The sequence below is a fragment of the Etheostoma cragini genome, chromosome 15 (genome assembly GCF_013103735.1).
Source record: "Etheostoma cragini isolate CJK2018 chromosome 15, CSU_Ecrag_1.0, whole genome shotgun sequence".
Taxonomy (NCBI): Eukaryota; Metazoa; Chordata; class Actinopteri; order Perciformes; family Percidae; genus Etheostoma; species Etheostoma cragini.
Window position 1 is genome coordinate 13,591,793 of NC_048421.1, and position 70,217 is coordinate 13,662,009.

The 70,217-nt window shown below is 40.2% G+C and overlaps 6 protein-coding genes and 4 non-coding genes across 18 annotated transcripts in view; 4 read left to right on the forward strand and 6 right to left on the reverse strand.

Annotated features, from left to right (window-relative positions):
• Nucleotides 1-3,564: 3,564 nt before the first annotated feature.
• Nucleotides 3,565-10,302, reverse strand: lfng (LFNG O-fucosylpeptide 3-beta-N-acetylglucosaminyltransferase). Its single transcript, XM_034894710.1, has 8 exons — nucleotides 9,793-10,302; nucleotides 5,928-5,976; nucleotides 5,611-5,713; nucleotides 5,377-5,530; nucleotides 5,189-5,274; nucleotides 4,906-5,071; nucleotides 4,431-4,516; nucleotides 3,565-4,334 (listed from the first exon to the last, which is right to left on the reverse strand). Exons 1-8 carry the CDS (start codon nucleotides 10,192-10,194, stop codon nucleotides 4,268-4,270), a joined length of 1,113 nt encoding a protein of 370 aa, XP_034750601.1. The 5' UTR covers nucleotides 10,195-10,302; the 3' UTR covers nucleotides 3,565-4,267.
• A 4,923-nt stretch (nucleotides 10,303-15,225) lies between these two features.
• trnac-gca lies at nucleotides 15,226-15,297 on the forward strand. Its single transcript has one exon. It is a non-coding gene; the product is annotated as a tRNA-Cys (tRNA).
• A 22,691-nt stretch (nucleotides 15,298-37,988) lies between these two features.
• Nucleotides 37,989-40,507, reverse strand: rps11 (ribosomal protein S11). 2 transcript variants are annotated; one of them, XM_034895008.1, is made up of 5 exons: nucleotides 40,399-40,507; nucleotides 39,751-39,891; nucleotides 39,449-39,524; nucleotides 38,637-38,766; nucleotides 37,989-38,186 (listed from the first exon to the last, which is right to left on the reverse strand). In XM_034895008.1, the coding sequence occupies exons 1-5, from the start codon at nucleotides 40,411-40,413 to the stop codon at nucleotides 38,063-38,065; spliced, it is 486 nt and encodes a 161-aa protein (XP_034750899.1). In that variant the 5' UTR covers nucleotides 40,414-40,507; the 3' UTR covers nucleotides 37,989-38,062. The 2 variants fall into 2 exon arrangements, with proteins under 2 accessions (XP_034750899.1, XP_034750898.1); XM_034895007.1 differs by having other exon boundaries at nucleotides 40,377-40,421.
• On the reverse strand, nucleotides 38,290-38,373 carry LOC117958792. The gene has a single exon (XR_004659796.1). It is a non-coding gene; the product is annotated as a small nucleolar RNA SNORD35 (small nucleolar RNA).
• LOC117958790 lies at nucleotides 38,852-38,935 on the reverse strand. Its single transcript, XR_004659795.1, has one exon. It is a non-coding gene; the product is annotated as a small nucleolar RNA SNORD35 (small nucleolar RNA).
• LOC117958789 lies at nucleotides 39,599-39,682 on the reverse strand. Its single transcript, XR_004659794.1, has one exon. It is a non-coding gene; the product is annotated as a small nucleolar RNA SNORD35 (small nucleolar RNA).
• Nucleotides 40,508-41,738: 1,231 nt separating the features above from the next.
• On the forward strand, nucleotides 41,739-45,179 carry LOC117958554 (apoptosis regulator BAX-like). The gene is made up of 6 exons (XM_034895011.1): nucleotides 41,739-41,942; nucleotides 42,707-42,755; nucleotides 43,177-43,335; nucleotides 43,414-43,549; nucleotides 43,657-43,761; nucleotides 43,855-45,179. The coding sequence occupies exons 1-6, from the start codon at nucleotides 41,912-41,914 to the stop codon at nucleotides 43,951-43,953; spliced, it is 579 nt and encodes a 192-aa protein (XP_034750902.1). The 5' UTR covers nucleotides 41,739-41,911; the 3' UTR covers nucleotides 43,954-45,179.
• Nucleotides 45,180-46,528: 1,349 nt separating this feature from the next.
• On the reverse strand, nucleotides 46,529-59,158 carry map3k14a (mitogen-activated protein kinase kinase kinase 14a). 6 transcript variants are annotated; one of them, XM_034894890.1, is made up of 16 exons: nucleotides 58,900-59,158; nucleotides 53,084-53,356; nucleotides 52,916-52,994; nucleotides 52,571-52,793; nucleotides 51,825-52,190; nucleotides 51,607-51,741; nucleotides 51,385-51,514; nucleotides 50,818-50,946; nucleotides 49,229-49,333; nucleotides 48,973-49,130; nucleotides 48,730-48,880; nucleotides 47,770-48,096; nucleotides 47,569-47,678; nucleotides 47,134-47,272; nucleotides 46,937-47,037; nucleotides 46,529-46,816 (listed from the first exon to the last, which is right to left on the reverse strand). In XM_034894890.1, exons 2-16 carry the CDS (start codon nucleotides 53,340-53,342, stop codon nucleotides 46,655-46,657), a joined length of 2,574 nt encoding a protein of 857 aa, XP_034750781.1. In that variant the 5' UTR covers nucleotides 53,343-53,356; nucleotides 58,900-59,158; the 3' UTR covers nucleotides 46,529-46,654. The 6 variants fall into 6 exon arrangements, with proteins under 6 accessions (XP_034750781.1, XP_034750784.1, XP_034750783.1 ...); XM_034894893.1 differs by having other exon boundaries at nucleotides 53,084-53,350; nucleotides 58,900-58,945; XM_034894892.1 differs by lacking the exon at nucleotides 58,900-59,158 and adding an exon at nucleotides 55,416-55,675 and having other exon boundaries at nucleotides 53,084-53,350.
• Nucleotides 59,159-63,745: 4,587 nt separating this feature from the next.
• Nucleotides 63,746-65,328, forward strand: pts (6-pyruvoyltetrahydropterin synthase). Its single transcript, XM_034894919.1, has one exon. The coding sequence runs from the start codon at nucleotides 63,981-63,983 to the stop codon at nucleotides 64,425-64,427; it is 447 nt and encodes a 148-aa protein (XP_034750810.1). The 5' UTR covers nucleotides 63,746-63,980; the 3' UTR covers nucleotides 64,428-65,328.
• Nucleotides 65,329-67,022: 1,694 nt separating this feature from the next.
• The window catches only part of gpatch8 (G patch domain containing 8), a 29,589-nt gene continuing 26,394 nt past the window's right edge, over nucleotides 67,023-70,217 (forward strand). For all 3 annotated transcript variants that reach the window (XM_034894912.1, XM_034894910.1, XM_034894909.1), the window contains exon 1: nucleotides 67,023-67,155. Coding sequence is in view for 1 of the 3 variants with exons in the window: in XM_034894909.1 (XP_034750800.1) it covers nucleotides 67,111-67,155 (45 nt within the window). In the remaining 2 variants the exon portion in view is untranslated. The remainder of the gene's footprint in view (nucleotides 67,156-70,217) is intronic.

Below are 70,217 nucleotides of genomic sequence, written 5' to 3' on the forward strand. Positions count from 1 at the left end.
ATCAAAGTGCTGCAGATCAGATTACTGTTTGCACGGTTATAGTTTGCCAGTTTAATAATGCAAGAGTTTTAAACTTAAGCCACATGCACTCTTTTCCCATGGATGCCGTGCCAGAGGAGGGATCTCTCTCCCTCTTCTTAGAAAGCTCAGCTGATCAAGCATTTGCCACAGAATCAAAGTTACTGCCACCAATCAGACTGCTTTGATTGTTTAATGTTTTATACACTGTATGATTTGAAACTTCTGCACAGATTTATTGGAAACGCTTTATGAGTCAACAGAGAGAATTCAGAGGTTGCAGATGACTGATGTCTGTTTGAACATGAGATTTAGACACATAAAAGACTGCACTTTTTCCCACTATGCATCTCTGGAAGGCAAAGCTGTGATTAAGGTTTGTGGTGGGGATGTTTGTTCTGAGTAATTTGTCTCCCATGCAAGGCTTTGGTAATTGAGCCTTTGCTCTGTCTGTCAGAGTTCAACATGTGCAAATGATGGATGATTAAAAAATAACTAAATAAAACAATTTAAAAAGACAACTTTGTTTAGTCCAACAATGGCTCCGTAGCAGGAGTTTTTGTAAAAAATAGGCTAACGATTGTGTCACAACCACGCGACTTGCAGTCCCACACACTCTCAGAAAATGAAGTACATAATTGTACCTTTAGGGGTACAATGGCTTGTCACTGGGGCTGTACCCTCAAGGGTACAAGAACTGTACCCTTGAGGGTTGCTTGGGAACATATATGTACCTTTTGACCCTCAAAAAGGTACATATATGTTCCTTGAGGTCCAACAATGAGCCCTATGGGGTACGTTAGTATAGATTGTACCTTGGGGGACAGAAATGGACCCCTACTGTACCCTTATTTCTGACAGTGCAGTCAACAAATCACCGTATTGTCAGTAAAAGCTTGCAGACAGTTTTGACTTACATTAGCTGTTTAGGTTTAATTACTAGCATTTTAATTAGCAATAAGTAGCCTGAGCCGAGCTGAGACGTTATCTCCTAACGTATAGTCTACCTACGCTCTCCGTCTCTGCAAGATTGGAAATGACTGAGATTTCTCTTGGCACAGCTAGAAGACTTACAACTTTCAGACAGGTTGCTCACGTCACATCTACATTGTGGAGGCTGTGCAGTAACGCTCGGCCACCACCGAAAAAGTGCTTCTATTATCCTTTACTGGTCTCCGTCCAGAGCAAAAGGATCTGTTGGTCCATTACTTTAACTGTCTATGGATGTGAGTTGAGTGCAGATTTGAGTTGTGCATGCGTACCTTTTGCGAGAAGTAGCCTACAATATGTCAATACAGTAAAAATGGACCCACTTAACACTGCTGGCTACAATTTAGCAACCAAACACAACAAAGGCTGTCACTTGAATGCCATTTTGAGCTAACGTTAGCAATCAAACAACCGTGGACAGCTAAATTGTATTTGACATTATTTCCATCTTCTGTTATTGTTTGTAATGAGAAAAGTTGATTATTTCATAAATTTCACAGATTTCACTATGACACATTATGTCGTAAACTGTTCTGCACCCAACTCACATCGGGCAGTGACACGGGGTACTGGAGAAAATGAAAATTGAGCTGAAGTACATAGGGGGTAGCCAGGATAACTTATCACTACTGGTGAAACAATTTACTTACTTAACTACTGTTTTTCCTTTATGACAGTCTGATGCTAAGAACAAGGAATTCCTTTCCAAAAACACAGAAAGAGTGCCACAGCTATAACGTTCTGTGATGTGTAGCTTTTCCCAGAAGACATAGTAACTGATTTCCAGCCGGTGTGTGTGGTGTTGATTCCTATCTCACTGCCTAGAGCCGATCCATGCCCACCCGGGTCTCGGTCATGCTACAACAAGAAATGTAGATAAACATGAACACTAAATCAACCATACGGAACTAAAAACCCAGATAACATCAATGCACACCCAAAACATTAACAGAACATTATTAAATCACACTTTAACTAGGAGAGAAACTGTTTAGAACATATATTTTTCCCATGAGCCTTCGCATCGCTTCAGTGCAGAACAGTTTAAATGACCCGCCCCTCCCACACAGAAACTTAACATCCTTAGTTATCTCTACGAATATGACATGTGCACGGCATATTTAAACTGATTATTACAAACAACTAATGTGATTTAGTAATGAATGTTTTTTAACAAAACATGCAAGAATAAGTAATGGCCACTATGAAGTTTAATTACAGCTAAATCTGGATTTACAGTGTCTTTCACACTGAAACGTAGTGGAGTAGACGTAGGTCTGTAAGGTAGAATGAAATGGGAATACGTAAGTACAGTGCTTGATTAAATGCCTACTTTGTTACTTTTTGCTGATTAGCTTTTATAACGGGCCAGGTGGGTAGCAAACTGCCTTGAGTCCTGATGTCTGATTTCTCCACATTTTCATTGTGATTACTTTGTAATTGAATCTGCCATGTCTGTCGGGTAAATATAGTGCAATGTCTTCCTCTGATGTAGATGTAGACTACACTGTAAGTCAGTAGTAGGCTATGTAGTGTAATTGCACATTAAGTGGTGGTTTGGGGTCCTTCTGCAAAGTAATTTTGGGGTACAATTTGGTTTTAAAGAATTCTATATGCAGCAATACCACGGGCTAAGCAATTGACCCAACGGTAGCAACAACAATCATTCATTTGAACATTTAATGTGTCACCTTAAACTTAGAAGGCAGTCAAATAAAAACATGACCAAATATGTAAAGTTTCTCAGTGGTTATGCACTTTTATTCAAAGTTTTAGGTCCCACCGTGGGTCCAATGGTAGTTAATACCAGGATCAGCTCATAATCCCTGAGAAGCCAGTGTTGCGAATGAACCGCTCAAACCCTCCAGATACTGGAGAATAAACACCACAGTCCTTCAGCACAGTTCAAAGCAGTACAAATATCATGTCCGGGTCATTAAAAGCTTACATAACCCACAAAGGGGAAATTAAATCCTAAACATTATACAATTACTAATATAGACAAAAGGCACAGTACACAATACTGTAATCAAAATGTACAGTTTAACCCAATATGGGTGAGAGATGACACAGAGGGAACAAACACCTCCATGTGGAAACACTAATGTTGCTCTTGTTAAGTTCTCACCTCACAGGCCTCAACAGTAATCAGCCAATATTAAGTGTAAATACAGAATGTTCATGTTAATATTAACAGAGAAGCTCATCAGTCTTTTGTGCAAACTATTACAGACTGTGGTTCAGACCACACATTGTTATTATTTAGATGCCGATGTTTCAATGTGATTTTTCTTTGCCAAATTTGGTTTCATCCAAGCTAAAAGTCACTGTTGAACCTTTTGAGGTGAGCATCTTTTCAGGAGCAAACATCAGATCATTTGACACTCAGCTGTGCAATTTAAAACCAACAAAAAAACAAAAACTCAAAAGCTGACTGTAACCCTGAATCAAAATCTCTTCCAGTCATTATGTTCCCTGATTGTAACAAATGCAAGGAGTGTTATTAAATACATAAACATGAATAGATCGAGATTTTGAGGGGTTATTTTTCTTTTGTGTTAGTCTGGACGCAAATCTGAGGCATGTCAATAAAAGGACGTCAATTAGTTCACCAAAAAATATTAGAAAGGGAAAAGTGCTTTGTCCTGATATACCTCAGATTAGCTCACCCAAAGATGCATTTGGAAATCTGCCTACTGCCAGCTCAGTTTATGGGAGAAATTACACAGTTAACTTAAAAACAACAATATCTTCATATTAGAGCATTTGTCCGGAGTCAGAGTTAAAATATCTAAACAAAAATGCCTGAAAAAGCCAATTATATGCAATAAAAGCCAAAAAGCCTACCAACAAAGACCTATATGGCTTTGCATTTTTAAAAGCTAAGAACAGTAAATGTAAAGCTGGTAAAAAAGGCATGAATATATGACAATACATTCTATGAGAATTGCAGATACATTTACAAGCAACATATACATCACAAAACTCAACTGATTGCCTGCAAAGCTTAACGCTGAAAGCTACTTCCTGCCGAGAGCTGGGGTCCTCCACCACAACATGATGGGGCAAGGTCCTGGCTGCAGACAGGAAGGAATAGTCCCGAGGCGGGCCGCACAGCAGCCCAGTAAAACTATTAAAGACCGCACACAACTGCAGCAACAATACAGCAGCCGTGCGGTCTAATACCAAACACTGGTCCCCGCAAGCCTTTCAGATACCGAGGCACGACGGGGACGAGGATGAGAAAGGAGCGGTTGCCCTAAAAGGCAACCTGAGGGGGACACCATGGGGTGTCTGGGTACAGGAGACAGTGCACAGACTTAAACCTGGAAGACAGAGATAAGAAGGTTGGGAGTTAGATTTGCAAATAAAGTGTTAAAATAGAGATAAAATGTGTCAATAAATACAGAACAATCTCTCACCTTGATGGATCCTCCTCCACGGGAAAAGCCCTTTTCAAATTGATGATGTTACTTTTGTTTTCAAACATCCCGTAACTGAGGGTGATCTGGGGAAAGAATGACAGCAAAAACATGAGCAATATAGAAAAGAATAACACGGAGGATACTGATTATGTACAAAAGCGTCGATTTCGTGGGTGCCCCGGAGCTCGAGCACCCACGTGTACCAGACTTCAATTAAACATAGCAGTTGATGAAAAACTTTGCCTCAATCCTATCTGTATTTGTGAGAAGTGGCGTGGTCTTGAGGTGAAAGATAGCCGACTTCATGGCTTTGTTATCGAGTTAATAGGCGTGTGTGTTTGTGTTGGCTGCTTTCCATTTCCTAAGGTTCTGAAATACACATTTTTGGACCACTTTTTCAAGGCGTGCTCCCTTGAGCACCCACGGAGGAAAACATAGATATATAAAGAAATGTGAGCTATGCGCCTCTCACCTGCTTGTGTATCTCAGATCTTGACACTTGTTGCAGGTTCTCCAGGTGGGAGTGAAACAGATTGCTGCGGGTCAGAGGAACCCCCAGAACCGACTCGATGATGTAGCCAACGGTGCAGTCGTCGGGCAGGCGAATCTTCTCAGCTGTGTTCATGAAGTGGCCGCCACTGGAAAGACAAAGGAGAGACAGACACTTGGTCACTGCTGATGTAATGATTGCAGCAATTTATGCTCAAGACTAAGGTATAAATGTTCACTGTGTGTTGAGCGTATCTGCATCTTACCTGGCCCATGGGCTCATCTTCAGAGCCAGACCTCGGCTCACACAGAAGCCTGCTCCTCCAGTAGCAAACCAGAAGTTGACCGGTTTCTATAAATATACAGAAACGTTTGTTAATATACAGAATCATCTGACATATATAACCGATACGAGCTTAAAAATATTATGCACCAAATAAAATATTCTACATACCATTTTGTTGTCCCCCAGCCTTTCTGTGGCCTCGATGGGCCGGTCCAGGCTGGGTTTACCGATGTACATGTCCTGGGTGTGGGGGTACTGCGACAGGTGCTTCACCAGAGTCCGAACATTCACATAGTTGTCGTCATCTACGTGACAGAACCACCTAAAAAAAGAGAAGGACTATTAGAACCTGAGATTTTCATAAAAAAATCTCCATTAAACTGAATAATGAGCGATACTTACTTTTTCCCCGACTCTATGAACTTGTCATATTCCACCGCCATCTTGCAAGACAGAGCTTGTCGGCTATGAGCTGCAGAGCAATTGGTGTTGATTGCGTGACTCCCTGTGGCATCAATAAAAGGAAATAGGAGGATGTTTAGTTAGAGATCACATATCAATGAAGGCTTTATGTATTAAAATAGCATTAGCAGGCTCAAAACAGAATCTGTATGACCTTCAAAGTATGATTAATCATTAATTCAGAGCTCCCTTTCTAATAAAACAATGTGCGTCTCTGTTCCATTGAACATGATGAAATTCCCCCTCATAAAACTTACCAATTTTCTTTTTTAGCTCCTCATCCTCTCCATCTGTGAAGATGTAAGTCTGTAAACAAACAAAGGGAGAATACAGATAAGTGGACTTGGTCTTTAAATCCACAAAATCAAAACAACTTTGGATGGTCATGTGCAGTAATCATACAATCAAATTTAAGTGTGTCCAAAGTCCTTCTGGGTCACATCGGGCCCTGTGTGATTAGCATCAATCAGCATGCCTTTTACGCAGTGTAAAACACATTGAGTTAAACAACCCCTTGCTCTAATAAAGCCCTGTTGTTCTGCGTTTCACTCTTTCCATGGCAACTGTGCTACTGCCCCGAAGCATCCCAGACATAGAACAAAAGAAGAGGCAGACTGTCCGCCCCACACACAACCCATTCATGTGTCCCATCCCCCAGCTGAGCCCAGTCACTCTGCCGGACCTGCTGCCTGGCTTCACAATGTGGAATACAACTAAAAACAGAAGCGTCAAGTCGATAAACCACTGCACACAATGATCTGTGTGCTCGCTGCTTTATGCCTGACAGACTTAAGAATCCAACCACGAGATGCAGGCGCTTGTTAAATGATGCAGTTACTCATAAGTTCCTCAGTTACAACAACAAAGGGCACCTTACAGGAACACACTTTAAAAAAGGAGCAGGGGAAGATTAGACTCCTCTTTATGATGCGTTTTACTGAGCAGGTGCAAGCTGGTGAATAGTGATGATGAAAGGGCTCTGAGCTTTGAAACCGCCAGCGGTCTGTTTACTCTTCACCTCGGGTGAGGCAGCACCTGCCGAACATCACGCTACCTTATCTGTGCCACGTGTCTCTACACGCCTGGTCGTGGTGCCATAGCACTCACTGACAGAGCACTTTGTCAACTTTAACCCGCATTCCTGTAAGTTTGCCACCCTGTTGCCGAGCAACTGCGATATGTGAACTGCATCCAGAAAGTGATGCTGACTTTACTTCAATGAAAAGACGCATATTTCTACATCCGTTTTCTTTTTCTGCACAAGGCGAAGACAACATACTCAGAGCAGATGTTGCTTGATGCTGAAGCCATGGGCCCGTATTTGTTTAAGGAAGGGTGGTGGTTTCACTGGTTAAGGGATCAGAGGCTGGCGCTGTTTGCTTTAAAGCCTGTTGAATAGACAGCCTAATCACAGAGGCAGCTGCCAGAGCTGCCAGGGCACTGACAGAGGGAGGGAGGGAGGGAGGGAGGATGGAGGAGAGGGCTGGAATCTCACTGCTGATTAGTAAATCGAAAACCGTGTGTGGCCATTCACCCCCTCTTTACCCCCTATCCTGCCTCCTCCTCCCACCCCCTCTCCAGGCCACATACACGGCCAGAGCCTCTTGAATAGAACAATGCTGTAAGTTTTCATGCTGGGTAAAGTCTCTACTGGGTAAATTCTAAACATGTTTGCCAGAATTTGCATACAGCTGCAGGAGTTAACTAAAGAGAGCCCTCCCTGGGAAGGATTTTTCTGTCTTTGTTTTTAACTGAAACCTAAAAGAACAGTTACTTTCATGGGATACTAATTCATACAGAAAAAGAAGAGAAAGGATGGCCATGTGTGAAGCAGAGATAAGAGCTGAGGGGGCACGGGTGAGGAGAAGAGGGAGATGAGAGCAAAGTGAGGGGGGGGGGGGTCACAGGAAGGCCTGGCTCGGCCCTGTCTGAGCTGAACGTGGTGCCTGGCTGGCTGTCTCCAGCTCCACGGGAAGGAAGGGCATCAGGCTCCCCTCCCTCCATCAACCACTTCCACCCTGGCTCCTTCCCTCCTCTGTCTCAGATATTTAAAGCATGTCTACAGCCCTTTTTATCAAGAGAAATCGGTTTATACCATCAGGCACATTTAATACACCTTTCTGTCCTCTTCGATGACATCCACTTTCTGACCACTTGCAATTCATAGTCAAGCCATTTCATAAACTCAACTACATCGCCAAGTGCTTTTTTCTAAATGCTAAAAGAGCTCATTGTTCAGCTGCTGGCTGATTATCATGCTCTTAAGAGATGTCAGTGCCAGCTGCAAAAAAAGTTCTGATGAAAGCAGGGACTATGGGCCAGTTTTACAAAACAATTAACTGCTGATTAGGAAATATCGGGATACATTTTATTCTTTTGTTTCATGACCCTGCGCTCAGTACAAAACTATATTGTTCAAGGGTAATTAATAGAAAAAAGCAAGGGCAGGAAGGGGAACCATTGGTATTTGGCTTTCTGTTTCAAAAGTACCAAAATACAAGTATTTTTGGGTCTGGCATTTAATATCCACTAAGTAACTTTTTACATAAAGACACACTAACTGGTTGGATTAACAGGAAAACGCTATTTATGCTGTGAATGTTCTCAAAGATTTAGAAGGCCACAGGCACTATTGTGTCAACAGAGCTATCACAGAGATAATCTTCCCTCCCTGTTCTCATGTAAACAGCTGCAGATAGCAACTCCATTCATGCATACAAAAAGAAAGATCTCAGTTTGAGCAGAAAAGTAACAATGCAGTCAAAAATTAAAAAATTAAAAGTCTTATAAAATTGCATTTGTGGAAATAATACTTGTGTCCTTTGTGTGTGTGTGTGTACTGCTACAAAAGCGATCCAAACTCCACAGATGCCCATCAGCTGAGCGTGAGAATCAAACCTGAACATTGGGGATGGCCATATGTACATGGTGGGAACTCAGAGCATCATATGGCTGGCATTAAGGCTGTCCTTTGTTCTGTCTCTTCTGACCACCTGGCACCCTTCCTTTAGGAACTCCCTCTTGCATTGTGGGACTCAGTCTGTCCTTTTTGTCTGCGCAGCCACCCACCAGCTGCCTGCCAATAAGCCCTGCTGTTAACTCTGGCGGATGGGTTAACTAACATCATCCAGTACAGTGATTATCACCAATTAGCACAATTAACTCACATCCAAGCAGATGTTGTGGAGTATGGTTTGGACATTATCTTGAGACATCAAACATGAGAAGCAGACTCTCCACAAACTTCACTGGTGCTTGAGATAAAGAGAGACATGGTTTAAAAAATAGATCCTGTGTGTGACAGCTCTAGTTGCAAGATAAAATCACTTTGAATAGCAACAGTTACCCACAACACTATACACAACACAGTGCGTGTCTTTGTGCACCCTCCAAAGGAGATTGGTTCTCAACGCCACATTTTCATACTCAGCGTGCCGCTTCCCGGCATAAACTTGCCTATAGATGCACCCCTTTGTCCCAGAGATCCCCTTAAAGGAGCCCCCATTTTCCCATCCCTCCAGTAAGCTTGACCCAGACTCAGCTCCCACGTTCCCATGGAGAGAGGGGAGACAAGGGGCTGGGAAAGCTTTTCTTTCCCCTTCAGAAAGACGCTTTGTTAGTGCTGGAAGGGGGACAGCGCTGGAGTCGGTGCTGTGAAGCATCCATTGCACCGGGGGCATTCACAGGGACATCCAAAAAGAGGAGGGATAATAGAGAGTGTGGAGAGAGGGGGGCTGAAAGAGGGAGAAGAGGGAGTCCTGAAACTGCTCCCTCCATTCTCAGGGACATCACTCAGGAGAATAAAAAGTGACAGAGCTGGAGAAATTCCGCATTGTAACAGGGGTTGTGTGGCTTTTTTCAATGTGTCATCTAGCGACATGGGGAACAATACAGCACTGTACGCAGTCATCAAACGCATCACCTGCATGTGTACACAGGCCTGTTCTGCTCCGCAGCACAGGCTCAGCAACAATGATTTAAGAGCACTAACAGGCACATCACTTTTCTAAAAATATAAATTTCTAGTTTATGCATGCACAGTATTAACTAAGAGCTGATTATGCATGTCAAATGAATAAAACATGAATTATCTCAGTAATTCATTTTGCGCATTTCCTTTACCTGTTGCATGTTTCTTGAGATCCATGTGTCCAGGAGCAGGTTCAGTCTGGACTGATGGAACTTCTTGGTGGTCTTCACAGCGATGAAGATGTCATCCGCGCTGATGTCCTCAGCTGGAGGCGGGTCAGCGGCGGATGCGGAAGAACGTGCGGGCTTCTCCACCTCCCTCCGTCCCCGGGTCAGTTTGGTGAAGTACGCCGAGAATCCTATCTTACCCTGTGCGTCCTGCTCCTGTGCCTGCGCGACATCTTGGAGAAGAGAGCGCGTCCCGGCATTCTCTCCGTTCGGCACCTCATCCACCTGGACCCGGTGATGCTGCACAGCAGCCAGGAGCAGCAGCAGGCAGAGACATGCTGTGCTGGCTACACAGATGGCTGTCTTCTTTCCATTATTTTTCAACATGATTAAACTTAAAAAGACTAAAAACTATGAAGTGGCGCAACGAATCCCCAATGCAAAGTCCATATGGTATTTTTTTCTCAATGAAATGTAAAATGATGAATGACGGGTCCACCTGAGTGCATAGCTTAAGCGCAAATAACTCATTTGTATCGAGGGAAAATATATAAGCTTCCATGTTTGGCCACGCCTCATGGGAGGTGCTTGAAGGCAGCGTGCCAACTAGCGACGCAGCAACGGGGCGTGTGTGTGTGTGTGTGTGTGTGTGTGTGTGTGTGTCTTTGTGTGTGTGTGTGTGTGTGTGTGTGTGTGTGTGTGTGTGTGTGTGTGCGTGTCTGTGTTTGTGTGTGTGCCTGTGTGCGTGTGCGTGCGTGTGATTTGCACATTTCTGTTTGGCTTTTGAAGATAATATGAGTAAAACATTGACCCAAAGAACATAAAACTGCAGGTGAAAAAAGGTTTATCTTCTATCAGTCTATCTGAATCTGTAATCAGACTTTAGACTGATTTCTTTTTTTTAAGGTGAAGCCATTTAAATTCAGCCAAGTGTGAGCCGGGTGTTCAACAGAGAAACGGGTTCCATTGTCCTTTCCTGACCTTGCGAGGACTCTAAACAGTTGGCCATTGCTGAACACTTGTTATTCAAATTCTGGCTCTCACAACTGAGTGCCTTCTGGTGCTTGGAGCCTGACCAAAAGACATGCAAATCCATTTAGACCAATATGCAGCCGGTGGAGCCTAAAAGAAACACTGATGCCCAGCCACCACCAGATTTAGGCTGTACATTCACACTCAACGCTTAATTTTTGCTTCATTTACACCTGGTGTCTAAACTACTCTGGTGCTCCCGAGGTTCTAACGGAGATATTGGAGACGCTGTTGGGCCCCATTTTAGTTTTAATTAAAAGTTTAACTAATTACAGCCATTTTGGTCCTTGTTTTCAATGTTTGCAGCTTTTGTGCAATCAAATTCTGCATTTTATGATACTGCCTGCGTGCGCAAGGGGAAATTTGGGACACAGCGTTATCAGCCGTGCACGGCCAGTGTACGTGAATGGTCCGATACACGCATTTGAATACAGATTAGTTCTGAAATGGTTCTAAAAAGCTTGTGAGGATTAAGATTGGTTGTGTTCTAAAACACTATTAAAAAGGAAAACGTTGTAGTGTGGATGTAGCCTTAGACGGTTTATTTGGTGCTTAAGATTAAAGCCCAAATCTTTGAAACCCAAAATTTGATGAAAAACATTTGAAGCTGGATGCAAAGGCAGCTGAAAACACAGATGGTTTCAGTCTCCCCAGCCAAATTTTGGGTACCTTTGGGATAAGAAAAAATCAATTTTGTCCTTTAAGGTTTAAGAGAGTCACATTGTTCATGTCTGTAATAAAGATAAATACATCCTGCTTCTTAATTTCTCTCCAATTGTCTGTATACACTTTTCACAGCAGGTGTTCCATTGTTTTTAAGTCTGGGACACACAGGGCATATGTTACCTCTCTGCTTTGTTGGTCCTGACCGGGTCTTTTGTTCACCTTTTAAATGTCTGCATAGAAAGGCGTCTAATAGCAAGTATAAAAAACCAGGCTGAGGGGGTTGTTTCTGTTGGGCTCTCCTCCTCGGAAACTCTTTTTGGTCCTTTGGACTTGTAAATGCCTGTTGTTAAAATGGCAAGAGAAAGAGTAACGTTCTCCAGTTGTATCAGTTCCAACCTCCCCCTAAATTCAGTTCATTTTAGCCTTTTGCTTCTTCCACAAACACCACCAAAAAAGAAAATGCCTTCTTGTCCCTTTTGACATCAGCCCACCTCAGTTTAGACCCCCCTATCCAGTGTTACTGTTGGATACCAGTGAGATTATATCCAGCTTCTTCGTACAAGCCCACATCCTAACCATAGTGCCCACAAACCCACAAATAAACATCCAAATGTGCTTGATGATCATATCAGCATGGTGGGGGATCTGAGCTGCCGGTGAAGCCTCAATCAGATGATAAAATTAAAGGGCTGCTATTTATAGTTCCTGCTTTTACAAAAATGGTAACACACACACAGCAGGGTCCGAATCCCAGCATGCATTCTGACCAGAGTGTCACAACATCCTACAAACTGTCCAAAAAGCATCGTTACAACACTAAAGAATCTTTTTGCATTCACTGATACACACCACAAAAACTGGAAACACATGTGCATGCTCAGCGCTGTCAGACGTCCGCTATAACTTGATACTCTGCATATAGATCCAACATGGAAGACATTAGCTCAAAGCCACATCTTGCTTTTCAACTCATGGTGTTTCCATTTATTTCATTTATTGTAACATTCCTCAAGATGGCCTCCTACATGTTTCTGCCTTTTCAAGCTTTTGTTGAGTAAAATATGTATCATACATATCAATTTCAGTCTTTCATATTTTATTAAAAGATGGTGCTGTGTAAGGTCAGCTGATTGATTCTCAGATCCCCTGCACAATAGAATCAGATTTCTTGGGTTATTTTCTTTAAAAAACATCTGCTCCCTGATATTAACATAAATCCACATATTTTCCTTCATAGGATCACATGAATCACACCTCTCCAGAGACTCTTCTTTTTTGTTGTATGGAGAAAACATGATATCAAATATGTCTCTGCTTAAACAAGAATCTGACAAGTACACAAGTATACAATCATGGTTGGTTTTTTTCACGAATGAAAAATAAAAAAAACACACAATGAAGGTTAATATTGAATTCCTCTGTCTATGTAAGCAAGACCTATGATTAAGAACAAACTGAATGTGCATGCACTGACCAGGCTCTGAGGATCAGTGGATAAGAACCGGGCGGTGGGATCAGTCTTCGGTTCTGCTTATTTTCCCAGCATGGGAGCACCAGCTCTGATTGGATTACAGGTCACACCAGAAGTGAGAGCCAGGGGACCAAGCGTCCTCCTCAGAACTCGGTTTCAGTTTCCCCCCTCATGCAACATTAGAGGAAACTCTCCAAGGACCAAAGGCTGAGAATGCTTCAGCTGCTGGACAGACAAATAAACACCACCCATGTCTTATTGATTTGAAGAGAGAGTTCCCATAAGTCTGAATGGACTTCCTTCAGGTAAACACAGTGAACTGGTTAAAAGGGACCAGATCTTTAGTCCAGAGAAACTCCTATAAAGCCTGAGATAAATAATGATTGCAAAAGGCTACACACGTGTTCTTCTTTCTCTCTTGAGAATGAATACTGGCACAACAACTTGTGTATGGCACCATGCTATGATGAAGGAAGTATTCAGATTCTCTACCTAAGTAAATGAAAACAGCTACTCAATTCTCAAGTAAAAGTCTTAACTGTCACTGAAATTAAATTATTTGAATATTGTCAGCAATATATACTTAAAATATCGAAAAAATGATTTCTTTACTTATGCCATTCTGCTGTTTTATATGTGGAAAATTCTTGCTGCTTGATTTTCTTAAACTTTAAATGATCAACCAGCAGCTGAGAAGTATCAGGTTACATGCAGGCAAGCCTGGACATGTTGAACATGACTTCTTTTATTCAATATTAAGATGATAATACCTATACACCATCTTTTATTTCTGATCGCCCGTGGGTCCCTTAGAAATATCAGCCTTACGAAATCAGATTTTTTGTCACATTTCCAGTCTTCATTGTTTCACATCAGCACTATGCACTATGCACTGTAAAAAAAACAACACTTATTGTTCATAGAAACACAATATTCCCAGGAGACCCTTTAGGTTTGTGGTTCCATTAAGCATAAACTCAGGGGACCTCTAAAAGCTGCTGACAACTTTGAGTTTTTTCCATATCACAGTCTAAATTTTAAGAGGAGTGAGGTTGCTGGTTGTATGTCTTTGAAAAATCCTGTGAAAAGCGTCCTTGTGTTAGAGTAAATGGTCATTTTTCTCAACCAATACACAGTCTCCTTTTGTTTGTGGCCTGTATAGCTACCTTGCTGGGATGTATAATGGGAGGTCAAGCAGACAATGAAAAGAGTCATTGAGGTAATTTTAATTGTTTGCTGTGGTGTTCCCTCATCAGACCTTTTCTTATTTAAATATGTCAAAATGTGTGAGCCATTGCAGACATGGTGTGCGTAATCTGGTTTGTTTTTCTTTGCAGTCAAGGGACATTACATGCAAAGAGTTAGTTGTACCATGTCACAGTTACATGACTTTAGATATTTTGCAGGATGTATCAGTAGCAATCAAATTTACTACCCATTTCTTGTCTAAATAAACAAGCTGAGCACTCTGAGGGGAGGCCAGGAGAAAGGCACGGCTCTGCAAATCCAATGAAAACAGGAAACTCATGGTTGGTGGTTGATGTGCTATTTTAAATAATAATTGTTCCCCTTTCACTCTCCTCTCCATAACCAGACCGACACAAGCTATTTGCATAACTGTTCAGACCTGCTTGTCACCCCCTGCTCCTGCCCTACTTCCACTCTGTCAGCCTAATGCTTCCCAGCACTCTCTCTTTGTGCCGGCTCTTTTTTTATGGGAACACATAGTGATCGACATGTTAAATTGAGAAGACTTTGGTCTGGTCTGGTCTCCAAACAGAAGTGCATTTAATGGGATGGCCCAAATCATGACACATGGCATGGGTTTTACTTGTATCTTTTTCTCACCAGTGTTACAGGAAGAGCTTTATGTTGTGGAACATGAAGAGGTCCAGAGATATGATCTGTGTTTGTGTGTGTGTGTGTGTGTGTGTGTGTGTGTGTGTGTGTGTGTGTGTGTGTGTGTGTGTGTGTGTGTTATGGTGGAAGAATAGGGCTGTTGGATATGACACTGTGAAAACGACAGAGCAGACAGTCACAGGACGGAGTAGAGTGGAGCTGCAGGACAAGAAAGGCTCCGGTGGGAAACTGCTGAGGTCACACTCTGGGGGTGTGATGTGACTAATGAGACATTGTGTATGATTTATCTTCTGTTGGGTTCAGATGGAGAGCTGAGGGGTTTTAGTCCAGTTTTAACATTATATAATGATATAAACATTGTAAGAATGATTTTTGAACCGTTTAAATCAGGGGGTATAGCTCAGTGGTAGAGCTTTTGACTGCAGATCAAGAGGTCCCTTGTTCAAATCTGGGTACCCCCTTTGTGTAAGAGACGAACATTTACCGAATCGAGGTATTGATTTAAAGAGTTGTGGGAAATAGCACAAAAAAAGGTTTTACTTATCTCTGTGGGTAAATTCACTAAACAACAGCGTGGATTAACCTATATAGTATCAAAGGGCAATATGCATGAGAGAATTATCAAGCTGTTTAACTACCCAGTTCCCCCCAGGACCTCTGGGCCTCGATTGTGTCAGCGGTAAATAGCCTCAGAAAGCCAGCGTGCAAATTATTATGTTACTGTGCCATACGGGAGATAGTACTGGACATATTAATTACCCAAGCTAAATTAAAAAAATCAAGTTTGAGTTTTTAAACATCGTCCTTCACCATAAATTAGAATTAATAACGAGCACACTAAATGCTCAAACCGTGAAAAACACCAATTCTTGTAAAGTACAACAAATTGATCATCTCTGAAGCAATTGATGATACTTCGGTATTTTAATGGACAGAAAAATGTAGCATTGCTGCAATGAGACTTTTGTGAGTCCTACATTTATATACTACTGGTGGCAATGTGATCACAGATTTAAAAAAAACTAAAATAAGCTGGGGGACTCCCTTGTGTCTCACACTTCAGAGTGTACTGGTACTGTGTTCAGAAACGACCAACCCTTTGTGACCTCCTCACTTCCCCAGGCCTCAGGGCTTTGGGGTCTCTCCCAGCGGGCTGAAAGGAAACCACTGTCTGCAAACATTCCCCTTCAGGAAAGGCCTGGACATTTCTAAGATGCTCGGTGCCCCCTGAGCATCACAATATTCTCTTCTGATACCTGTGACGCCCGTGTCAATGTTCTCGGCAATCCATTCCATTTGTTTCCATGTATGATTTTAATGTTTGCTCTACAGCCATAGGCCTATTAGCAACCAGTAAGAGTAATTAATGCCCCTCACAGTCTACAAGATTCTAACATTTTACTTGTTGTTTTTAAGCTTGTGTGGATTTGAGTTAATGTTTTTGTAATGCAGAGCGGCAAAGTTCATGACTTATTGTTTACAGAGAGTGAGCTCTGCAGGGTGATATGCTGCAACATAGGAGGCGAGACAAATTAAGGAGCCATGACAATGAAAAGCAGATGAGACTGAAGGGGAGTTATGTGACTTTATTGTAATGCGAAAACATTGAGAGACAATACAGTAAATGCTGGCTAAGTGTTGAAGACACTCTGGTAATCGGGCAAAAATACAATGCTTAATATAATGTTGTTGTTGTTGTTGTTGTTGTTGTTGTTAATGTTTTTTGATGTTTCCTTTTCTCTGTACCTGTATTTTGTAATTCTGTACTTTCTCACCATTTTTTCCAGCTTCAACAGCTGTTAGTCATTTTCAAGATCCGTTAATTGCTATTATTTTTTAGGGAGCTGGTGTTAAATGACGACAGCAGGACTAAGTATTAATAAATGATTATGTGTAAATGGGCCAAGCATGGGTTTTGCCACATGGCATATGTGGAATACCACCTGTCTCCACAAACACCTTCTTCCCAGACCTTCCAACCTAGTTCGCCAAGGGAATCCCTTCTTTTTGTGACTGGGATTAATTCCTGGCACCAGCTTTGCCCTGCTCCAGCCAGGGAACAAGAGCACCTTCCATCCCACAGAGCAGCGGTTTATCTCTTGTGGTGGGTCCAACTGGGCTTATCCTCTCATATTAAATGGATTAGCAAAGTCCTTGTTCTACTGTCAGGAGCTCATCAAAAGAATAGGGATTTAGCATGGTGGCATTTCTTTCCTGACAAAATTCCAAACTGTAAATGTGAATCATGTACTTATTGTAAAAAAATCACCCAGCCTGCACACAACGGGGCTTCTAAAGTGAGTGAATTTTAAGTATTTCTGCACACTAGTGTCAGAAACGTGATTCGTAAGTGACCTCTCACAGTATCAGCGGTGTTTAGCTCTTGTAGTATCCGTGGGAAACTGTGGCATTAGCACTGCTTACAAGCATTTTTGATTTCCCATGGGACACGTTGATGACATAAGCAGGTTTGGATGTATTACATGACTGGGATGGTAAAGCTCATGTTACAGACATCAGGGGAAATCACATGAAGTCTGTGAGTCCCTGATTCTGAACATCTATACATCAAACTTGATTTATTCTCAGATAGAACATCAATGTAGTACATTGCAAGCATGAGCCAAGAATGCATAAAGCTATTTAATGGCGTTTGCACTCCTGGAAAACTTCAAACACAGATAGTGTTAGATCTCATGTTCTGCAGTCTTTGGGTAGACGGACAGCAGGTGCTCCTCCCTGTCTGCACTTTTATATTAATCTCCTTATGAAGGCAGCCGACCCGTCACCCTCGCAGGGCTTCCATGCAGGCGCCACACTAATCACACTGTTTAATAGGTGGCCGTCTGTGGCCGAGCTCTAACACCACTGCATGTGTGCTGAGATCTGGCTGTGCACAAACAGCCCTGACCCTGGATCAGCCCGTTGTCCCTGTTGCAGGACTGGACCCTGCAATGTTAAGCTTGTGTTTTCCGGCCAACAGGCCTTGGTGTGGATCCTTACAATGATGTCGCTGCTATCAGGAATTTGTACTCTATTGTCTGTAGGCAGAAAGCCAAGCTGAGATTCATGTGATGTTCTTTTTGTTCTTTTGGCCTTTATTCATTCATTTTTTGCTCCAAACTTAATTGAAGCAGTTTTTTAAAGCCAGCCTCCCCTCAAAATGTGTTTTACTTACTTCCCTTGACACTAGAAGGCTGTTTTCAAATTCATCAGCTGAGATGGAAAGGTTTCTCTGTACTTTACATGTATTAAAACAGGATTAACAAAACTGAGGGGTTTTGACACTTCACCCAGCTTTATAGGCAATACATATACGCTTTATTCTTATTTTCCCTGCTCCTCTTGTTTGTCTCCCCTGTCTGTGTTCTGTGTGAGGCCGGGCATGTCTATTCTGATTCCATTCACCTGCCTGTTCACTCAACCTGGAAAATCTCAGCACTGATTGCTTTTCACTACTGCTGCAGTACTGCACACTAGAGAATTAAAGACACACTAGAGAACTTTTTGCACATTAAAATAATGTTTCCAAAATTGTTTCAGTGGTACATCAACTTGTTACAGGGTAAACGGCCCTTCTGCATTTGCTCTGCAGCTCTCTACCGGCTATAACCGCACTTTGTAAGTTGCCAGATCAGGTATAGGATCGGTAGTTCCAATGAGACACGATGGGATAATTCTACTTCCAACCTGTAGGGGCACCGTAAGGGAAAAGTTACATAGTGTTGCTTTAACCCAGTCTCCCACTCCACTCTTCCCCAGTTCGTTGTTGTACCTAAGTGGTAACGTTTGGCTCCTGCCTTGTGAACCCTTTTTTTGCTCTCTGTTTCTGCCTGCTACTTACCTACCATTTTGATCTGTTTTGTTGCTTTCAGCCCTGCCATGCTTCACCTGCCTCGCCCACTCTCAACCTGGTCTACATCCCAACCACCACTCTTAACCCTGACTGCTAGTCTCCACACCCAGCTTCCATTTTTGAGTTTCCCCTTTGTTTGTTTGTTGCAATAAACCGCTTATACCAGTCTGTCTTTTGGGTTCAGTTCTGTTTCAAAGTGCAAGTTCAACATATACACTACTGAAGATAAAACTGAAAGCACCTTCTTTTCAAATTTGGCATTTCATCAGCTGTATTTTTGTGAGGTCAAAATCACTGAAATACACTTGATGAAAGGCTGAAATGGAGCTTTTCAAAATTCCTCTTCAGACAGAAACCCTAATCTGTCATTGCAGTGTGAGCATTGGGGGCAGAGCCTTTAAAAAATAATAACGATGAAGTCTATAAAGGTTCCTACTTCAGAATTTGAAGAAAAGCGTTTTGGCATTGGAAAAACAATGAAAGTTTTCTGCAAAGACATGGTGTTGTCCACTCATATTCACATTACACGGACACAACCTTAGGTTCTTTGTTTTGCCTGAATTAGGCACTGAATTAAACTCTTCAACATGACATTAATTTGCTTGGGATGCCTTAAAGTTTTGATAAATCTATGAACATACACGTGCATGATCCTAAATCATTGAGCCACCCCAGCTCAGCAGGACTCGGCCCAGTATCATTAAAGTGTGTGTAGTCCATTCAGCAAGGCAGGACCGGCCCCTTGATTGAGGCCACACTTACTCACTGGCCCTTTCCCACAACCTCCAGGCACCTTGGAGGAAGTCATCCATGCATAACTGTGCTCCTTAATCAAAGGCTGAATGTCGAAGTTGTCCCGGAGGTTGGCTGCTGCAACCAAGGCATTAGCAAAGCACATGCTCTCCTTTCTCAGAGAAACAATGCTCCCCTTTGTGTCCAGCCACAAGTGTCTATTTGGATTTAAAAAAGCGGATCTCACAAGTAGATAGACAATGACGAGAATATCTCCGGCTAGAGGAATACCACACAGGACACGTTCAGGACTGCACAACACCAGAAAATGTACAAGCCCCAAGTGTCAGCACTATCCTTTGAGATAAGAAACATTGCATACTTTATTGCAACGTTAAGAAAAGCTTCTCCACAAAAATTGGTATCAAAGAAGTAAAGAGGTCATCATCTGCCTGGGCTGCAGATGAATGTCCTCTGTAACTTTTTTGACAGGTTGAATTTATCTCTGTTTTTAACAATATAACAAGCTCTATTGGGCCCCTTGGAGATGTCAAAATAAGAGCTTAGTATGATAAATGTATGAGAGGGCCGGATCCCTGGATTTACTCTAATAAGAGCATTAGAGAAGCCGTTAGTGAGAGAAAGCCTGAAACACAAGGCAACATGAAGGCCTGATTAACGTCATGAAATCACCTTAAAATTCAATTTGTGAAATTTTGGATCGAATATATTTTGGAGACTGGGTGTGTATGTGAATGCACTACAATGAAGAAAGAGTGAAATGTTGTCTTTAAGTTCCATCCCACCTCCTCTGGCCTCTTCACTGGTTTATAAATAACATTGACCCATCTTTGAATAGGACATTGTTTTTTGTCTATTGTCTTTCCATCCCAGTGCTGTCCTGATCACTGATGCTGAAGCGCTGCGGTAAACATCCTCTGACCCTCCTAACCCCCCACTCCCATAGACTGTGACCTCATGTTGTCAATCCTGCGTTACACTACCCAGGCCTCTATAGTTTTAAGAATGTGCCATAAAAATATGGCCAAAGGTTCATGTTTTAAACCAAAGCTTTCATTCATGTCCACAGCTGAGTACATGTTTGCTGATAGGATTAATAAACTAAAGAATGTTAAATATTTTGACAATTTATTTCACCCATGGTCATTTTGATCAAGTGGAAACTGACTATACCTATAATGGAGAAGAGGCACTGCTGGGTCTTGTGGTGAGCACTACATGTGCTCTTTGTATAATTCAGGCATACTGTGCTTATTTAATCTTGTGAAGGGCTCATGACATGGGGGGAATATGTTTTCAAAAATACCTGTAGGCTTTGCGCAAAATTAAAGTTTATTTTACATATTTCAAATTGACCAATGCATTGCAACTGACTAAGGTCCTCATCCTGATGAAGACTTGGTTTTGCACAATTTTGCACAAACCGTCAGTGTGATTTGGACTTCTTTTGATGGAGACTTGGCATTTTGCATTTTTTGAGAGCATGTTCCCTCCGTGCAGTGAGCTGGAATAAATCTGTAAGTATTTTTCCATCCACATATTTGTATGTACATTTTCAATGTGCACAAAACAAACTAACTGGAAACCAAATATTGTAAAACTAAAAAGTGTTTTTTTTTTACATTTGGCTGAGACAGAAAAGTTGGTGTATTGACATTGAAAGACAAATGCAACAACGTGTAATGGAAACAAACTAAATAAATAAACCTTGACCATGATGTATTCAACTTCTAATATTTGCATGATAGTATTGGATAGAGGAATGCGTTGATTTGTATTTTATTTTATTTTATTTAGGAAAATTCTGTTAAAATTAGTCTAAATTTGGATGGAAGTTGATTTTGACAGGTTTTCTTTTTGCACTTTCATGCCTTTCATGTTACCATTTTCTGTGAATTTGTTGAGATGTTAAAGAAATAGCACTAGCTCTGAAAGCGGGACTTTTTTGCTAAACACAGACTGTTTAAGAGGAGCCTTTTATAAGGATGTTTAGGAGCTTGGAGCAGGAGGTGTGCTGGAGTGGTGGCTACCCATTCTTCACATTATCCAGACTGGAATGAAGGCCATCTATCAGGAGTCCCTATAGGTCTATTTAGAGATGAATAAAAGGATTACTGTGCACAGACCTGTCTGTGGGTTGCTCAGACATGGGAGACAACAGATGTGTTAAACACAGCCAGCTCCCTCACAAAAAGCCCAAAGCTGAGGCTGCATGCTCTCTGATGGTGAGGCAGCTTTGTGTTAATTGCTGAATGGAGTCAGTCAAAGCTCCTGCATGCTTCTAGTGAGCCCATTCAAAGAGGAATCTCACATCATAAAGAAGACTTCACTTCCCTCCACTTTCAGGAAGGGAAGCACTGCAAAGAAAAGGCTGTATGATTGTTAAAAGACCTTTAAATAAACCAATCTTAAGATCCCACAAAAACCTACAGAGGAAATGCCCAATATCCAATCATAATCTGTATCGATGTTGGTGATTCCGTCAGTAGGTTTCCTCGGTATCGGATGACTATGCCCACCTTTATTTCAAATGTATAAATACAGTTTGCTAAAAATTGCTTTATTTTTACTCAATGTTTCTTGGTTGCAGACAAGAAAAGAAAACATGGCTTCCAGCATGATGGCAAGCTGTATGAGGCTGTTGCTGTTTGCCTGCTGGGGCCACGCAAACTTCCTATTCCTCTGGGAATCTGGATAATCCGGGGAAATCACAGCTTTTGGTTGGAGCACAAATGCTTCATGTATTTATTTAATTTCAAGTTTAACATCCTTAGAAATTTAAAAACACACAGTGCATCTTACACCAAAACAAACGTGAAATATCTTATATTTTGTTGATTTCACCCAAACACATAGAGGTTTGATTCAACTTTTGCACCCCAGTGTCCTTCTGTGACACTAAAGAAGGCGGAGCAAAGGTCCCTGCATCAAACCCTGGAGCCTAAACAATGGGAGCTTGGCGTGGACAGCCCCAGGCGAAGCCATCTGCCATGGAGAGAGTGGAGTCCCTTTGTCAGCTATTTTGGAATGTGGAGACAGATTGATGAAGGCCGGGTGATTCCTTTAGGGCCTGGCGAGGCAGCAGGCAGCGCAGTGAGCCCCAATAGTCACCAAAGCGAACTCCCTCTTCTTCTGTCTCCACATTCAGACGCTACAACCTGGCAAAATGAAAAGGGAAAAGGTTTTGTGAAGCTGATGTAATGTTTGAGAAAATCAGCCATGTTCTCAGCAGATGTCATAGTAAATACCTTTCTACAAAAAAAGCTTTATTGCACATTTTTCAGCAATCACTTTTTCTATGCTTCTTTCTCAGGTCATGACATGACTGCTTGGATCATGACCTCTAACCCTCTCAGCAGGTGTGTGTGGATGGCCTTTATTGAGAAAAGCCAGTCCAGTAGCTCTCTGGCTTTTGTAGTGGGTGGGTCAAGGGAGGGAGAAGAGGGGGGGACAGGGCAGATGTTGGACGGGAAACCCCCCGGGGAAAGTGTGCCGCCACCGAGAGGTAGGGGTCAGGGCAAAAGGGCGGATCTTTGACACAACCAACACAACAGACAACTCTGGTTTCCATGGCAGCTTGTTGCATCACTAAGCCGTCTGTTCTTAATGACACAAAAAAGCCTATAAACTCTAAAAACAAACTCTAGAATCGGGTTTAGAATCAGAGCCCGGTTCTGATTTGACTTGCTGATGAAATGGTTCCAAGGTAAACAGGCAGAGAAACACTCATTGATACAGTTTTACAAATTTACATGCATTTAAATTGATACATCCAAATCAACTATGCCTTTAAAGTGCATCACTAGTGGAATACATTCAAGTACAAGTACACTGTAAACCCATATTTAGTTGTAATTAAATGTATTTAAATCAATTATTTTTAGTGTTCACTGCAGAGATAACTAAGGATATTAAAGCGAGCTAGCTACCAGCAGGATCGAGATAGGGTAGGTGAATTTAAATAATGTCTGAGTTGAAAACGCATATTGTTTTTACGTGACGACCCTGTTCATGTTGCAGAGACATTTTGATTGCGTTTTGTGTCTGTTAAGAGAAACAAAGATACTCTAAAACATGACCCGACAACTGCCGTAGTAGCTCAGTGGAAGCTTGTACACATCGCTGCTGATACTCAGTGTCGTCTGCACCGACTCGGGTTGTTTTTTTTTTATCAAAAGTGCTCACATATTTATAGCAATCAAGATTAACACAAAAATTGACCAGAATTCTCCTTTAAATGTCTGTATCTCAACAACATCTCAACACATACCATAACCATGTGGCCTAGGAACGATTAATTAAATAGTATCTTATTACTTCATTGTTTTAAGATGTCTGTGTGTTTTCACCATTTCTACCAAAGAGAGAGCAGCTTCAGCCCCAAAGAGGTCAAATGATCAAATATTTCTCACAAAAAGATTAGAGAAAAGTCAGCGGATTTGTGTAGCAGGATTTTCTTTTTTCTTTTTGTCTCTTTTTTAGGACCTGACCCCTAGATTAAAAATCTAAGTCACAGCTAAATTAGGTGCAGTACTTGAGTAAATGTATGTGTGCCATTTTTAGGAGCAACATGTGGGCATCATTCTCATCGTTCCTTGCCTTAGATTGTTATTTTCTGCTCAACTCTTCTGTAGACCACACAAACACAATGCTAAATCTTGACCAATAAACAGTGACTATAATAAGAAACTTTAATGTCTGGGGATGGTTTTGGCTGCAAAGCTTCAAAGCCGCAGGGTGCAGCAGAAATAAGACAAGATAAAAAGCACAGCTTGTTGTCCTCACTGTTTACTGTAGCCGGACTGTGAGTCATTTCCTTTGAGGTGACGGCTGCAGAGGAATGGGACTTTCTGCTGATGTTTTTGATCAAACCATGGCTACATTAGGTCATCTCGTTGTGCGCTAAACGGGCAATGAAACCATTCGCTAAAGTTGGCTGAAGGATGGCCGATGATGATCGGATGATTCTGGTGAGCTGCTGAAATCCTTATGGCAACAAAATGTTAGGATAAAGTGTTTTTTATTCAACAAATTGTAGCTGAAATCCTCATTGGATAGTATTTTATGATATCTTATTGTCAACATGTTTCGTTGACACGTCAGTACCAAGCTTGTCAAAGACAATGTACCCCCAGAGCTTTACACAATTACCACTTGTCAACATTGAACTTCAACATCAAAGCTTCCAGAATGAATGGTCAGAAAGGGCGTGTGGAACATTTTGAAACTCCCACAGTGTTATAATTAATAAACCACACAACACTGCAACAAAAAGAACTTTGTTCTACTCAACCATTGCTCATAAGAAGAGTTAACTCAAGTAATAAATATAGCTAGCAACAGAGATTACAAAACGTTCCTCAGAAAAACGTTTAATATAAGTTTGTGTGCAGAAAACCTTTCCCAACTGTTGGTGTTTTATTTTCTTCCAAACTTCCATTTTGCCAAGGGATCTCTGTATTTCTATAAAGGACTCTATCTGCAAAAATGCTTGCAGGCCAATTGCTTGCCTGTCGGTCCTGTGACGCATGACATTTGTATAACATTACGGGGGTTACAGCCCACGGCCAAGATGATTGGGGTAAATAAAAGCAAGCGGGTCAGGGCTCTGGACAAAATCTTGAACTTCAGCCGGCATGAAGAAAGCACAGGTCAAATCATACTTAGATATGCATCTTCAGCCAATGGTTGGCCACCGTGTTTGAAAAGAACTCCTCAGAGTCTCTGGTCATGTCTCTGTAGAGCTATTGTCGAAGAAGCTAAAGGAAAGAGGACATAATGAGTTTCACATCATATCAGTAAATCCATCAAGGGTTTCAAAAGAACTTGAGCATGTTCTCAATCTTTTTCCTCTTTTTTTTGCCTTTGTGTCATGAAATACTGGCCGGGTTTGACCATCTCTTTTTTTCAATCTTTACACAGCCATTTCTGTCAGGTTCATGTTTGCAGCCAACCGCAACAGTATTAACATCTTCCAGAAGGGAATGTCTGAAAGTATGCCCCGTTATCCACGATTATTGTGATTCGTCCCTTTCTTTGGCGGATGGCTTTCTAACTTCTTCGGACCATGAATGTCTGCTCAAAATGTCACATCAATCATTCGATAGTTGTTGAGACAGTCCAGAACAAAGTGATGGACTGACAAACCAACGTGCCCGGCCACAAGGGAGGAAATGGAAACAGGTAGATGGGATTTGATTACTTGTGTAAGTGTAACTTGTGGCTTACAAGAGTTCTGTTTATGGATATTATTATTTATACAAGAATATGGGCGAAACAATGTGAAGGGAAACTACATTCTTACAACACTCATTGTACACTTGGACAACTATTAATGAATAAATCACAGACCGAAAGGAAATTTACTCAAAATGTAGGGGATAACAAACAATCTTGACTTATCTGGAGTTCCTCTTTTCTACACAAATCCGAAAGAAAAGTTTCTGTATCCCTGTCTTCTGCCAAAAAGGATACAGGTCCCGCCATACTGTCATGAGCCAACACAAACATGGAAACCTCATCACTGTCTGAGCAGAGGTGAAGGGAGGAGTCCTTTCCTCCCTCTGATTAGAAGGAAAGGGTCATCGTCCTCTGACATCTCTTTGTCTCTGCGTTATTGACGGAAAAGATCCTGATTTCCCAAGTCAACACCGCTGCTTCATTGGTGTTGGCCAAAGTTAGCCTGAGCTGGCTCACCGTGACATCTACAACTTGGGACAACGTGAACACAGTCACATCTCCAGGAAGACTCCCCATTGTGATTTTGTCTTTGTAGTTTGCACGGCGTAAAATACAGTGCTGGGTATTTTTTCCGGTAACATTAAAATACTTTAGTGATACAGTAACGTAGGCGGCATGGGTATTTAGTAAATAGCAAACATCAGTTAGTTAGTTGGTGACCTGTCCATCGTTACCTATGGACTACTACTCTTAATACTCTAAACTACTCTTGTTCTGAGTCCCAAGTACATTCATCTTAGGATGGTCTTTGCCCATTTAAGCTATGAAAAACCTGACCAGCTTTAGCCTCTGCAAGCTAAATTCAGCAGCAGTCTGGAAATATGTAAACGCTGAACATCATTTGGAGGGTCTTTAAAGCCTAGAGGACGTTACACTTGCCAAGTCACGCTGTTATGTTGCTTCAAGGCTCCTTTGCGGATGATTAATGCCAGTTTAGAACAAAAACTGTAATTGTACTGCTTTATATAACTTTCAGAAGACTTTAGTGCAAGTTTGTCCTGACCACAACAACCACATTTTACAGCTTCATGTCATTTCATGCCGTCATCCTCTTGAGTTTATTGTGTTGATTGTAAAAGAAATCTCGCACAGGGCAGAGCTTGAATAAAAAAACTTTTTGAGATTGTTCCCTCAATCTTGTCTGTGTGTTGGCGGAGATTGGAATAACAGGACAAATAATGAGTAGGATGTGAGCGGCCCAACTCTGACCTCCATCTGCACGGGTTCCTCTCCAGTCTCCCTGGGTGGGATTCCCCCCAGGCCGCTAAAACTCACACATATCCAACCATTTATGCGGTGCTATGCCTTGTCAGAGAGGCTAGTGTTTCTCAGGGTGCTGAGGTTAGGGACCCTCGTATTCGAGGGTTTGTTGCTGTTGGGTTGCTGCCACTGGCAACATTAATCTACAGTGATGGAGCAGGAAATCAAAAATAAGCTGTATAATACACTAAATTAGTAGAAACAGTCAGATAATCCCCTTGCTCCATAGCAGATAAGTAACAGACATGTTTCTCAGCAAACATCTTAGCGCTGAGATCATGTATAAAAGAGGAAAATCCTCTTTACACTAAACATTGTGAGAAAGCGAGCCGTGGCTGACTTACATTGGCTGCTTTAATTTAAGCAAACAGCACCGTGGAACAGATTCAAAGATATCTGCAAAACATGGCAATGTCATTCATGGTGCACACCGGTCACAAGGTTGAACAAATGAATTGCAGACTCAATAACAATGCTGGATGAAAGGTCAGGGGATCACAGTTATTGAAAATATCTGTCTCTTGGGACCAAATTTTACAGCCATCCCTCGAGATGATTGAACAAAAAACAATCGTGTCAAACTCATTGTGGCGCTTGAAGCACCGTCAGGGACTGAATGAAGTCATGACAATATATCATCTGGGAACCTTGAACGTCTGTACAAAAAATTGTGCTAATCCTAGGAGTAGATGTTGAAATATTTCACTGAATAAGAGGACAATTTTAACCTGCTGGTGGCGCTACAGGAAGTGTCAAGGGATCATCAATCACTAGAACGTATCCACTGGGAACCTTGGATATTTGTAGCAAATGTCATGCCAATCCATCTGATAATTATTGATTGATTGATTATTTATTTCAGTCTGGACCAAAGTAGCGGACCAACAGACCGACATTGGCGTCCCTAGAGCTACAGATAAAACATTCATGAGGACATGGATCAGCATGTGGCTTGAATTTGCCTGTTTGGCCCACTTGCCAGCAGAGTCAAACCCTTTCAGCCTTCATAAAGAACGGGGTTCAATCTGATGCATCGCTCAATCCCCTCAGGAAGTGTGTGCACCAGTGCAAGCAGAGGAAGTTTATTCCCGCTCCACAGATCTCTGTTTATGTTGGGGCCACCTCGCTAGGATGCAGAGCGGCTTTGATTTTCTTTTCCTTTCCATGTGTGTGTCACAAAATAAGTCACTTTTTTCCACATGATGAGTGAAAAGCAAACAAATCGAGTCTGATGTTATTGGTGGATTGATGGAGCGCAGGATGTGGTTCAAGAACAAACCACAGACATGGGTTTGATGGAAGGGAAGCCTCCTCTGTTGCTTTTGGTTATTTCATATACCGGTGTTGAGGTTGTGTGTTGTCATTACTGCAACAAACACTGGGAATAAGGAGTAACACTGTGGTAAAATGTTATTATTTAGCTATTTTTAAACAAACAGGTACCAATTGCTATATTGTGGGGTACAGAATGAACTACTGAACAACAATCTGGCGTTTGGAAAAAATTTGAAGATGCCGTAAGTATTTTCAACTACCAGGGTTAAATTAATGGAGCTAATGTTATTTAGTTAGCCAAAGCTAATATTGCTCAAACTTGCCAGTTGCCAGTCTATGATGCAGTAAATAAGCCTTTAGGATTTTCCATAACTAGCATGCATTTAGACGCTATTCAATTTGTAAACGCAAGTTTTCTCTCTTTTTTAACAAATTTCATAAAGGTTACAAATGCAGTTTTTCCCTAAGGCTTAACATTACAAAACATTTGAACTATCTCTCCTCCAATTGTTGTGGTCTTTGCAGATGTAATCTATCTTAAGATGAGGACACATGGTGTTTGCTTTAGTTGGTGGGGGGGGGGGATTTTTTTTCTTTTAAGAATGTTTGGGATTTGCTCTTATCTCCGTGTTTTACACACTGCAGTGAAACAGAGATGCTCTGGCAGCCAGGCACACAATGGCACAGGGTTATCAGCAGTGTCACTTCTTTGGCTTCTTCCTACCCCCTCTGTTTCTCAGGGAGGGGGTCCTGCCAAATGCAGAATAGGCATGTCAGCCAGGCCCATAACTTCCACTGAGGACAAGGAGGTTGTGATCTCCATTTCTCTCCATTTCAATAGTTCACAAAGACACCATTCAGATAATCTTCTCAAGATCTTATCTCCGTATAATATCTCCATCAAACTTTCTGCTGTATCAACAATTTAGATAACTGACTTCAAAACTGTGATGTCATCAAGACAAACTGTTCTTTTCTTTCATTGAATTGTGAGCTTCTTCTGAGGCTGAAAATCCAACTTTGTTTCTTTTATGACTGTCACAAAGACAGAGTTCCCCTTTCTCTGTCAGTGAAAAAGTTGCCAAACTCACCAGTCTTTGATTTCTGAATTTGGTTGAGCCTTGTCCACAAAAGAAATTGTGTATATGTATGTATCTCATGACTGTAGAAAGATTTTTAACATCACACATAGCACATGTACAGTTCGTTTAGTGTGTTGTTCTGTCAAGCTGAAAATGCAGAAAATATCATCCAGATTTCCTGAATCATTAAATATATATACATTGAACCAAAAGTGAAAAAGTTAACAGAAAAGTAACAAGGTCAAATCTGTAAGAGATTTTATGTGAGAACCAAACGCACTATTTGTCTTTGCATTGTCTAAGATGTAAGGAACTCCATTTCCTTTCTCGTGGTTACATATTGATTGTACAACTACAAAGGAAACACGGTTTAAGTCGCGCAGACAATGATTGGCTGTGCTCTTTCTATTTGATCTCTTTAGTTCTGCATTCAGCAGCGATTTACTGAGGCAAGAAGATACCCTTTTTTCTTTTCACATAGAAAGAAATTATTGTGAAACTCACTTTACTTCCTTCCCTTTGTGTTTGCAGCACACAACTACAGGTTTTGAAATACTCATGTAACTAGATTGTCAGGGTTGTGAAGCTACAAGTATGATACGTAGCAGCCTCCACGTGATTTATCAGCACAAGTAGAGGGACAGCAACCAAATCCAAAAAGAAGCATGAGCTTGCCACCAGCACATAACATTCTAACTACATTCTTAGTAGTGGCCCTTCACTGCTTTTACACATGAAGTTCAATTCACTGGTCATTAGCTTGTAGAAAACAGTTGTATAGTGTGTTCTGTGGCTCTGAGGTTTTAGTTTGACAGAAGTGGGCATTTAGAGGATAAGGAGGATCTGATCAAAATGCTATGTGAATTAGAGGATGGATATCCGACCCGAGCCCAACGGGACCCAACGGGACCCGACGGTACCCGACGGGCCGGGCCGGGTTCGAACAGATTTTTAGAAAGACTGCTCGGGTTCCGGTCGGGCTCGTTCACATCAGCGCGATAAGGCATTGAACAAATTTTTTTGTGTAAACTCAATCTTTTTTCCTGTTTATAACTTTTGGGTTTTTTATTTCTATTGGTTAGTTTTTTTCTTTTTTGCTTGCTTATTTACTGTTTGGGTCTTACTGTATTTTACAAATTGTTATCATGTGAAGCACTTTGCTACTTTGTCTGTAAAAGGTGCTAGGCCTATATCAAGTAAACCTATTAGCCTATATTACATTCGCAGCAGTGGCAGCAAGGCATTAAACTAAACATGTACAGTATATGTGTGAGTGAATGCTGAATTACCGCATCTCTTATTGGGGCGGCTTATACCGGTTAAGCAAGGTATTTATTTTACTCAGATTTACTGACATAATCCCCCACATATGATGTTAATAAAAGCGGGCTTTCCACACAAACAAACGTACATGTGTCATTAGTATGAGAAACAAATGCGATTTTAATTGTGTCGGGCAAGGGTCGGGCTCGGACATAAATATCTTAATGCCTGTCGGGCACGGGTCGGGTTCGGTTACTGCTCTGTCGGACGCGGGCCGGGCTCGGACAGAAAAATCCGGCCCAATCCGCACTCTAATGTGAATGCATTATGGGAAATGTAGGATCCAGCATTTTTTAGCTTGACCCATGTTAGGGTACAAAAGTTAGAATATCTTGGCCTCTGATGCTTCAATTTTTGTCATCCTTGAGTGCCTGGTACGCTCACCTGGTAGAGCAGGTGGCCATGTATGGAGGTTTACTCCTTGATGCAGCGGCCTGAATTGAATGTCAATCCCCCTCTATCTCCCCTTTCAATTATAAGAGAACCCACAGAAGTAAATGCCTAAAAAATAATCTCAAAAAAAGAAATGTTCCCCAACTTTGTAAAGGTACAAAACCAAATTGCTGTAAGGGAACAATGTTATAAAGCAACATACTGGAGTAGTGTACTGGGCCCCCTAATTGTTGTTGATTACTACATCTGACCAAAGAAAGGTTCATCTTTACAATCAATTTGTCTCATATTCGGAATAAAGCCAGCAGGGTTCATTGAGGTCTGCCTGAAATGGTGAGAACCGAGGTCACACAGGAACTGGGAAGTGTTTTCTCAGGAATAATGACTAAGTGGAAATTAAAACAGTGTAGAGCAAAAAGAAAAGACAACAACAACAACAGCGACCAGATTCTCCACATCAACACTGTGGTTTGGTCAGGTTTGCAAGAACTGGGTTTTCAAAACGCAACCATCTTTGGTTAACCAAGGACGTTTATGAACTCATGTGGTGTGACAGGGTGCAAGTGTGGAAAAAACACTTTAGAGTTACAACACCAGACAACATCAAATTACACATTAAATGTCATTTTTTATGGTAAACATTTGCGACAGATTTTTACATTACACTGATTTGTTCTGCTGTCTGAGAAAAGTGTGAGTACAGTTGCTAATAAACAAAATTAATTTGCTCTCAAAGCTTTTCCTCTTCACATTCACTGCAATGAGAGGGTGAGAGAGGATTAACCACATCTAATTTATTAAACATAATAGCGCCACAAGCAGCTCTAAGAATAGCTGTCTTTTAAATCAAAGCAATCTGGGCTTTAAACAACAACAAAAAACACAGTAGCTGTCTGCAGGTCATGATAAGAAATGAGATCCACCAGAGGAGGCAAGATGGAGGGATCAATTTCTCTCAGGTTTCCCATGGTCCTGCATCTCTCCAGGGAGAGCGAGCCCCTGCTCCAGCACTGCGTGGGTCTCTCAACTGCCATTATCACCGATGGGAGCCACAATAGATCGAGGCAGATGAGATAACATTGTGAGCAGCGGAGCAGCAGGTGAGAGTCTCAACAGGCACGATTAGGTATCCGGGTCCCAGGGTGTAGCATTGCCTGGGGGCCTCGGGGGCCTCTACCCTGCCATCTGCCAGGGTGAATTCCTCCTGCTGGAGAGGAACTGCTCAATAGCAACACAAACTGTTGCTTTGGGGCGTTGCTTTGAGTTTCTCCTGTTACCTTTTATAGAGAGAAGTGCAACACTTTACAGTTCCTTTGCTACAATCTGAAACAAAATATCAAGAATGTCTTGCAAACAAAAGATTGAAACTTCTGCTACTTGTGTAGTAATTCTGTGTGTGAAGTTCTGTTAACAGAGCATGTCTTTGTATATAAGTGTATTCCATCTGCAGACCAAAGTTACCCAGCATCATCCACGCAGTACTTAAAATTGCACTTGTTAGATATGCAGTCCAGATCCTGCCTGTTTTCTGGATTGTAGGCCTCTGGGCTCCAGTGTGAGGCCATTAGCCAGCGGGAGCACACCCCAGAGATGCTCTGATGACAGCCATGCTGGATGGTTCACACATGACCCGGGAGCGCTGCTGCACGCAACACCCGGTCAGCGCCAGCCCCCACTTTGCACTTTGATCTGACAACATGGTGTACAATTGGAGATGCACGCTGCATGCCAGACATGCAGTCCGTCTGACAGACAGGCATGAACATGAGAATATTGAATTAGGAGCTGTGTTGCAGGGCTCTCGGCTTACCAGCAAGGCCAGGTAGGCGACGGTCCATCACGATTTTGTAATCGATAGTCTTGGATATCTGCAGGAATCAAACAGGGATTTGAACTTTAACTTTCACATTGTTTTCATTCACATGTGAAATTAGTCTCAATAACCAATGTTTTCATAAACAGGCACATTATCAGGGGCACAGCTCAAAAGGTGTGTGCAAGTCAAGAGTAGGAGCCACATCTGTTAAATCACTTAAAATCAGTTTAGAAGCCCATGGTGCTGTTGCAGATATTCGACACTGATAACTGTGACCCCAACCTTTCACCTGAAAGTAATAGATCTTGACATGCTCATCATCCACCATATCTACTTTCAATGACTTTAAAACATTCTGACACCAAACCTGACAGTGTAGGCCATGCCAAACCACATAATGTACAGTTTGCACCCATACATATGACCATGTTGTTTGTGACAGAATGGAATGGCCAACATTTTTTGACATGATGTTGTCAGACACCAGCCTGTCTTTGGCACAAGAACATTGGCTTTCTTTGTGCAGATGTTGAGGGCTGATGACATGTCCAGATGTGTATGTGACCCTGCACTGACCCTGAATGGACCCCACACTGTTCCTGCTGTGCACCCCAGCAGAAGCTGTTGGATATTGATCAGTTTGATGGTTGCATATTATATTGCTGTCAGAAAATAAGATATAACAGATTAAGAGTGCACCTCAGTCCCATGAAACACATACATGTCATATTCAGTGACATTGAATGGATTGTGCAAAGAATCATTCAACATGAGCAGGCTTTAGGGCTTCAGGGATTTTTCTTTGAAAATTCTGATTGTTAATACAAAATATAATCAAAACAATAACGAATGTATATTATTATAGATGAAGCTACTCAGCAGCATATACAGTAATTGCTATTAGCCTCTTTCATCCTTTAAGGGTATTTTGATGACAATATGTAAATACGTTTACTTTTGTAAATCTTGTAAAAGTATTTCTACACACTGTTGCATTAGTCTTAAAATACATGTTTATGCAAAACCTACTTCTGTATCTAGAACAGCCCAAAGATGAGGCCTTTTATTCAGTACTGACAGAACAGACCAAAGGACGAAAGGCTTTATCTGTTACAGCTCAGGCCCTTCTACACATAACATGGCTTCCATCTGTTTGGCCCATCATGTCTACTGCTGCTGTTTTGCTGAAGTTTGGAAGTCGCTGCCCCCAAACAACCCAGAAAAAGGGTCCAGCATGGGATTATACGACTACCCTCCTGCTGGGCCACCAGAAGGTCCCTGTTTTGATAGTGGCCATTACCCTCATTGGGATGACCCTCTAAGCTAACATCCCTGCCATTAGACATACAAGTAAGCATGACTGCAAGTACGCTCCATGACACTGGGTAAACATGTTGGCAAACTGGAGGAATTCGAAGTGAGACAGTTCGTCTACTTCCACAGACAGAAGAGACATGCATCCAGAGTTTTGATAAATGCACGTGTGCTAACAGAAAACACATGGTTTAGCCATTTTTTATCTCCTCTTTACAGAACACAAATTATCTTGTATAGACAGAGGGCCATCTCTGACCTTGTTGGCCTGGGTGGGTTGTTGACCTGTGACGGATGGAGCACTAACTCTCAAACTACACTTTCCCCTTTTGGCGATGCCTCCATATGGAAAATTGGCTTATTAAGCAGAGCCATGAGAAGAGGAGAGACTGGCTCCTCCATCACTGAAACTCACATCACCACCTGGAGAATTGTGTGGGCTTGACTTTTAAAATGTGAGGGAGAAAGTGTGCTGTTTGTCTAAATTATAATCTACAACATGCAATCAAACCAAAAATCTTTCTGGCGTAGGATTTCGGAAGTGGAAGAAAATCAAAGGGTCATCACTACAATAATTAAAATACAAATAAATGTCACTGTGAAACAACAGACTTTATAACCCTAACTGCAAGTGTTGGAGCATTGCATCACAATGGAGCTAAACACAGTTTAAATAAATGTCAGGACAGTTGGTCTTAGGAGTTTTTACTGGAAGCAACAGTGAAACTATGATAATAGTGTTGAACAACAACTCCAACGACAGTGATTCAAGTCATTAATTGATAGTGAGATGCCACAAATCCCAGTTTGACCAAAGGCACTGTAAAAATGAATTACACAACCTAGCTGTCAAATTAGCTCCAAGTTCCCCCACGAAGGAAACCCGGTTATAAAACTAAGACACAGCTTATGTAGCGTGCACAAAAGTTAAAGAAAAGAGAGAAAAATACACTACGGTTAACCCAACAGTTCAAAAACAACAATATTTCGTTAGCAACACATTAGCTTCGGGCAGCTAGCATGATGGCTAGCTTTGTTAGCAGTAAATGGTTAAAAATAGTTGTAATATTTTATACTGTGATGTGTTCAACTGAGTGGTATCATAAAGAAATCCAGTGGCTTGCAAGATATGTGTATGGCAACGCCATTGTGTCACAGCAGTTAAGATTTACTAAAGCCAAATGTTATTGCCTCGTAATTTTTTTTATCCCTCTGAAAAACACTGACAATCAAATTCCTACATCACTTCTTTACCCTAATTTATTGACTGATATATCCTTTATAGAGACCACAATATGATTTCTTCAGCTTAATTTGTACAAATGAAAACACACATAGAGATCGGCAGATAACCACTACTTTATGCTAACACACTAGCCCACATTCACCAAAGTTGAGCACTGTCATGTCGGGTTTATTATGGTTTCTTGGACCTTTTGAGGGATCAGACCTCTGCCCTCAAACAAACACTCTGTGGGAGCATGTATGCACTCATGTGGGCTGGGTGGCCTGCTGGGCTGTCTTGCTCCCTGGGGTGTCTGATCATGAGGGGGCCTGTTATTCAGAGAACATCTTTAGGTCCTCCCACCCTCCCGTAGCGTCTGTGCTGATGGAGAGAGGGAGCTGGGAAAGCCCCCGTACAAGAGAGGACAATTTGTGGTTAGAAGCTGAGACACTGCTGTTTAGGTAAATATTTTTCAATGGGTGGAGAGCTGTGTAAGTACAAGAAAAACAAAAGTGAAAACTGCAATTGAGGAAAATGTTTGGTTGTTTCAAAGCAAACTTGCAGATGGCAGCTGCTTACCCTGCTTATCATTAAATGATGGGACTGCTCACACGGCTTTGCTCACATTAACAACTTTCTCCTCTTCACATCATCACCATATGGTCCACATTCACTGGAGCACTGGGAAAAACATGTACAGCATCATTATGGTAATGGTGACGCCTCTGCTGTGGCACTCAGCAGACAGAAGGCCAGGCTGGGTGGAGGATGGATGGAGGGGGGAAGGGGTCGGTCACTGATTCCCATACACAAAAGCTGCCATCTTCTCAGGATGAAATAAGGACACATGCAAATGACTCAGCTGATGCAGACAGGCCTTACATATTTGCATGTTTATTTAGATATCAGACACTGTTAAGCATCATCACGGCTGTAACTGTACAAAGGAAGGAGGTCATGTCTTCTTGTGGCTTCAGCATCATGGCTAGATGACAGAGAGTTATCTTATTGTTTCTTCTGATATTAATCCCTTCTGTTCACCTAAATAGTTTCAGTAATTTCCCAGTTTGGGATAATATCTAGCAGACTATAATCAAGGTTGGCGGACATTTAAATTGACTTAAAGTTTCTGCTTCTGATTTTAACTCAAACATAAGGGTTGTGTCAAAGAAATAGATAACTCAGCTGATGAATAGCTTTCCATCATATTCATGGTTTTAATAATACAATAAATACTTGCAATATGCTCTTCTTTAAAACAAGGCTACACATTAGGTTTGTTAAAATTGTACTTGTGCATCTTTATTTCAATAATTATTAGTCTCAAATGTATTAAAGGAAAACCAGACTAGAAAAGGGATATTAGGATAACAACTTTCCTCCTAATTATCCAAATGTACAGGTGACATATGCTCGACATTTAGTCATCCAATCACGTTCCTGATTGTAAAGTTAATTATAGCTTATGGTCTGATACATAATCCTCATGTTATTGATTTATAGTAGGTTAATGAGAAACTCTTCAAACCCCAGCCCTGTCAAAAGATTAAGTCACATGAGATAATGTCTATATTACGTGTAATCCTGTGTAGTAGTTTATCACTAATAGTAAAATATGTCTTAAGCTTTTACTTCAAGTTCAAAAGGTACAACAATTAGACGAAGTGACTCCCCTGATGCCTCGTGTTGGATATGATTTCACATCAAACAGTCATATGTCGCCATCTTATGGACATATGACATTTATGGGAAAACCAAGTTGTGAAACACCAGGAGGCGCTGTGGGTACACCTGGCAACCTCCACCACTTCGACGATTTACACACAATATTGTTTCCTGTATACTTTCTCTTGCCAGTTATATCACACATACCGTTGTCTTTACATCGGTTAGTTTTGCTCCTAATTTAGCAAACTATATTAGGTGAATAAACTAAGTTACCTTTAACATCAGAGTAAGTGTAAAGACAATGAATTTAATTCTGGCTTTTTGTATATGGTCGTACAACAAAACCATAAACATGTTGATACTATGTATAAATATGTTTGCATTTAAAAAAAGTGTGTAAACATATCCACCCATGGTTTCAATTTAATTCGACTGAAGGGTGGAAGTTTGGGTTTACCTGCAAATTCAGGGATTCACTGTAGATTTTGGCAATACCCCGCTTGGTTGGCTTTTGTAAGATTGTTGGTAGGTGTAACAGTTCAATAAACCAATTCATCACAATACCAAATCCAAGACTAAATTTGTAGACAATGTACATTTCTACCTTCACATAAGTTTCTGCAGGTTTAAAAATGTACATACACTGAGAATGATAAGCTTTTCAGATCTCCCATTTTCTGCTTGATTTTCCAATTGTAGATTGATTGTCATGCACCCAATACTAGGACAAGTAAATCTTACTTGAAAAGCTAGTTTGCCAAAAGAAACTAATTTACACCAGATATTAAATTGCTGACCTTCAGCATTTATTTTTTGAAATCTCTAGATTTAAATCACAAAGATTTATTTTTCTACATGTGGTCAACCCATTGCCACACAACTGGCATTATGCAGCATTTCCCCATGTTAGTTTATGCACAAGCAAAAGACTAAATACACTTAAAAACCCCATTTAAACAATGTTTTCTTTATTTGACAGTAAAACAAGTTAGCAAACAGCAGCTTTCCTGTTCAGTCACACCTAAAACTTCTGAAACTGCTTCTTAGCTCCAGCCGCCTTTGTCACTTTGAGGACATTGAATCGCACCGTCTTGCTGAGCGGTCGGCACTCTCCGACAGTGACAATGTCTCCAACTGTGACGTCTCTGCAGAAAACCACAAATCAAAGATATTAAAATGAGGTACGGGTACTTCTGTCCTAGACAAAGCTAATGAAGATTAAGCCATGTTTGAGCAGAGATGTACAGGCGAGCTGCATCAGTGTTTGCCAAAGGCAGTGTCGTCAGAGCTTCTTGAGCTTGGAAGACCATCGTGAGAAAAACATCACTTGCAGCAGGTTATCATCTACTTTAATGGCTGGCTAATCTCATTTAGGCAGACAGATCTATTCTGGTGTAGGGCAAGTGTAAGTTATGTAGCTTTAAACATAACTGAAATTAACCCAGACCTCAAATTTGGCTGGGGCGTACAAGTTACTGCACCATTTTACAGAACTTAACCAAATTTACTGTGAAGCTAAAAAGATTGCCATAACAATTTGACTGTTCCATATTTTCAACAACTGTAGGAATCTTAAATTAAAAGCATGCAAGTACCTGAAGCAAGGTGAGAGATGGACAGAGATGTTCTTGTGCCTCTTCTCAAAGCGGTTGTACTTGCGAATGTAATGCAGGTAGTCACGTCTGATAACGATGGTCCTCTGCATCTTCATTTTGGTAACCACACCTGTAGACCAGACAAAAGGAGTTTTAATATCACAGCAGTTTCAATGGCCATTTCAGTGAACCCTAATAACTCTTTATTGGATCACTCCACTACATCAGTGTTGCCATTTGGCAGTGTCGTCACAACCCGGAGGGCTAGGAAGACCATCGTGAGAAAAACATCATTTGCAGAAGAGTGATACGAAACAGGTATATCAATGAAGTTTGTGGTAAGTTACCCTGTAAAGACACTGGTTCTGGCTTTGATTTCGTCACCAATCACCTGTACAAGGATATGTTATTTGCAGTCAGTTTTTTTCTCTTTGTTAAATACAAGGTGAACAATTGCCTTGATGTATCAATACTCCGTGCCAGGATGGACATTGTTGCCCATGTAGTGCTGGAATTGAGCCATTTTTCACTCATGTTCAAGACTTTACATCTAACTGCACACTTAATGTCAAAAGTAGCCAAAGGTCTCACCAAAGTAACAAAGTGTGCTACTGTTTTGCAATTTATATTTCTGTATTAAGTGTAAGATAACGTAAGTATCTTCAGTGCAGTTTTGTATACTTTTGATTCTAGATAGATTACGTACTTTGTATGCCATTTTATAAGAGTGTTTTTAAATTATCGCGTTCTGTTGCAACTTCCCAGACCAGCGCCAATGAGCTAGTAACGACTAGTGTAAAGTGTTAACTTACCAGAGAGGATACGGCCACGAATGGAGACATTTCCAGTAAAGGGGCATTTCTTGTCAATGTAAGTGCCGTCAATAGCCTGGTGACAACAATATATTGTTAAATATTGCGTAACGTTAGTGACGTTAAAAAAATAAAATAGTTTCAACTAGTGTGACTGCATCAGCATTGCCAAAAGGCATTATCGTCAGAACCCTGAAGGCTTGGAAGACCATCGTGAGAAAAACATCATTTGCAGCTAACAAATAACAAAAGCGTAGGGTTCCTATATTAGTTTGAATAATTTTCTAGAAAATTCAAATTACCTCTCTTGGGGTTTTGAATCCCAGTCCCACACTTTTGTGGTAGCGGGGGAGCTTTTCCTTGACCTCCTTGCCACCATCAGCGACCAGAACACGCTTCTTGTTCTGGAAGATGGTGGGCTGTTTCTGATAGGCCCTCTCGGTCTGTGAAACAAGATTAAAAAGTTAACCAAGTGTTAAATAACTCCGCCACCGAACTACACTTTCTACATATAACGATTCGTTCAGTGAACAACCGCCCGGCCTCGCTAAGATAACGTTAGCTTTTAGCTAGAAGTTAGCGACTTCCTCCTATTATGAAACACTAAAACCGACCTTAGCTGGAATTACATTTAAAAAATGATATTAAAGTTCGATGGGAATGTTACATTTGCAGTAGGGTTGTATAAAAAGCAAGGTAATATTAAGAATTAAGTGGTAACATCTGCCAAGTTAACCGAGTTAGCATCCCGGCTAGGTCAACGTTACACGAGGGTTTGCAGAACGGTAACAACGAATGTTAGATAAAGAAGCCTCAATGTGGGTTGAAATGGCTTATGGCTGTGTATGAACAGCATATAAAGGTATACACTAAACAGTTCTTGCTAAATGTCTTTATTAAAAGTGTAAAAATAACGTTTTAAATTCACCACGCCGTTTTCCTGAACGTACTTGTGCATCCGCCATCTTTGCCTGCCGAGTCGTAAAGAGGCCTGAAGATGCGCGCGACGAACTGAAGACTACGAGGCACAGGAAATGACGTTTACCAAAAGGCGAGGCTCCGTGCCCAAAAAAATGAGCACACTTTTATACTTAAAAATGTTCTGAGTAAGGTAAATTGAACTATTGACCTCATTGTTTATTTATAATGATTAGATAGATTATGTTTTCGATTTAACTTACTTTGATTGGTGTAGGCTATTTTATTTTACTTGTGCGCTAAGAATGTACATATGGTCTGCTGAATGTTAGGCTGTTAGCAATGTTATTAATAATAATAATAATAATAATAATACAAAATTCAAAACTGAATGCTCTTACAACAAAGTAATCAATGTAATGACGTGTAAGGGAGTGGAAGGAACATAAATAACTGCTTTGAAGTCCATATACAGTAGATTTCTTGGATTAATATTAGATTATGGTTGTATGTATGGATCAATGAATTAAACTTTAGTTTAAGAGTACTTTTGCTAGTAATAACTCCATGGATACGTCCTGATGCAACAGTAACATTATTAGAAAAAAAGAACGAAGATAGGAAGCTTATTGACATATATCGAAAGTTCACAGTTACGTCCAGCTCTACACAGATGCATCAAAGAGTTTAGTTAGTTAGTAAATTAGGAGTAGCTTTATTGTTCCAGAATCTAGGTTAAAAGTAGGGGGAAAGGATTAATGATAAATTAGCAGTCTACACAGGAGAAATGCTTGCAATATAGTTGGCAGTACAGTAGATACAAGATCACTGAGAGCAGTCATTTGTTCACACTCAAACTGATCGATAGCTCTACAACACAGCCATGCAGACAGCAGACCAGACATTCTGATTGAAGTACAACACAAACATTATAGAGCAATCAAATGCTAGGTCTTAAGTTTTGGGTAATATTTTGTATGCATACCGTGAATATTTGTATCAAAGGAAATGAAAGTGCGGATGAGGTTGCAGAGGAGGCAGAATAGAGCATAGCATACTACATTGTCAGAAATATGAGGAAGAAAGAAGGGTTTTAATTCGGAACTTCATCAAGATAAAAGTAGGCTAGCCGCAAGTGTGTCGACATATTCTACAAAATAGCTCAAGAAATGAGTGTTATTGAGTACAAGCCCATATTAGTATCTTAGACATAGACAATTACATAAGATTGCAAATAGCCCTATACGTTTATTAATGTTTTTAATTTGCTTTTTTATTTTTTAAGCTTTTAGGCCAAGAGGTTAGCTACTCCACACTTTATACCAGTTGTTGGCAGTAATGCACCAAATCGTTGTTTTGTCAACCAACAAAAAAACCTACACAAAGAAGAACATGAGCGCATGAGCCCGTGGGATTGGTTATGTTTAGGCTAAAAATATCAAGGCGAGCCAATCAGGGTTGAGTCTTCCCCTACCATCCTGCAAAAAAACTCCCAGCCCGTCTACGTTCTTTGCTGGTACGGAAGCGCTGATAGACAACAACAAGATGGCATCACACCCGGGAGGAGGCGATCAAGGTACTAGCTAGCATCAGCAAAAGAAATGGACTGTGTCATTGTTGTCAACAGTGTGGTAGACACAGATAATACCACCCAATTTATCAACTAACTATTGTTCTATGGCTGTAGCTTGTTTGCTTGCTAGTAGTAACTTTAGCTGAACTGACGTTAGCTAGATAGCTGCATGGTATGTTAGCTTGCATTTTCTCTGTGGTTAGGTAACGTTAACGTTAGCTTGGTTAGCAGATGGCTGTACAAGAGTGAGTTGGCAAGTAATTGAACAAACCCGAAACAGAAATCCGGAGACCAACGTTACGTTCTTTTAGACCGACAATAGTAAAGTGTCCTCGGTTTTCTGTTGTCCGATTTTATGTAGCTAAAGTTAGTCACAACATTGACTGACTTAGGTAAATTGACTAACGTTACGGTAAGTTTACAACTAACGATAACAGACTGTGGACATTATGTGCTGCTTTTGTTTACTGCAAATGGCTTCTGCAATGTTCTTTTACTGACGGACACAACTGATGTAAAGCACAGGTGTAACGCTATAAATTTGCGAACAAATGATCAACACTAGAATGTTTTCTTATCTTTTATTTCAAGTGTGGCTAATCTAAGTAAACTCACTTCTAAGTGGGGTATCGGTTTCAGATTGAAGTGACGGTAAACATACAGTTATACTGCCACGAATACTTCAGGTATTCACTCATTTGTTTCTAATATGAGATAACTGCGTTTATCAGCATGAGGATGATTTAACACTGACCTTTGTCTTTCAGGCAATACTAAAGACCAGTTACAGGAAGTAGGAGTCATTTTGTTAACAGAGTGAGTATATACTATACAGTTGGGCTCCTCATTATTGGTCTGGACAAGTAGAGCTGCGAAGATTAATTGATTGGTTGTCAACTATTAAAGGAATCTCCAAATGTTTGGATAATTATTTGTCTTTTTTTTTTAAATGAAAGACGTAAACATTCTTTGATTCCCCAATTTGTAAATGTGAATATTTTCTAGTCTATGACAGTAAACTACCTATCTTGAATTTATGGGCCAAACAAGACATTTGAGGACGGGATACTGGGCTTTTTAAAATACTGATGACAATTTTCACCGTTGTCTGACATTTTATAGACCAAACACCTAATTATTTAATAGACTAAATTATCAACAATTAAATATTAAGTTGCAGCTCTAGGCAAATAAGTGTGATCCCACTTCATTGCTATCTGTCTGTCTTCGTGAGTAGTTTCATCTTAAAGCGGGTTCAGCGTCATGGAGACAGCAATACTGAACTGACCAGGGCACAGCTGGGTGGAGGAGAGCTGTGCGACCCAAAACACAAGGAGCTTGCCCAGTGCCTGCAGCAGATTGGAGATGAGCTGGATGGAAATGTAGAGCTCCAGAGGTGACCTACCTGTCCGTTCCACTAATAATAACTGTATAATTAGCATGTTCGTAATGGCTACATGTTATTTTCCTACAGGATGATAAACAGCTCATCCCTCCGTCCCACAAAAGACACGTTTTTGCAAGTTGCCTTTGAGATTTTTTCAGATGGAAAATTCAACTGGGGCAGGGTGGTTGCACTGTTCTACTTTGCATGTCAACTCGTCATCAAGGTGAGTTTAGCAGCTTTTTTGTATCTCACCTCATTATGAAAATAAAACAAAGTTAGACACATCTGTATTATGGATTACGACTGAATAACAAATTTACACCTTCTCAGGCTCTTTTGACCAAAGTTCCGGATATCATTAGAACAATAATCAACTGGACCATGGAATACCTCCAAGAAAATGTGATCAACTGGATCAGGGAGCAAGGTGGCTGGGTAAGAAGCTAGCTTAAAAAATAGTAATTGAGCTTCTGCTCCTGATTGCTTGTATGACCCAGGCTGATATTTGTGTCTGTTCATGATTTTTAGGAGGGTATTCGATCCCACTTTAGCACACCCACATGGCAGACGGTGGGAGTTTTCTTGGCCGGTGTACTCACTACTGTTCTTGTCATTCGCAAGATGTGAGGGGTTTGTGAAGAGATGATGAAGATGAAGTATGCCTGTGGGAAATCGGGACTAGAACATGAAAGAGAACAGAAGGAAGGTTATGGCAAAGTGAACAAGTTGAACAGGAATGAGCTTGTATTTGGACACGAAGAGCCACTCTTTGTTTCTGCCTCCTTTTCATTTCCAAGGATTGGGAGTTAGACTAAACGCACTATCGCTCCCATGATTCCTATGCCACTGAGGAAGTGAGCCCAAAGTGGGCGGGGAGGTGGTGGGGGTGTCGGAAGGGTGGAGGAGAGTTTGTCAGACTTGAACAGGGAATGCATTTTAAGTAATTTATTTTTTACCCGGTACAGACAATTGCATATAAACATTTTGTTTTCTGTCCTAAAAGATAGATTGATGAAACTATTCTCTTTTCCGTTTTTCATTATTTTCATTTTAGTTTTATTTTAGTTCCACTTTGCTTTTCTGATCTTCCCACTCTCTCTAGCCACCTGACCATGGTGTCTGTATGCTAGAGAATCCATCTTCATATGTATTTATGAGTGTTAAGTGCTGTAAATTATCTGCTGGCAATTAACGTGTTGAAGGGTGTTCACAGCCCATCAAGTTAAAGAGATATTTTTTCGAACAATTATTAGATTTACCAGGAAAATGATATAGACGAAGAGAAATGACAACTCCCCTTGAATGCACAGCTCAACCTTATTTCAGTGGATGTGCCACAACAGGGACCTGTGTACAAAGTTGTTGCAAATTATGGAGTCACATTAATCTAGCGTAACAATAATCACATGCTCCTTTTGGGCATTCCAACTTACCAACATTAATGTGGCTCCCATTTGGAGAGAAAAAAATATCCTGCCTATTATTGCCTGTGCTGTGAATAGAGCCACATCTCACAAACTCTCATATCCCATATTGTATGGAAGACGTTATACTGCAGACACAGAAAGCCCTGGATTGCTCACAGGTGCTTACCTCACTTCACACATATTCAAAGTACTGTATGCTTACTTGAGATATTCAAAATCTTATCTACACAGCAAATGGCTTTTTATACATTTATTGTTTGTCAGTGCCTTGGTGTTTTTTTTACTATGAAATCACTTTGATATTCTCAAATTTTTCACCTTTTCTATCACATTTGTAAAGCTGAAATTAGTTTCCAGTCCCCCTGAAAATAATTTTGCTGTGGTCATTGTCTGTTGTAATATGGAAAATAAACCTTTTAAACTCTTGACTTTTGCTATGGATATGTACAATGTGGGTAGGAATGAGGATTATTTATATACTAAATTAATCTGATCAAATACCAGCTTGGTATGCTAATGTTAGAATTTAGATAAAGAACTGCTGTGCCCAGAGTGACCTGGAGCTCACCTGGTTTAGCATGTGCCCCAATTGGCTTGGTCCTTGGCAGCGGCTTGGTTTCTAATCTGACCGGCATCCCTTTGGTGTAATTCATTTTCTCTCCCCCATTTCCTGTCATTCTCAATCTTTCATAAAGGCAGTTAAAAGCCACAAGAAAAACAATCCATAAAATGCTGCAGCTCCACAGAGCCGCTTAGATAGCTGATTCTTAGTTTTGTCTAACTGTATTTTGAGTAACATATATTAAATGTGTTTTAAGGGAGGTACTGAAGGATATGATAGGATATAGACATTTGGTAATTTTGTGGTCAGCAAATTATACTGATCAAAATTATAAAGGCAACACTAGTTTTTGCCCCTATTTTTGTATGAGCTGAACTCAAAGCTTGAAGACTTTCTATGTACACAAAAGGCTTATTTCTCTCAAACATCATTCACAAATCTGTCTAAATCATTGTTTTTGAGTACTTCTCCTTTGCGGAGATAATCCATCCACCTCATAAGTTTGTTTTATCAAGATGCTGATTAGACAGCATTATTATAGCACAGGTGTGCCTCAGGTAGGCTACAATAAAAGGCTACTCTAAAAACTCTCTCCTGGTGACTGCTAGAGGAAAGGTTGGGGGGGGGGGGTGCCACTAAAACCACTGAGATTCAACCTCAAGGGCTCATAAAAATCCAGGCATTGCAGTCCTTTCAAAGTAACTTCATGTAAGACACCTTTAGTTCAAGGGGATTATGGATCTAGAAGATGTCTTATTCTGGACAAAGGTCCAGAAGACTGAGTTAGTGGTCAATAGCATCTATAACCTAGAAATAACAAATAATAAATAAATAAATATATACATAAAATGTTACTGGGAGACTGACTTAAATCCTAGATAATAATAAGTAATTAAAATATATTAGAAATGTCCAGTCACTGTGTAGGCTTGTGAACTAATGAACCAATATAGTATTACAGACTAGATTGTGAATGAGGTGAAACATCAATAATGTATCATACACTGCATAGTTTCATATGCCATTTAATGTCTCTATTTAAACATGCAATAAGAAAAGCTGGAACATGTAAATGTCACGGTGGTCAAAAAAGCTCAGTACTTTGACTGAGTAATTAGCACTTGAAAGACAAAAAGCTACCCAACAGCCCCTCCCATTATGACATTCAAATCCTAAGACATGTTTGTTAAAAATGTAATTCTGGTAGTTTTATTTTTTTTCTCATGAAAGCATTGTCCAAAACATTGAGACGAAAGACAGGAAAATATTTAGAACAATTGCAACAGAAGGCCACATGTACCGAAGGACAGTTAAGATGGACGCAGAGAGCTGTGTGGCTCTATCTCGTCTCCAGCACTCCGTCTCTGATCCTCCACCTCCAGCCAGAGCTGAAGTCTGGGGCGGGAACACAGTTAAGCTTTAGACCTGAATCCTGCACCTCCTCATCGTGAGCAACCTGCTGACCCTGCTGGGTTACTAGGGTGAAAACCCTCTCAGAGATCTAAAAAGGCAGAGACACACATTCACATTAAAACAGATGTGATCATGCTTTTTACAAACACTGAAACAGAACATTAATAGCTGTCTTTAAACATGAGTGTGGTAGGCTCCCAGCCCTCACCTGATCACTGATTCCAGTGGCGATGTGGCCCACCTTCACCCGGCGTGTCTCTCTGATGTGAATGCTTCTCTTGTTGAAGTCTCTGATGCAGACATCCACCCCTGAACCAATCACAGAGCAGAGAGATACATGTTACAGTTTAGTACTACATTAAATAGTTTAACAGATGAAGAGAGACTTTAATGTTTTTATCTCACCTTCAAAGCAGCAGGGTGGTGGTAGCTGTGTGTGACTCAGCAAATCCATACTGGAAACCTGCACGTCTGGCTGACTGTTGTAGGAGAAGACACCAGAGCTAAGGTCGTCTCCTGGGCTCATGGACCAGCGGCCCGAATCCTATAATAATGGGTTAAAAAAGAGGAACACAAGCCAAACAGTGGGTCTGTTAATACTTTAGTCAAAATGGATGACAACCAACAAAGGTCTTTTTCCAACAAATTGATCCGTTTTTTTGAAACAAAACTTTAGTTCTGGGATGACTTTTTAAAGTTTACAACCAAAAAAACCTTCCCAGAACTTGTTTCAAATGCCCTTTTCTGGATGTCTGAGATAAATGATAAGTAAACAAGGGTTTAGGTTATCAATCCAAACGATCATGACCTGAACATACTCTGTTGTGAATTCTGGGTTACCTTTTTGTCCAATGGTTCCCATGTGGAATAAGGGTCACTGCTAAGACAAGACAAGAGCTGCTCCTGCATCTCAGCAGAGTGGAGCTGGGACAGACTGCTCAGGTAGAAATCTGCAAACAAGAAGGAAAACAATGAGTAAGGTCAAACATTTAACACACGAAAGAAAGTAAGCAGAAGAAAGAGAAGATAGAGAAACCTCACCTCGCTCCAGTTTACGGAGCTCAAGTTCAGGCACGGTGGTGATCTTGTTGCCCCTCTTGTGGTTGGGCTCAGAGATCAGCGTTTGCGGACAGAAAGGTGAGTCTCGCTTTGACTCATTACAGCCGGCCTTCTTATTGTCCTCGTCATCATCACCATCCGGTTTCTCAGTCCTCTTCCCCGTTGTGATCCCTTTCACAGACTGTTGATGGTCATCCTCCTTGTCATAGATAAAGCTGCTGTTGATACGTTTCAGGGAGTCAGGAGGTTTGTTTGTGATATAGAGTGGCGCTGTGTAGGGTCCCTTCACTGGGCTGCTGAGTCCTCCCACTGCAATCACACACACACACATACAGTCTTCAAACTGTGGAGGACGATGCATCGAGGGGGTCATTTCTTTTAAAAATGTTCTCCCCCTCATTTATATAGTCTCAGGTTTTTTTTATTGTAATTTTTTTTTTACATATTTAAGAAATAAGCAGTGACAAACAATACACTGAGATGAAGAAAAAAATAAAAATAATTAAACAGAGGAAAGACGGGAGGGAGGGAGATTAATCTACACACACAGAAACAGACACGCACACAGCCAGACACAAGAAAAAGGTACTAAACACCTGCGCAAGTTAGAGGTCCGGGCTGTAGTTTTACATCATTTTTTTGAATAAAAAATAAATCAACATTTTTATTTATAGTTATTTTTGCCCTTAAAAGATATTGAACACCAGTCTAAGACAAAACAGTAAAGCATAGATCTCTTTTTAGTAAAAATCCTAATACAACATTTTTTATCAGGTCTCTACAAAAGGAAAGTAAGGCTACAATACATAGCTTTTAATTTTTTGTTATATCTCCATATCTCCGTATTTAGTTGTTTGCTAAATTTACTTACCTGTGTACTGTATGTATGGCTGTGTGTATGGATGCACCACTTGCATTGATACATTGTACAGGTTTAGTTACCTTCTTTCAGTGCTCTAGCAGTTTTCACTTTGAGGTCCGATGCTGACGCTCTCTTGGCTGGATCCTTCTTGAGTCCCGACTTGATGACGTCAGCTGTGAGAGGGCTACAGTCAGGTGGGATCTCCCTCAGAGGCGGAGGCTCGTTAGCGATCTGTAACCATCGGAAAGTCTGATGTGAATACTGCGAAGAGTGGACTGCGCATCGGCGATGAAACAGCGGGGTGTGGTGTCTGTGAAGTATACCTTCAGGTAAAGTCGACAGGTGTAGTATCTTGTCCAAGGTTGACACGCGTTGAGCATGTGCAGTAACATACAGCAGCTGCTCCACACATCTGCTTTGGCTCCGCGGGGTTCCCCTTTTACAATCTCAGGGGCCATGTGGGTCTCTGTGCCCTTCAGATCTGCATTGAATTACATTGGGAACATAATGAATTAATACACCAAAGTGGATAAATGACCCATCTTCTTAACGGAGTCGCTCAAGTTGCACAGTGTTTACCTTTGGAGCCACTGAGGCTCTGTCCCTGATTGTTGAGCCTCTCTGCGTGTCCGAAGTCACACAGGAAGGTGTCTCTACCGTCCTCCGACAGCAACACATTGTCAGCTGTGGGAAGCAAGCAGAGTTAATAATGCACTGCATTAGCACTGCTTTCCGTGACTTGTGCAGTATAGTTGTTGATGACATAATTAGAAACAGGGCAGCTGCACAAACGCAAAACAGTCGACAGACAAAGGAGCAAAATAAGATGGAAAAATTACGTCACCAAGGGACAGCTACTTTAGAAAACACTTTAATAATGAATGAACATGGAGTCTAGTAACAAACAGGTAGCAGATAAAGAGAGTAGGCGTCACTGCTTTGCTTTACCTGGCGCATTACAGACACCAGGTGGCGTCTGAGCTGCAACGGCACAATCGTGTTTGTCTCTTTGTTTCAGTCTGTTTTGTTTCCTCTCACTTAGTTCTCTTTTTGTTTTTCTCTTTCCTCTTTTTGTATATTTTTATTTTCATCTTCTGTCTTTTTTCTGACTCTGGACTCGCTGTCTTCTCTTGCTAACTACTTCCTGCTCCTCGTCCCATCCCCCCCCTCTCTGTTTCGTTCTCCCTTTCCCTCTTGCTCTCCTGATTCTGTGCACATGCGCCGCTTCTGAAGAGCAGCGGTGAGTCACACTGTGGGAAATTCCCAGGCCATAGTCTTCTCCGTGGCAGTCTGGTTTCACAACACAGGTGCTGAGGATCAAATCTACTGTATATGCGACACTTGTGTTCCACACAACAGCTGCACACAAAGACACAAAATCCTCGGTTGAGAACTAAATCTGATTCTTCTATTATTCTCTCTGTATGTCTTTGTTTTCCACTAGGTACCACAACAAATAAAAAGTCAAGCTGACACATTTAGTGTTACTGGTATTACTATTGTGCTAATTCGATCCGTACAATTATGGCTGTTAAAACTCATCTTAAAAGTGTTTATGGGCTGATCCCAATATCTGAGCTATTTAAGTCTTTACATTTACATTCATAGTTGACATAGTTAATCGCGCTACGATAGATCAAGGACACAATATTATTACAATCTATTACTTACTTGTAGACAGTAAAGAGATAAACATTTAGTTTTCACCCAGGTGTTTTTTGGGGGGGGGGAAAGTATCAAAATCTGCTTCTTGCTTTTGCTGTTTTTTCACAAACAATGCTGAAAATTACTCAAATACTTTAGATTGCTTAGTTCTTTTTATGATTAGAATAAATAATGAAGATGGTTACTCTGAGTTTAAAACCTAGTGGGTTCAGGACATACCCACTAGTATGTATACTAGTAAGTATACATACTACATTATGTTTTTAAATGCCTGATTGTCTTTAGAAAACTGTGGGAAGAATTTTTGTCATGACTTAGATATGTCAAGCATCAGTAACTATGCGGATACAAGGATACACACCCGAGAGGTCAAATCAGTTTCTTTATGACATTTTAACCATTCGTGTCCTGACTTTTTAGTATAACTCAGATGACACTTTACACACTTTCACATTAATTTAACTGAAAAAGAAATTGTCAAAATATGCCATTGTATAACATACCTTTAATGTCTAGATGTACCACTTTTTTCTTCCCTAAGTACTCCAGTGCTGTTAAGACCTGCGAGTGGTAGTGGAGACTTAGGTCCTCTGGCAGCCGGCCGCGCTCCGCTATCAGCTGGCCCACAGAGCCTGGAATAGCAGATAAGGTCAGACCAGGATAAAGATCATGTCTTGTGCTAATATTTTGCCATTTACAGCATCTGATTACACTATTCCTTCTTTTATGACCAGGGATTTGATGACAAAGGAAAAGTGTGAGGTATGTCGTTGTGTTTATCGAGCAGGCCCGTAACTCCCATAACAGTTGCGTGGTGTAATTTGGACCGTAACACTTCAAGGAAGCTCAACAGTCATTTCTGGCGTCCCAGAACCACCCACCTCTACATCTCAACACAAATCACATCCGTTTTTTGAAATTTTTCTGTAATCTTCCTTATTCTCATGTGTTTGCGCTTAATTCATCACATATCACCCAACAATTTCCACCCTAACCCTTAATCTCAACATCAGCAGTGAACACTGGCAGAATGTGATGCGTGTAAAAGGCAGAATGTGATGCTTGTTTACCAGATTTGTGGTCCATGAAGAGGACAACATTAGGCCCCTCTCTGACCACTCCGAAGAGTTTCACCACACGAGGAGATCTGAGGGCACTCCACGCACCCACCTCCTCACTGATGAACCTCTTCAGGGCTATCTGTGAGAAGAGGATGGAACAAAAGAGTGAGCACACTTTAAAACTAGGCAGTGGGGGGGAAAAAACCAAGAGGGCGAGATGCTCTGCGTTACCTTTTTGACAGCAAATTTGAAGCCTGTGTTGACATCCTGAGCACTGTGTACTTCACCATAGGAGCCCTCCTTGATAAACTGTGAGAGGACATACTCCCTCCCTTCCTTGTATTCAGAGTCCACGGGCTGGATTTTCTGATAGAATAAGACAGACTAAGTTATTGTGGCTGAACATCATTTTAAACCGAGACAGAAAGTAGACTTAAAACAGAACGTACGTCATTGTAAAAGATGATTCCCTCATTGCTGACAGAGTCAGCTGCAGAGAGCTCATCTTCCTCTTCTCTTACATCCCTCTCCACATCTTTGAAAAAGGGCAACGCGTAGCACGGGTCCCCCTGGCTGACGCTGCCCCTGAGGCCGGCAAGAGCCAGTGAACAGTCTCCCAGACTGCTGAGGGAGTCTGAGTCACTGTCCTGCCCATAGGAATGGAGACTGGAGACGATGGCCCAGTTTAGAGGAGAGCAGCTCGAGCCTTTGTTGTAGATCTGTCGTCTGTAGAGAGAAGGCTGCTCTTCTGAGCTTTCAGTGCTGCTACAGCAAGAAGTACTGATGTCGCTTCTCCCTCCGAGAGACGACGACTCCTTAGGACACAAGCAAAAAGCATGGCTGATCAGAATCCATGGTGTTTACATTCTCTGGTGTGTTTGCTCAGGGGCTAAAAGTTCAAGGCCATGAGAGGCAGCTTTGTCTGAATTCAATGATTCATTTCCACAACACAGGAAAGCAAATGTTTGCATGGGAATATCTAGAGGACGAGCCTCCGATTACCAAAGAATGTGGCAATTTTCCTTGAGGATGATTCACAAGGTAAACACTTCTTTCTCCTTTTTTTTTTTCTTCTTTCTTTTCTGCTTTTTTCTTTTAAGAATACAAAAGTTTACAATGTACCAACCTACGTCTCAATGGCAGTTTCAATAGCTTTTTCCGATGTTACACTCAATGAGATGCGAAGGCTTCTTACCAGGATCCGAACCAGGGAACTCCCACTCTCCTGTTCGGGCACCCCAGAGGGCATTCGATGCCTGTGTCGCTGCTTCTCCTTCTTCTTCTCCAGTTTTTTCTTCCACTTGCGCTTCTGTCTCTTCCTGATCTTCTTTTTTGGAGAGAGCTGTGCCAACGAGCTGCCCGGCTCCTGGACGGAGGCTGTGGTTGGGCACGCCACATTGTTGTGCTCTGAGGAAATACTGGAGCAGAAGTATGGCAACAATGTAAATTTCAGACATGGCATTAAATAATTCAGCATAGCGTCTTTAAAAAAACATGGATTGTGAAATGCAGAGGCAATGTTGTCGAGGCAATGTCGTACCTGCTGGTGAAGCAGTTCGGGGAGGGAACAAAGCGGTCAATGCAGGACGTACACAACTCTTGGGAGTCCTGGGTTTCACCTGCAGAGAGCACAGTGTTAATGTTACACTCTCTGTCCAAGCAACTGTTATTTGATTTGTACTTCTTTTAATCATAAAGCCATAATTACATTCAGCTTGGGCAATGAAGGTTGAGGTCTTCAGTGGCATTTCTCCCACATGCTCTGCAGTCCCATGTGTCAATACTTTGTTAAACAAAGGTTTGAAACGGAAGTCCATTTTGCTGCTCTTTCCCTCCTCTTCCTCCTCCTCCTCCTCCTCCTCGTCCTGGTCTGCAGCTGAGCAGGGTGGGTACGACCCCTTTAGCTCAGCTTGGGATGACCCGGAGAAGGGTGCTGTTGAGTTAAAAATTCTTTGCCTCACCGCCATTTCATCTGCTGGATCTGGAGAGAGAGAGCGAGAGAGAGAACATCATAAGCAACTGATAAACCAAGTGCTTTCTCTACAATCGTACCAATGGCAACATTTATGTCAAAAGTCTTAATTTTTTAACTTAGAATATACGTCAATACCTCTATTCAGCTCTTTTTGAAAATCTTTTTTTGTAAAGCCTGAATGTCATTGTGTTTCTGAGTAAAGAAAACTGATCAAACATCTTTGCATAATAATGAAGTTTGCTGAACACATGCTGGCTGTGTTATATTTGTAAGAGTTTACAGTCATAAGAAGAAGAAGAAGAAGAAGAAGAGGGCTGTTAAAAGGAAACAATCAAATCTTTAAATTTGGGAATGGAACACGCAAACTTTAAAAGTGATTTGATTATTAAAATTGTTGCTGATTAATATTCTTTCAATCAACTAATTGATTAATTAACTAGTCATTGCAGTTGTAGTTTAGAATATTTTAAACAGTATTTTAGAGAGGAAATGCAGTGGCAATACATTTGTCTCCCTACAAACTGTGCTTTCAACTGATCTTCCCATTTACTAACTAACTAATTTAGTTGGACATTTAGTGACATGTAGGCCGACACAATGTCATTGCATCATTTCTATACAGTAAATCACACAGTTGTATCCCGGATGCCGGCCAAACTTAGACCCGCCCACAGCATTTGAGGTCGGGAAGTTTGTTCATAGTTAGTTAAAATCTGAGTATGACATCAGGCTAACACAGACCAATGACTGACCTTTAAAGATGCTGTAAAGTTTGTGCTTCTGAAAACTGCTTCCCGATAACGTAATGCATGAGTTTTTAATTATCTGCTCCTGCTAATGTTAGTGTGATGGTACCTAAAAAGAGAAAATTATTGACATCCAAATATGTTTGTTTTTTCCAAATTAAAAGTTCTGCTGACTTTTATATATTTTTTTTAGTTTGTTTGATTCTTAATTTAGTTGTTTTATTTTTAAGGGGATAGACCACCACCAGGCCTAAACAGAAAATGTTATTTCCAGGATCACATGTTGTAATCACGCAAAGCAGAAGAGCTCATATACTTGACTCAACTTAAGAAGTTTACTCTCGTCAACAGTAATATGCACACATTCCGATGAAACAATGACAGATTTTGTACTGTGGGTGAGTACATATTAATCTGCTGCTTTATAGCTTGTTATAGAGTTTTACATATTTGACTGTGTCAAGCAGGTTCAGGAGGATCATGATGATCACTTCAACTGAAACTCTGAAAGTTTGCGGTGAGCAGATGAGACAGGCAACTCAACCCTGGCCTTGTTTTGACAGTTGCAACTGTGTTGTTAAATGCAAGTACTCTGTTTCACTCTGAGGAACTAAGCTACAGCACATTAGTCCAGGCTGAATTTCCAGTGAAGATTTGCACGATTGACTGCAGATGGCTTGGAGGTTATAATCATCAAACCATGTATGACTGTAAAATCAGCACCTTTGGACACACTCCTTTCATCTCAGCATTGGTTATATGTGTTAAATGCAGTTTTAAAGGCTCAAACTGGGACTACAGTCATCATGTTGTTCCAGTGTGTCAATTACAATTAACTTCTCCTTGTCACTCAGCTTTTGTCTTTCTTTACTCTTTCTACAAGTACAGATATTCTTGTTTGAGGTCTTGATAAATCCTGGTATTTACACTAAAACAATCGCAAGGCCGCCAAAACACTTTCCCAGTAAGTTCTGCACATTCTTTCTCTCATATATACTATGTATACAATACTAACAGAGTACTACTACAAGTAATAGTAAAGAAAAACTGACATTATATTGTAGTCAAATTTCAATGAAAGCGTACGAGTAGTGTCGTTACCTTGGGTGCAGACTTCATGCACTGCAAGATTAACTACAATAAAGCAATTCAACTGTCACTTCCTTCTTAAAATGCAGCCGGTGCTCTGTAAGCCGGGCGTAAAAAACCACACCCCAATGAATTTACGTGGAAAGGAAATAGATAAAAAAAAACTGCAATACACACAACCACAAAAACAACTCTGTGTATGTGTGAGGCAGAGGGGCGTGTAGACGTACCAACAGATGCCAATCTGAGCTGCTATCTCTCTCCCGGGTCTCTGCTCTGAATAATCTGCCGTCCACATTAGTGAAAGGTGCTGTGTTTGTCTGCCTTGTCCTTCATGTTCTGATTCTCAATAACGTCTCTGCTCAGTCCCCTGCCGCTCTGCTTTCATGCTGGCTCTCAGCCAACAAGGGGAGGAGTTGGCTGACAATGACTTATGGGAAATGCATCTCCACTTCTCCATATTCCCCCCCCTCCCTGAGCTCCCTCCAACAAGGCTGGCTTACTTGCTCTTCCCTCTGACTAGATTAAGGGATAACGTGTTTGGTTATGCTTTTGATGATCAACTGTGAACTTTGGACAGTGTAAAAGCAGAAAATAAATTCATTTATATATTCATTACATTTATAAATTAGTTTGTAATTAGGGCAAACATATGCATTGGTCTGTGCATGTTGTTAAGACTTTCTGACTTTCTGCACAGAAATGCAATACTAAATAAAATGCAAAGAGTTGTGTGAACTTTCATGTGCTCTGACATCCTAATGACCATGTGCCCTGTAGTCAGCTAATGTATATAATCTGTCACATGTCATGTCACACTCCCACATACTCTCCACTATATGATATGTCATGAAAATTTCAAACTACAGTTTTTTACATTCACATTCTGACATATTATGAGGATCTTGTGGAAAATATTTGCCACCAACAGAATTGGAAAGAATTTGGAGCAAGCGTGTGAGCTGTCACATGAAATACGAGGCGTCTTTGTCTATCCAAAATAATCTCACTTGTTTTTAGGTTTTTTTTCAGCAGCAAAAACAACTTACTCATATAAAAACCACCTCAGAACACAACAGGAAATTCAGAATACCACTGAAGAGGCTCCGCCATTAACCAAGAACACAAATCTCAATGCAAGTTGCTCACTGCCTCCTTAGTGTAAAGGAAACACATTGCTGTCATGGCAACAATAACTTAAAGAAGATGAAAGAGGGTAAAATGATTGTAACATTGACAGGATTAGGGTTAGACAATTAGGTTTTTGTTTTGGTTACTTTCATTGCAACCGACTGGTTCAAAACCTTTTTGGCGGTGGGAAAAAAAAGTCTAATGAACCCATGTTGCATATTTGTAACAGCAGTGACTCAACTTAAATCAACAGAACCTGACATGGATAGTGAGTATAAGCAGCAAGACACAACATGGCTGCTGAACACAGGATAGAAAAAGGTCTGAAGTCTCAAACTTCATCAAATGATAAGGCGTATAAAACTGAGAAAAGCAGTTAGGAATGCAGCGTTCTAGATCTAAAACCATTTGTTGATCAACAGAAAGTTAATCTGAATCTCTTAGACCTCTATATTACTGAATCGACTATCTTGTTGGTCTGACATTAAAAAAAGAATAGGTAGATCAATCAATAATAACAAAAGTCATCAGTTGCAGTTATCAGAAAATAGTAAATAAAATGCCCATCACAGTTTTCTCAAGCCCAAAGTAATGTCTACAAATTGCTAGCTTGTTTTTAGGAATTCAAAGTATTTAAAATGACAAGAAACAGAGAAAAGTGGCCATCCTCACAGTTGAGAAACTGGAATGAATGTCAACAGGAAAGGAATTATAAACTTCAAACACACAGAGATAGTAGTTATTATCGGCTGTTGCATTGGATTACATGAGATTTTACAGATGTACCTAAAAAGTACAGTGGTACACAATAACCATACAACACATGAAGTGTTAATTATAATCTAGATTTGCAAAGAAATCCCAAGTTAAACTCCACAGACAGCTAGTGGCTATATTGAGCCGACTTCTGCTGTACACCCACGCAGATTAATGAAATTCCAAAGCCTTTAGTAAGGACAGGGAGAAGGGTCTCAACCTGAAGCTGGCCACAAGAAACACACAGCCAAGAATTCTTCGGGGAAACGCCAGCTGTTTCTCAGGAAAACGTCCTAGTCCTAGACTGCATATGTCCAGAAGAAAGCATCTGCATGCCATGACTTAAAGTTCTCTACACCTCTCTGTCTCTTCTTTCCCTTTTACTTCTCTATTAACTATAATGAAGGAATCTATCTGTTAATACTTTGTCCTCTGCCTCTAACGTTTTCTGCAAATTTTCACTCCAGAATCATGTTCTGTACATCAATTGTGGTCATTTTATAATGATAATTTTCCTTGAAAATATAGATAAGAAGATGTAGGCTGTTATTTGATCACAGTTGTGTTCATGTTTTTTTTGTTTAAATCAGTGAGAACTGAATATGTTGGGTTTTGTTAATCAGACAAAAGACATCAACTTGAATTATGGGGAATTCTAATGCACCTTTTCACTATTTTCTGACAACTAATAATAATAAAAAAGGTCTAACTGATTAAACTGCAGATTAATGGATAATGAAAATGATCCTAAACTGTCAATATACAAATTAGAAGATTCATCAAAAGCATGAATTACCTACAATTTGACTGTTGTGATGCCAGGACATTATTAAGCAGATTTAAATCCATATAACGTAAAGTTTCAGGAAGCAATGATAGTTTAATTCCAGCATGTATAACGTGATATCTGGCTTTACATGTAAATCGTTTATACTATGTTATTGTATTACATGTGAACTAATAGCTATGTAGTAAACTCTGCTTATAGTGTAGAAGTGCACAAGAGTCGCCCCCTACTTTGAAGGTCTTACAATGTCCTTTCTGCACTTTATTTGCCCGCCCGCCCAACATGAAATAGGCATAAAGCTACTCTTATGGGGACTTCTAGGTAAAGTAAGTTAGTAAAGGTAGATTGTTTTGGGCACCCAGAAAGCTCAGTTGGCAGAGCGGGTGCCCATATATAAAGGTTTACTCCTCGACGCAGCGGGCCCGGGTTCGAGTCCGGCCTGCGGCCCTTTGCTGCATGTCACTCCCCCTCTCTCTTCCCTTTCATATATTCAACTGTCCTGCCAATTAAAGGCCTAAAATGCCCAAAAAATAATTTAAAAAAGTTAGATTGTTTTCCCTGAAAAAGCTAATAGGCTATAAGCCGTTCATAACATAACAAACACCAACAGTATAGTGGCACGGGAAGAAGTCCAAGCTGGAGACAGTTGTTTTAATCATAAACATCTGGCGCATTCAACATGCGTTTTGAAAAGGTTTTGGCGACATGTACTTGTAACTTCTAACTTTTACTGGGCCGACCTTCGTTGTCTACAAACAACATATAGCTAAACATAGAAATATACCCTTTGTCTACGGATATTGCTGTGTTGTTTTGGGAGAGTGTGTCTCTCGCTCTCAGTGTAGCTACTAAATAATAACTTCCTGCTAGCCACATACACCGCCATTTCACACCAAACTTAGTCCTTTTTTGCCATTCGTTAAGAAGTCGAACTTTCCAAATAAGACATCGTTGGCTTAAGAGAGCAGAGAAGACTGGAGGTCGTAAAACTGGTTAAACTATTTATTGAACTATAAATGTAACGTAGATGGTTCACTTACCGATCTTCCTATTAGGCGTCGGCTGATGGCGATCAGATCACTGTAGAGCTAAAATGATCATTTCCGGTTTTCATTTCAGAGTAACATGTTCGTAAAGTTAGCTACAATAATGGGATGCACAATCCTGATACAAAATGTTGGCTATTATGATAACTCATTCATTGCTCTGATGATATATTATCGATCTAGTAAAATGTTTAGCATTTTTGGTAAGTGACAGTTATGTTTTTAATTTGAAGCTAAAATGTTCGTATTTCCTGTTTATAGGTAAAGTCTAAATTGGATCCGCTAGGAGGATCAACGTAGTTAGTTTTAGGCATGAGGAGTGGTGATTGGTTAGGATTCTGATAAGATTACCAAGGTAAGCCAATCATAGGCAGGATAAGGCGGGCCACGAGGCATGTCCTTTGACGTCGACACGTCTAGCAGGTACGATCTAGCATCTCCAATTTACCAATTTTCACAAACAAGTTGCTGTTCACTTTGGTCTCATTTAAAACACGGGTTCTCTCCTCAAGTATATCATTTGGAATAACAAGGACATATTATTCAAAAACAAATCTAGATCAGGTTTACCAGTGATATTCTATCTTTCAAACAGATGGTCAAGAGAGGGCCGTAAGTTTGAAGCAGGGACGCAATTGGCACTTGAGTTTTTGACACAGATCAATTCCTGAGGAAAAAAAGACAATATGAAAGTCATTTGTTAAGGGAAATTAACCAGTGTTGTAGTACACTTGGACCTAAATTATCAAGGGAAAAACAAATTGATGGAGTTAATGGAATAAAGTCCAGTAAGATGAGCTACTGTAGCCTATATCTTGAAAGTGCATGAGGGGCTTTATAAGGTCAAGAGCAAAATGGATCGAGGCAGGTGAAAAGAACTCTTCACATTTTTAGTAGTTTGGGAAAAATAGACAGCAGCAAAACTCAATTACTGACTTAATGACAAATGGGATAGAAAGCAAAGATTTTAAAAGTATAGAAACATAAGTTTTCTCATTTTACTCCAAATTGTAGGCTACTCTTCAAATTATTCTGATACAGAGGCTAATTATTTGTTTGATCAAATCAAGAATGTTATCCTATGCATTGATGATTCCTTAAAAGATATTTGCGAGTCAGAGCTGAGAATCGAGGAGTTGGATTGAGTTTTTTCTAAGATGAAGGTGAACAAATCTCCGGGGACGGATCGACTCACAACAAATTTCTATAATTTCTTTTGGAATGATATGAGAAATTTGCTATTTAAAGCGTTACTGGAATGCATAGAGAAGAAAGAACTGATGTCATCTATGAAACAAGGTCTACTTTGATTCCTAAATCTGGTAAAGACAAGAGAATTTGAGATCATTTGAGACCAATTACACGGTTGAATACTGACTACAAGTTACTATCTTGTTGCTACTGGACTAAAGGGAGGTACACAATCAGGTTTTTTGAAAGGAAGGTCAATTCACAATAACATAAGACTTGATTTAGATTTACTGGAGTACAGTGACATGATTCAGGATGGTGGGTTTATTTTATTCTTGGACTTTTATAAAGCATTTGATTCTGTTGAACATCCCTTTATCTTGAAAACTTTGCTTCATTTTGGATTTGGGGAGAAATTTAGGAATATAATTGGGATGCTGTATAACGGCATTAATAGTTCTGTAACTTTAGGACATGGCACTTGTCCCCGATTTGAGATTAAGAAGGGAATTTGTAGGATTGACAGGATTGCAGCAGCTCTCCACTGTTATTCATAATGGTAGAAGAAATGTTGTCCATTTTGATCCAGAATAGTTTCATTAAAGGGTTAGCTGTGAATGACAGGCAAATTAGCATGAGTCTATTAGCTGATGACTTTATATCTTAAAAAATGAAAATCAAATTCCCGTGGCCTTAAAAATGATTGACCAGTTTTCAAGACCTTCAAGCTTACAACTGAATTTAGATAAGTGTGAAATGTTATCATTACATGATTATCCTTTGCAACCTTTGTATAAAATAAAAGTCAAGTCACAAGTTATTTCCAAGGATAAAATAACTTCAGACAAAATGAAAATATGGAACAATATAGTGTAAATAAATCTTAAATAGGTGGCTGCAGAGAGATATCACCATCTTCGGGAGAGTCTTTTTATCCAAAATGGACATCTTAGCCAGACTTATTTACCCAGCCTTCACTTTACCCATCTCTGCAAATATCAAAGCCATAAACAAGGTCAACTTTAATTTCATATGGAGAATACAAATGTCAATACATAAGGAAAATTGACATAGTTAAAAATTATGAAGATGGAAGAGAAAATGTGATTGACTTTGATATAATGAATGTTGTCTTAAAATTGAAATGGTTAAAATCTTTTATTAATAACAAGCCATCCTTTTGGTTTAGTGTCTCCAATTTAATATTTTCCAAAATGGGTGGAATAGACTTTCTTCTGCGATGTGACTCTAAATGCAGTTCACTACCAATCAAACTTTCCGCTTTCCATCAGCAGGTCCTTCTCTATTGGAAGTTAATCTATAAACATAATTTACAACTCGTAATACCCCAGTTTGGAATAATAGATGGGCCTACATATTGGTAGTTAGAAAATCTGTGTACATGGAGGAATGGAAATCCAAAGGAATCTGGGCAATTGATCATTTTATGGATGGTAATATGATCTTGTTACAGCACGAGGAGTTTGGTGAGAAATATCAACACCAATACCATGCCAAATGTTATAATAGTTGGTCGAAAGCTATACCAATGTCTCTAAAATCAATGGTGAGAGAAGAGATTTGGTACGCCAAAGTTTCTCCTGGTCTGAGGCAGCTCTGCTTAGAAATAATTGCTTTCTGTGACTATAAACAACAACAAAGTTTTGAAAAATATTCAATTAAAGGAATTCTATCAGAATAAAATATATGTTGAAAGAATTTGGTGATGGAGAGGTCAAGAAAATAGGGAAAAGTTATTTCTCGATTCCTCTTCTTTTGAAGATGAAAGAGGTCAACTTTAAAAAAGGTCATGAAATCTACCCTACAAACAAATTCTTAAGGTAAAGATTCAATTTTGATACAAATAACTGTGTTTTTTTGTGAAAAGGAAATTGAGAATCTAGAACATGTGTTTTTTTCTGTGTGAGTTGGTGCGACCCCTCAGGAAAGATCTGCAGAGCTGGTTACAGACCAGATGCCACCTCTGACAGTGATGAATATAAAGTTTGGTGTTTCTGTTGAAAATCAGAAGTAAGATTTCTTTCTCAACAATTTGATGCTTTTAGGAAAATATTATACACATAAATGCAGCTATTTTAAGACCAAACCCTCCCTGATCCACTGGGAGAATGAGCTAAACCTTTTGTACAAGTCACTGAAATGGGTTAAGGATGGAAAACCCCATGATTTGGTTTATTAACTTTAACTTTATTAACTTTTCACTTAATTTGAGATAGCCCCTTTTATTTATTTGTTTATTTACTTTCTAATTTCTCTCTTTTTTTCCTTCTTCATTTAATTATATGCTCAACCCGAGGAAAAAGTTCATTTTTTAATTTTTTTTTTTTTTTTTAACGCCTTGTTTGTTTGTATATTTGTATTCTGAAAGACTAAAATAAAAAAAATGAAAAAGATCACTTCCTGAAAAAGACAGAGAAGGAAATACTCTTCTTGAGGTATGAACATTGAAGTGAATTTAAAACGTAGATAATACTTAACTCATATAGCGTAGGCCAACTACACACACGTCACACCTCTTCTAGGCTAGTTCAGAAGAGGTTCTGACCTCTCTGACTGAAATAAAGATGGATGACATGACAACTCTCCAAAAGTAAAGCTCGATCGTCCTCTTGTGGCTGGCTGCAGTGTAGGACATGATCCCGACCCCTGATGGGACCTAACTGTCTATGGGACATGAGCTACATGGGACATGGGCTGTATGGGACATGGGCCAAACTAAAAAATCAAGAGATTTTCTTTTGTGGGTGCTATGGGTTGCTCGACTTTTCAGTGAGGGTGTTCTGAAATTTAGAATTTCCCCTCTTTGTTTTACTGATTTTGTATAAAGCACTTTGAATTGCCCTGTTGCTAAAATGTGCTATAGCCTAGTCTACAAATAAAGCTGCCTTGCCTTGACACTCACACGCAGATCGCACCCGCTGCGGTCTGTCGCGAGCGAATGAGAGAGAGGGAGAAAGAGGATTTTTTTATGCACTATGGTTGCCGATATCAACAGCACCAAAAAAAACCTATCCGCACATCGTACATATTTCACATACCAGCCACCAGGCTGGGTTTACACAATCATCCCTGCAGCTCTCATATATAGCCTACCGTTAACTAGCGGTCTGAGCCTAATGCAGAAGGAATACATGAGCCAGAAGAGCCTTCTCAGTTCTAACATAGACAGTCAGAACAAGTTTGAACCATAGACTTTAGCCAACTAACCATATGTAGGCTATTACGGTCTTTGGTTATAACCATTGACTGTATATCTATATTAACGGTCTATGGTTATAACAGAGGGGCTGACCAAATCCCAAATTTGTCGGAAGTTCGTCGGTTTTCTATCGTCAGGCAACACGTTCACTGCAGGCTGTCTTAACGTTCCAAAGATAAAGAAAGGAGTAAGGAATTAGAATCAAGTAGGCCAGGGCTAAACTATTGTTTCACGACGAGGTTTTCTGTCATTTTAGGTATTCCTCATCACGCTAATGTAGGCCTATTGTTCAAGTTTTCAATTTAGTAAAACATTGGTTATTTGACGCTATACAACTTGGAGAAACGTCATGATTGACATCTGTAATTAACTGGCGATTGGTCGGACGGGTTTATGGGCGGGATTTGGATAACGTGCAGCTTCAGGCGTACTGCGCAGACTCTGGCTCCCAAAGCACTACACAACATCGCCTGTACACGGGATATTTTGGTTTCAATTTTGTACAGTGGGAGAAAGTGGAGAGGAGACGCGTCCTCCATCTATATAGCCTACAGTCTACAGGCTATCTAACATTATAAGTGGCCTGACAATTTTATTCCGCTCTTTCCGGGCTCCCAGCAGAGTGTTCACTGTCCCTCTCTCAGTAGGCCATAGGCTACTGACCATGGCTGGACTATATGGGAGCAACGGCGCAGCGGAGCGTATCGGACACATCACGCGGGCCCAGAGCTTCAGCGCCTGTCACCGACTCCACAGCATTCACTTGAGTGATGAGGAGAATAAACGAGTTTACGGAAAATGCAACAACCCCAATGGTCATGGACACAACTACAAAGTGGAGGTAACGGTGCGTGGAAAGATTGATTCGCTCACTGGTATGGTCATGAACTTGACAGACCTGAAGAGGTGCATTGAGGAAGTCATCATGGTTCCACTGGACCATAAAAACCTGGATAAGGACGTCCCATACTTTGCCAGTGTTGTCAGCACAACTGAGAACGTGGCTGTTTATATCTGGGACAACATGGTGAAGGTGCTCCCATCCAACCTCCTCTACGAGATTAAGATACATGAGACCGATAACAATGTCGTCGTATATCGAGGAGAGTAGAGTGTTGACATAATGAGATGTTTGTTCAGGCAACCCTTGACATGTAGGCCACAAGTGCCATTCATTGCATTACTATTTAGCAAACTTCACTGTTTGCCCACAAACGACTGCAGGCTTTGGTTAGTTAAACACTAATAGGTTACAGATTTATTAAGGTTGATGGCTGGTATGGATGATTATTTTCTATGATTGTTTGTTACACATAAGATTGTACAAGATTGTGTAGCACATCCCAAAGTTCAGTATATTCTTGTAAAAAGTCTATTCTTGTAAAGGTGGAAAACATTAAGACCAAACGTGCTTATTAACCCTTGAAACAATGTCTACTTGTGGACCCTGATTGCAGTGTGTATTTTTCTACAGGTTGTAACCAGGTTAACCAAATACCAATCTTGAGTTTTCAGTTTTTTATTAGAGAGATTTTTAAAGGCCTGAAGAAATTAGATAAACATTTAAACAAATGTGTGAGAAATGTGTTACCTTGAGGAAAGTTGCACATCAGCCTACTAAATAAAGCAAATTATCATAGCAAATAATCATTCTTATATATGTGGTGTCAAATATTGCATGCATGTCTATTTTATCTTTAATAAATCCATTCCATATGTTAGCAGTAAATGGCTTTATCCCCAACATTGACAGTTACACCCATTCACAGTGAATTTACCACCAGAGTGTTTCAACTGAAGAGAGTAGGAAGAATACTCTGATTTAAAACATTGAAAAAAGGATCAACAAAAATCTCTGACAGTAATGTGTAATGTGTTTGTGGGATTTTTACACTCAGAGCAGCACACTGGTTTACCATGGCAACCTGTGAACTAGCCAAATAGTGACATCTAGTGGTACCAAACTGTACATATCTGAAGTTGTTGCATTAAAGTTGCATTTTGACAGAGATTAAATTATTTCTCACAATAAGAAGTAGGCTATAGGTTGCCTGATGTGAAATCTAAGGTAATTATACTGTAATAAGATTTAATTGATTAGGTATAATACTTCTTGCAAGCAATTAAATGTTAAGCTTTGCGCTGGTGTTTATATTCTGTACTTCTGAAGTTGAATGTGACCAACATTTTAAAGTGTAGGGCAATAAAATGTAACAGCCATATCTATTTAGACTAGTAAACCTATGGTCGGTTTTAATGGTGTTACCAATTATCTGACCTGGACACATTCAAAACACTAATCAAAACACACCCCTTCAGATTAGCTCACTTACAATAGGCTTACATTTGTCACCTGATAGTTACTGGTTCTATTGTTTTTAATTATTTTTAATATGCTTGTTTTATGCGTTGGTTTTATTGCGTATGTGTTTTTAATGTGCTATATGTACTGGTTTTACTGTAAAGTGTCTTTGAGCACTATTTAAAGCGCTATATAAATAATGTGTGTTATCATCACTGTTTAGGGACTTATTCAAAAAAAAGTGCATGTTTGCATATAAAAAACACAAGATGAACATAATAAACCTGAACAACCATGTTTTTACCTTTGCTAGATGATCTTGTAGTCTACCCTTTTCAATACCAAATAAAATCCCTGGATATCTTTCTGTGAACAAAGACCAAAATATTCTCAAAGGAAACAAAGTGTGTTGTTTTAATAAAGCAAGCCATGATTGGATTTATTTCTGTCATTTGCTCATGGCAAACATCTGCACCTTAAAAGATAACATTGGACCTTGTCATATAGACAATCATGTTATGCAAGAAAATCAGTTAAAGCACAAAATTATGTTTCACCAGTAAAATGTCCATGTTCTGCGTAGAACAACACGTGTCTATTTGTAGATCTAAATCCGGGAATTCACCCTTTTAGTTATCACAGCTAATACAAGTTCAACTAGTATAATCCACTCCTGTATTAAATAGGCATGTTAGGATAGGATTGCCTGATCAACAACAAACAGTTGTCAATCTGCAATTGTGTGTAAAATAAATAGAAAATTTCAAACCACCTGTCACCCAGCCTAATTCCTCAGGAAAGCACAATTAAACAAAGCAAACATGTCCTCAGGAATGTCATGTACCAATTTACACTAGAAATGCTCTGAGGCTATTCTTATCATACAGAAATAGTTATCATAAATTACTGTCTTCTGATGATTAGGATGCTTACATGCATGGTGGGATTAACTTGTTAAGGGTAACACCCTACCCCTAATTTTCCATTTAGTGTGCATTGTGTGTGTAATCTGTTAAGTAGCCTACAGTCCACTGCACACAGAAGACCACACATAATATGACAAGAGACCAACCCTGACTACAATATATCAAGAACGGTTTTGTATTTAAGGTTTTAAAACTAGATTTTTAATCTTCTACAAGACAGGGCCATGAAATTAAAACGAAGTACATTATACTGCATGACCTGCATTAGTTGCTATTGTTTGTAGCCTACTTTACTGGTGCAATTTTCCAAACAAATCTGCACTTAATCAAATTAACAAAAAACAACTGCCACTCTGGGCATAAAAATTAGCTACAGGCATTACAATATCAACATAGCTTCAAGTAATTCCCATTTGTTAAATTATAACATCCTGGTGGAAATTGTTAGTGAAAGGTCAATTCACAGAGGCTGAATCGTTTGCGACGTGCACATCAGCAGCAGCAGCACAGCGCGCATTAGTTGGACACAGACGGAGCGATAGAGAAGCTGCTGCTCTGTTCAGAAAATGGCCGACAGATTTTCTAGGTTCAACGAAGAACGTGATTTCAAGGTAATGCATGTTAGACGATGGACGGTGTACATGTATTTTACAATATCCGGGTGTTTTAGCACATACATACGGTACATACAGCGTCGGGCGGCTTTTATTCATTACACACTGCATCGTGCATTTCGTTCTATATGTTGCTTGCTAGCACTGCAAGGTAGCTAAGCTAACGCAAGTGGCTAGCGCACTGCGGCTCTTTTGAATTTAACTTCCCCTTACGTTTCAGTATTTGGCTGACTGCGTGTTATATTTGGCTCATAGCATGGGTTATGAGCTGTAAAATTATGCATACTATGCAACACTCTTTACCGGGCAACGGCAAAATAAATATTGAAGTCCAACTAGCTTGTTAGTGACCTTGGGAGGTTTAGTTATTTATCGACATATGCTAACGATGGATAGCAAAGCTAGCATGTAGCTAACTTGTACGCACATTGAGCACTACTAGCAAGAAATGGCTGTATCATTTTGACAACCAGACAACATCCACCGCAGCTAGTTAAACACGTTGAAATTAACAGTTAAATCCAGCGATATATTGGTTTAGCTAGTAATTTAATAACATTACCTGCAACTACTTCTAATATCTCGCTACTTAGCTAGTTACTAACTAGCTAACTGTGAGACATAACGTTCATTATCGATTGATTGTAGCAACATTACCATCATGTCCTTGGCCACTAATTAGCTAGCTGATGAGAGTACGTTAGTTAACACAAAGCCATTGCTGTTTCAACGTTATCAGTCCTATTTTTGCACAGCTTGATTTTGTTTGTTTACATAATGAGTTAAATGTATTCTTCACTGTAAACAAAGTAGGCTGTACACACTGAGATGGTAACGAGGGATTCTTATTTAGCTTCAGCTGCGTAAAGTTGTCATTAATTGTAGGAAGAAATCCATCCCTTTGGCACAGTGATCACATTATTTTGACATTATTCCAGGTTGTATATTTACAACAATAGTGCCAGCGATAAGTTGATGAATTTCACAAACCACATATTAACGTTTGCCTTTCACTTGCCTATCTGTGATCTAAGACCACACCCAGTAAAAGCCAAACACAACATTACTGATAGACAAAATAAGCTTAGTCCATATTTGTAGTTTATCTTATTTTTTCTCTTCATAAACATCCTGCCATTCATCACATTTATTTCCTCACAAATTCCTGCTTTACCCAGCATCAGTCATACTTTGTGTCCGTAAATATTTTTAAGCCACCAACTTATCTACCAACTAATAGTACAAGTGAATATACATCTTAAATAATGGTGTATGCAGGTGTCATTCTGCTGCACATGCTTTCTCAGAAGCAAGATAATGTAAAAAAAAAAAACTCCCATCTTAATGCCAGTACATTGTTTTGCAGTCATTTAGAGTTGTGTTATCCAATAAAACCAGCCTCGGACTTCAATCAAGAGTTTTGAGATTACCTGGGGTCTGTTCATGCACCGGTCATTTAGCTAACTCTTTCAAAACATTACTTTCAGGCACCATCTTTTAGTGTCATTGTATTATATTAAAAAAAAGTAATTTCTATGAAATTCGATAATTACTACATAGTTAGTCTCGCGTGCCAGGCCCATCTCTACAGCACTGCAGAGGAAGGTCTGACTTCTCCACACAAACACTCCACATCAAACGTTGTTTACATTTCTTTAAACCAGTCCAAATTGTCTTGGGCGGTGCTCAGCTCCGTTTGCAGCGGCGGTAGATCTGCAAATTGGCCTCTAGAAGGAACTTGTTTTGGCAGAATATTTGCATCCCGCAAAAGAAAACCTTGCATAAAATACTTAATGAAGTTAACTGTTTTGAGCTATTTAAATAAGCTGGATACATGGTTAAATGTTATTAGCTCTCACCAGTGTATTGCCAGGTGTATTTTGTCCAAAGCAATCCCCAAGAATTGGACTCCAAACGTCCCAGGTCGGTAGTAAATGCCGTAAACCTATTCATCGTAAATCTTTATAATCATTCCCCGAAAGAACCAAGCATGCCTGCCTTGTCGCATCTAAATTCTTTTCAAAACTTGCTATTTTCAGTGAATAGCTTTTTAGCTCCAAGTTTGTTGATGTTTCCTGAAACCAACAGGGTTTTGCAAGCCAAGGGACATCCAGCGGAAAATCTGACAGCGACAGATGTTTTGGTCCCAGTTTTTCAAAAGGGATTCCAAACAGGATCCTATCACGTAATCCAATTTTACATTTGATCTGGATCAAACCTGCCCTATGGGCTGCATAACTTGGTTTGGGATCTATTTGGTCCAAAAAAAAAAACAGGATCATCCTGATCCTATCAGAAGGGTGGATTCAGTTGTGATTTTTCGAACCAGATAACATCAGACGTTTTTTAATTGATTTATCGTAAAATAAAGGTTTACTGATGATATATACATTTTTTCATATTTGGAGCATATATGAAGCATGTCCCATCTAATGAGCTATGGACTATTTTATAGTATTTTTTTTGTTTAGCTATTTACCATTGTAACAAAACAATTAATGTAAAATCTTTCTTTTTATTACAGTGCTTCTGTTTCTTAAAGTTAAAACAAACAATGTCTATTTGTGGCCACCAGTATTTTGCCTACCAATTGGTCTTTGATAAGCCAGTAGGTAGGCTACACTGTTAGTTCAATTTTAAACAGGATTTGGTAATCCTGAAATTTGGTATTTGAATATCAGTGATCCAATCCTATGTTCCTTAAAATAAATAAATAAACCTAACATAAAAGTAAGGTGGATCAGGTGATTCCGAAGAGCAGAACATGGGATTTCCAAATCTGGATCAAACTGGGCCCTGGCAATTATCCAGAAGATTAACTGTCGTTGATCCAGACTACTAAACAGCAAACTTATTTGGTGCCCATTTTAAGAACCTTTTCATCTGTGTGACCTTGTGTGCTTTTTCCTAGTGATTTGGGAATGAAGAGGAGAGTTGTTGTATCAACAGCAATGTTCAGGGTCAGAGGAAAGGTATAGATGAATAATTTGAACACCAACCCAGACCTGTGTCATTAACATTTTTCTGACAGCATTTTGTTCTGTCACTTATACCACTAT

Coding starts and splice junctions, on each gene's coding strand:
- lfng (XM_034894710.1), bottom strand. CDS start 10,194: ATGTTGAAAAATAATGGAAAGAAGACAGCCATCTGTGTAGCCAGCACA. Junction 5,072..5,188: donor AAGATGAGCCCATGGGCCAG/GTAAGATGCAGA, acceptor TTGTCTTTCCAG/TGGCGGCCACTTCATGAACA. Junction 4,335..4,430: donor GTGGAGGAGGATCCATCAAG/GTGAGAGATTGT, acceptor TCTGTCTTCCAG/GTTTAAGTCTGTGCACTGTC.
- rps11 (XM_034895007.1), bottom strand. CDS start 40,406: ATGCACAAGTACGTTCAGGAAAACGGCGTG. Junction 39,525..39,750: donor GATTCAAAACCCCAAGAGAG/GTAATTTGAATT, acceptor TGTTGTCACCAG/GCTATTGACGGCACTTACAT. Junction 38,767..39,448: donor TCGTGGCCGTATCCTCTCTG/GTAAGTTAACAC, acceptor TCTGGTCTACAG/GTGTGGTTACCAAAATGAAG.
- LOC117958554 (XM_034895011.1), top strand. CDS start 41,912: ATGGCATCACACCCGGGAGGAGGCGATCAAG. Junction 42,756..43,176: donor GGAGTCATTTTGTTAACAGA/GTGAGTATATAC, acceptor CTTCGTGAGTAG/TTTCATCTTAAAGCGGGTTC. Junction 43,550..43,656: donor CATGTCAACTCGTCATCAAG/GTGAGTTTAGCA, acceptor ACACCTTCTCAG/GCTCTTTTGACCAAAGTTCC.
- map3k14a (XM_034894890.1), bottom strand. CDS start 53,342: ATGGCGGTGAGGCAAAGAATTTTTAACTCAACAGCACCCTTCTCCGGG. Junction 48,097..48,729: donor TGCTAGAGCACTGAAAGAAG/GTAACTAAACCT, acceptor GTGTGATTGCAG/TGGGAGGACTCAGCAGCCCA. Junction 47,679..47,769: donor GCTCCGTAAACTGGAGCGAG/GTGAGGTTTCTC, acceptor TCTTGTTTGCAG/ATTTCTACCTGAGCAGTCTG.
- pts (XM_034894919.1), top strand. CDS start 63,981: ATGGCTGGACTATATGGGAGCAACGGCGCAGCGGAGCGTATCGGACAC.